The sequence below is a fragment of the Lissotriton vulgaris genome, chromosome 5, assembly GCF_964263255.1.
Source record: "Lissotriton vulgaris chromosome 5, aLisVul1.2, whole genome shotgun sequence".
In the NCBI taxonomy this organism is placed as follows: Eukaryota; Metazoa; Chordata; class Amphibia; order Caudata; family Salamandridae; genus Lissotriton; species Lissotriton vulgaris.
Window position 1 is genome coordinate 495,836,361 of NC_141693.1, and position 72,089 is coordinate 495,908,449.

The following is a 72,089-nucleotide window of genomic DNA, read 5'->3' on the forward strand; positions in this document are numbered from 1 at the left end:
GTTCAAATCAATTATTGGAAGACACCTTTTTTACCAGATTGCACACAAGTTTCCAATCTGAATCTTATATACACCCTCCTAAATCTGCCTCTCATGCGGCTCTCGCCTTATAGTCCCTATTTGCTTGCTCCTCATGGAGCACCCTGAAGTAAAGGGAAATGAGATATCTACCATCCCCCCATCAGAGTAATCCCCCAAAAATGTGTGAAGGTGGCAGCAACTTAGCAAATTGCAGGAATTGTCTCTGCCCCACTTCAAATATATCCTGTGCCTCCTGGAATGTGATTAATGTTTCCCACAGGTATAGGCTGCCTGCCAAATGACAGCCACCCACCCTCCATCTGTACATGGAGATATCCCGGTCAATAGAGCAGAAGGGGTTTAAGTCCCATATAGGTAACGTCCTGTCTTAGGGGCACTATATTGTACCTTCTTCACTTCTGTTTCCACTGTGTGTTGAATTAAATAGGGTACTGGTCCCTCCACACGGCCTCCCCTCATTTAAAGGTGTAGCAACTTATCTCTCTCCACCATGCCATGGAAACAAAGGTACAAAAGGGGGTGGTGATGGACAGAGCATCTGAACCAATCAAACACTCACACCCAGTCAACAGATCTGGATTGAATCCATCACCGTTCTTTAGCCCACTTCGCCACCCCAGTTCAGACACGGCCATATGCAAATCATTTTGACCCTGTGCCAAGCCATGCCTTCCCTGGACTGGATTCAAGCGTCCTAGGACCGTTTTCCCCCTTTTGTACCGCTTTGTTCGCCATAAGTTGGCAGGGTATTCTCAGACGTAAGTCCCTTGCTCACTTTGCCACTGGATTCAAGCAAGCCTGGCTGAAGACGGCTGTAATGCCAGAAACCGGTCCTAGGAAGCTTGTTTCCGGTCCAGGGAAGGCATGGCTTGGCAGTTTGGGCTGGACTGTTCCCATATATTTGCATAGCCAGGTTCTGAGCTGGGATGGGGCAGTGAGATAAATAACGGTGATGGATCAAGCCCTGATCTTTGGACTGGGTAAGAGTGGTCTGTTTAACTCAGACACTCTGTTCATCACCACCCCCTTTTTGTAAATCGTTTTTGGCCACTATAGGTGTGGCAGGGTATACTCAGACATGAGTCCCTTTCTCACTGCTCCATCAGGATTCAAGCAAGCCGGGCCGAAGAAGGCTGAAATGTCAGAAACCGGTCCCCGGTAGCTTGTCTCCTTTCTGGTGAAGAATTGGCTTGGTAGTTTAGTCTGCCCTGTTCCCATGATGCACTGGGCCAGGGACAGACTGATTTGCATAGCCAGGTTCTGAGCTGGGATGGGGCAGTGAGATAAATAACGGTGATGGATCAAGCCCTGATCTTTGGACTGTGTAAGAGTGGTCTGTTTAACTCAGACACTCTGTTCATCACCACCCCCTTTTTGTAAATCGTTTTTGGCCACTATAGGTGTGGCAGGGTATACTCAGACATGAGTCCCTTTCTCACTGCTCCATCAGGATTCAAGCAAGCCGGGCCGAAGAAGGCTGAAATGCCAGAAACCGGTCCCCGGTAGCTTGTCTCCTTTCTGGTGAAGAATTGGCTTGGTAGTTTAGTCTGCCCTGTTCCCATGATGCACTGGGCCAGGGACAGACTGATTTGCATAGCCAGGTTCTGAGCTGGGATGGGGCAGTGAGATAAATAACGGTGATGGATCAAGCCCTGATCTTTGGACTGGGTAAGAGTGGTCTGTTTAACTCAGACACTCTGTTCATCACCACCCCCTTTTTGTAAATCGTTTTTGGCCACTATAGGTGTGGCAGGGTATACTCAGACATGAGTCCCTTTCTCACTGCTCCATCAGGATTCAAGCAAGCCGGGCCGAAGAAGGCTGAAATGCCAGAAACCGGTCCCCGGTAGCTTGTCTCCTTTCTGGTGAAGAATTGGCTTGGTAGTTTAGTCTGCCCTGTTCCCATGATGCACTGGGCCAGGGACAGACTGATTTGCATAGCCAGGTTCTGAGCTGGGATGGGGCAGTGAGATAAATAACGGTGATGGATCAAGCCCTGATCTTTGGACTGGGTAAGAGTGGTCTGTTTAACTCAGACACTCTGTTCATCACCACCCCCTTTTTGTAAATCGTTTTTGGCCACTATAGGTGTGGCAGGGTATACTCAGACATGAGTCCCTTTCTCACTGCTCCATCAGGATTCAAGCAAGCCGGGCCGAAGAAGGCTGAAATGCCAGAAACCGGTCCCCGGTAGCTTGTCTCCTTTCTGGTGAAGAATTGGCTTGGTAGTTTAGTCTGCCCTGTTCCCATGATGCACTGGGCCAGGGACAGACTGATTTGCATAGCCAGGTTCTGAGCTGGGATGGGGCAGTGAGATAAATAACGGTGATGGATCAAGCCCTGATCTTTGGACTGGGTAAGAGTGGTCTGTTTAACTCAGACACTCTGTTCATCACCACCCCCTTTTTGTAAATCGTTTTTGGCCACTATAGGTGTGGCAGGGTATACTCAGACATGAGTCCCTTTCTCACTGCTCCATCAGGATTCAAGCAAGCCGGGCCGAAGAAGGCTGAAATGCCAGAAACCGGTCCCCGGTAGCTTGTCTCCTTTCTGGTGAAGAATTGGCTTGGTAGTTTAGTCTGCCCTGTTCCCATGATGCACTGGGCCAGGGACAGACTGATTTGCATAGCCAGGTTCTGAGCTGGGATGGGGCAGTGAGATAAATAACGGTGATGGATCAAGCCCTGATCTTTGGACTGGGTAAGAGTGGTCTGTTTAACTCAGACACTCTGTTCATCACCACCCCCTTTTTGTAAATCGTTTTTGGCCACTATAGGTGTGGCAGGGTATACTCAGACATGAGTCCCTTTCTCACTGCTCCATCAGGATTCAAGCAAGCCGGGCCGAAGAAGGCTGAAATGCCAGAAACCGGTCCCCGGTAGTTTGTCTCCTTTCTGGTGAAGAATTGGCTTGGTAGTTTAGTCTGCCCTGTTCCCATGATGCACTGGGCCAGGGACAGACTGATTTGCATAGCCATGTTCTGAGCTGGGATGGGGCAGTGAGATAAATAACGGTGATGGATCAAGCCCTGATCTTTGGACTGGGTAAGAGTGGTCTGTTTAACTCAGACACTCTGTTCATCACCACCACCCCCTTTTTGTAAATCGTTTTTGGCCACTATAGGTGTGGCAGGGTATACTCAGACATGAGTCCCTTTCTCACTGCTCCATCAGGATTCAAGCAAGCCGGGCCGAAGAAGGCTGAAATGCCAGAAACCGGTCCCCGGTAGCTTGTCTCCTTTCTGGTGAAGAATTGGCTTGGTAGTTTAGTCTGCCCTGTTCCCATGATGCACTGGGCCAGGGACAGACTGATTTGCATAGCCAGGTTCTGAGCTGGGATGGGGCAGTGAGATAAATAACGGTGATGGATCAAGCCCTGATCTTTGGACTGGGTAAGAGTGGTCTGTTTAACTCAGACACTCTGTTCATCACCACCCCCTTTTTGTAAATCGGACTGTTCCCATGAGGCACAGGGTCAGACTGATTTGCATATTGCCATGTCTGAACTGGGGTGCCCTCGCCCGCCTGATGAGCCTGCACTGTGGGACACTCAGTCAGTGCTACACCTTTTTGGTGCTCCTCCTCCGGATCACATGGCATGTTGGTCTCTTATTACTCACACCTTTTTCAGAGCGTAGCGTAGCAGGGCAAAGCCCTGGTTGGTCAGGCCCCCAACTCCCCAAAGGACTAATGGGGCGCCGTCATGGTTTTCCAAGAACCTGCCCTGAGGTTCCTGGTCATTGGCTTTGGCACCCCTATTGTGCAGCCCAGAGGTACCCTTACAGTACCCGTCTGCTTCCAGATCACCCTGTAACTCCCCCTGCAACACAAAAGAAAACATTAAAACATTCCGAGTACCTTGTCCACCAGCCTGTCCACCGGGTAAGAGGTGGGGTGGGAGACCACTTGGCTGGTGCAAAAGAGGACGTCAGGAGGGGCGTGGCAGGCATATATACCCTCCCCCCACCTCGGCACATCGCATTTGATGCCCAAAGGGCGCCCTGGCGAGCGGACTCCTACAGGCGCCCAACCACTACAGAGGGGTGAGCTGGTGCCCAAATGGCAATAAAGGACTGCCCTTTTGGAATGGCCTCCTGCGGGGGCTGCGGACAGCTGCATTCACGATGATATAGAAATTGAAAAACGCTGAGATTTGAGGGAGAAAATGAAAATGGACTAATTTGCAACCAAAGTGGTACGGAACTGTGGGAACCCATTCACACCATTTAAAAAGAGACAAATAGCACTTTTGACCGAAAAGAAAGTAAACCCCACTGTGAACACTTACCTACCATTCGTCAGAAAACTGAAGTCATAACCAGTGCATGAGTGTACAATAACCAGCAAGTCTGTGAATACTAATATCGTTCAAACAAGTGCGGAAATAGAAAAACGTCGAGGTTCAACAGAGAAAAAGAAAAAGAACTAATGAGCAAAAAGTTGTACCGAACTGTGAGAATCTGTTCATGCCATCTTAATAGAGGCAAATAGCACTGTGTACATGGCAAGCAGATGGACTAATTGCAGCAAATAAAATAAAACAGGGTAACTAAAAGTGTCATAAATAACCAGTTATGGATCTTGTCATGCTTATGGTGTTCAAAAAATATATGTCTGTAGAATAAAAAAAAATAGAATGTTCACATCAAAAATAGGCAACAAACTGATCCAAAGTGAAAACACCAGGACATCATTATGGTGTGATGTGTGGAATGGTAAGTCATACCAGGAAATATGGTGAGGGTGATTGTATAGTGATACATTTTCGACATTCATCACTGGTTAAACTTCTCACCAATGTTTACAATAGACAGTAAAACAGTATTACAAAAGGAGAAGAAATTATAGCTGTACCCTTGGGTTTCCTATATAAGTCAACAATCAGAAATAATGCACAACTGTCATGTAGCCCAAATCAGTCAACTAACAACCAAGCAATATCTGACATATGGTCAAATAGATTTGCTCCCCTCTGTGCCTGTGATGACTTGGACTGACAATCAGAGACTATAGCTGATGGTACTGTGTCCACTACCAATGTGTGGGGAAATTATTGGTAGACTGTTTGGCAGATATTGAAATTACCGGTGCAGTCCCGGTGGATAAGTCCCCAATAGATCATGCGGCTGAACAGTATATTGTTCCAAAGGGAAAGCAACTCACACTAATGACATAGAATGTAGCAGGTGTTAAAAATATGAGGGCAAATACTGAATGGCATGCCTTTCTTAAAGCTTCATAAATAATCTCTCTTCAAGAGACATGGCATAAGGGGGCATTTCATACTGAAGGATATTCCTCGGTTAATTTACCAGCTGTACCATCTCTTAGTGGAAGACCAAAAGGGTGCTAGCAGTTCTGATTTCTATCTTGATCCTGTTTATACTTATAAAGTCATTCACTACTTCCCCATACTTTCAGTTTCTGTTTTTTCAGTCAAAGGATAAGATGGAAAAAGTGCTGATTAACTATTATAACACAAGTTTTGACTCTTCTAAGAACATGGTGGTCTTTGCCCTTCAGAAAGAGTTAGAACCCTTTCTAGAAGTCATTACAGCCCCCTATATTTTGATATGGGCTGGGGATTTTAATATTGGTGCATGCCAATCCACTAAAGAAAAGTTCTGGAGTAATTCAAGTTAATTGGGAACTAGCCAATTGCACTTCTTGCATGATATGTATGGGGACACATTAAACAAAACAATATATGGGTATGATCTGGAATTGTTAGAGCAGAATATTGATTTACCAAATGCTATGATACCAACTTATCAGAGAGCACTTCTCAATTCTTGACCACATCTCTAAGCATGGTCTGCCAATGTACGATTCATTTAGGGTTTTGCTCACCTCTTTTACTGATCACCAATCATTATTATTATAATTCAATATAAAGAAGGGGAACAGTGAGCATCTAGCCTGGAAACAAAAGGATACAATGGGATTAGCATAAGGTGTGGTGGTGTAAAAGAAGTGTATTTGTTGGAAAAATCCTCAAGGAGAACAAAGAGAAAAATATGGATTGCACAGAATGGGATCAATGGCCTTGTAAAATCCTTATTGCCTTCTGTAAGCTTACAACTGCTATTTCAGGTAGCCTAAAAACTAGAGCAAAAACAAGAAAGGGTAATAAGTTGGGGTGGTTTGATCACCATTTTTCACATGTGAACTAAAAGCTTAAAAAGGCATTACAAGCCCGACCTAGAAATATGAAGGAATTTAAAAATAAACACTTGAGTTATAAATATATATTAAAGAAAAGGGAATCCCAACTGTGGGAGAAGGCATGGGAAGATCTATAGGAGGCAGCAAAACCTAGGAACTGCTCTTTGATTAGGAAGACTATAAATTAGCCATTCCTCAGAGATATACCTGCTCCTGAAATTGTAAAACATGTGCAATCAGCCGATTGGCTTACCCACTACAGTGGGATATTAATCCAAATAACATAGCCACAGCTTCCTCCCATATTGATATAATTGAGGTCAACCCCCCCTTCCTAAACCCTATCCCTCTAGACGGAGTCAATGTAGTCATAGAGAAATGTGCCAACTGGAAGGCACCCGGCTAAGATTGCCCCATGGATGCTTTAAGTCACAATCTGTACTTTGGGGATCCATCTTAACCCAAGCATGCTTACAAGTATTGAAAGGATATATACCAGATACATAGGCAGTAAGTATAATTGTTCCGATTGAGAACAAAAAAAGAGAATGGGCTGATGCCAAATATTATAGACTATCTCCCTCCTCGATTCCTCAGCCACGCTGTTAGGTAGGCTACTCCTAGAAAGACTTGGGACCTAGGCCACAGATAATTATGTGCTTACTGGCTCACAATTCAGTTTTAAGCCTGAAGGTGGTACTTTGGAGCAATGTATCCACCTAAACCTGATTGTGATCAAATATACAATAGCAAAAAAGGGTGATTTTCTTCTGTGCTTTGCTGATCTTAGTAACATAGTCAACCATGTTAATCATACCAAGTTGTGGAAGGTTTTGGTAGATTTGAGAGCTTCTTTAGGTATAGTTTGCTTTTTAGCACAGCTTTATAACTATCTGACTGCCCTTGTACGTTATGGGGCAAATAGTGAGGCCTTAGAATTATGGAAGGCATCCACCTGGGGTGCATCCTCACACCACAGTTGTTTTCAATATATATTAATAATGTGGATGCAAATTTACAAGAATTGCCCACCGACACCCCGAAAAATAGGCACTTATTCAGCCCCAGTCTACCTGTATGCTGATGATGCGGTATTATCATTGCGGACTGCTGATGGCCACCAGAGACTGATTGAGGGTTTTTCAACATTTATGGAGGACAGGGACATGTGTTTAAATTTAACAGAACCTTTTGGTTAAAGGAAACTTGCAGAGGTAGACAGCTTTACATACATGTGTCTTCTTTTCTCTAACAAGAGTATATGGAACCCCCACTTGGAGATTGCAAAAATGACATTTTAAAGATCCACAGAGGCCATCTTTAGGTTTTCAGCAAAAATAGGTAGCAAACCTATGAATAAATATTACAACTTTATAGGAGTAAATGCATTAGTAGTGTTACCTATGTAGGAGCCTTATGAGGTTCATCAAACATGAAGCTGCTACAATCAATGGAAAATAAATTCTTAGGTAGAATATTGGCAGTACCCTGTTCTACCTCGTCTTATATTTTTCAGAATGAATTAGCATCCTCCTTTATAGGAGATTCTGTTTATATTATTCACTACTGTCATGGCACAGAATATAGTCCAAAACTGGGACCAAGTTTACTAGAGAAATTATTACATATTGTCTTGCCCTAGACTCTAGAGATAAAACTCTGTGGTTTGAACATGTGAGTAGCCTCCTAAAGAGTATAGATGCGAAGTTTAATCCGTATCACCCATCTCGTATTCTATATTACAGTAAAAAGGAAATAAAGATGATCTTGATGGGCCAAAAAGAGGCCAAAAGGGAACTTAGTGAGAGTGCCAAAGCAAAAGTTACTTGCTATATTAACGGTCATTTGATTAAGGTATCAAAGGTTATCTATCACTTTTAACTAATGTACACGACAGGTTTTATCTAATTAAGCTTCGGCTAAGTACCGATTTGGAAAATTTACTCTAAGAGGGTAAATAAAATATTTACACCCAGTTTGTTCTAGTAGTGGAGCCAGGCCATACGAATGAGTCACCTGTATATTCATTTGCACGTCTTTTTACCATAACACAGAATTCATCCTCTGAATATGTTCTCTTTTGTATTCAATTTTTAAAGGATTGTGTTTAAAGACATGTCTTCTTTTGTATTGTATACCAGTAGTGGCCCGTGCTTAGGATGAGTGGCAGGCGGGCGGGTGGGTTGTTGGGAAGGGAGGCATAGGGATCCCGAAGGGGGGGGGCAAAATAAAAAATATTAATTAAAAAAACGTATATTCAGCCGGCAGCGTTGTGTGTCGCGCTCCTCTGCTCAGCTGCTTCTGCACAATTTGACCGTCTTGAGAGGGCAAGACAAACCATCATGTGCAGTGAACTGAGTGCACAACAACTCCCCTCAGTGCTGTCATCCCCAGGACCCACCACCAAGACTCGGCACTAAAAGAGAAATAAAACTAGTGTCATTTTTTCTCCTTTCCTGTCTGTTTTGGGAGGGTAACGCTCCTCCCCCATTGTTGAGGAGCCTCGCTGTTGTAAGTAAATGTCCTTTTATGAATTTGCATCCGTATAAAGTTTGTTTGAATTGAATGGGTGTTTTTGTGACTAGCTGCTAATTGTGACAGCCTCAGGTTTATGAGTTGCAAATACCGATTCCTTTATTTGTGATTCTCAAAATCGGTCACAAAAAATAGCAATTCACAATTCGGTTGCTTTGTTATTTTTGGTTAGTGAAAGGCTTTCGTACATAACAAAATCTACACTTTTTCAGTCCCTGACCTATTTGTGACCGATTTGTGAGTCGCAAATCATTCGTACATCTAGCCCAAAGTTCCTTTTTCTGCCTTACTCAGGGTTTCTGAATATTCCTGGTTTTCCTTCTCTAGTTGAAAGGTTTTATATTCAGCAATTAGCATTTTAACAATTGAAATTACATGTCAACAGACACTAGTGAAATCTAATACGACCCACTGAACGCAACTCTGGCAACCTGCCTATTGCTTTGTTCACATTGTATGGGCCTCATTTATGAAAAGTGACGCATCCCTGCGTGAAAACAGCGATGTGTCACTTTTCATTGCGACATGATGGATGCATCATAATTACTGTATGACGCATCATGTCGCAAGGAATGACAGATACGTCAGTTCTACTGACGTATCTGTCGGCGCAAAAATGACTCATTGCTGGAGTTGTGTCTAAAGCGTGCGCAACTCCAGCAATGCAGGGGAAAGCCTATGGATATAGCACTGCGTCAACCATACGCCTGCCATGAGGTAGGCCTAAGGTTTTGACACATTTGCATCCTGGAAGTGACGCAGTGAAACCCCATAGATTTCACTGCGCCACTTCTAGGAGGCTTACTTACGTGGGAGCGCCCCCCCCCTGCAACATTATACTTTGTGCAGGTATAATGTGGCGCAGGGGTTTACAAAGTGACGCATATGCTTAGATGCATCACTTTGTAAATAGGGCGCAACAGGGGTCATGTTTTGCACCGCCGAAGCGTCACAAAAAGTGACGCAACGGCAGTGCAAAACTGACGCAAGCCCTCATACATAAGGCCCTATGTGTACTACTTCCTCAAAAGTACCCCAATTTAGGACATGATTTAGAGATTGCACAGCTGTTTCACACAGAAACAACCATTGCTTGTGTTTCTGAGCTGTTTCCGAGCTGTGTCGTACTTATGTTCTAACTTTAAGTGATAAGTAGATAGTACATGCGCTATAAATAGCGCCCAATCTGTTCTACTCCTATACCCGGATACGGAACATGATATTGAGACACAAAAACTATTTTCTGAGAAACGTTTTCTACAGTACCCTATATTTAGCATTAAGTAATGATATATGTGAGGTTATTTGTCAAAAAACTGTTTTTCAGTGGGATGACCAGAAGCGGAAAAAGGCTTCGGAAAATTTGTAAAAGTTCACAGTCTTCCACTGATCTAGACATGAAGTGCAAAAGCAAAAAATAAAAATAAAAAGCATTGCTCGGCTTTTACATATAAGCACGCGTGGCAAATGGAAAATAACACCTGGACATTTTATTGATAACATGGTGCTGAAAATATCTTATCAAATTTAAGTTTGCGTAGGGGTGAGATTCCTTTTTCAAAACCCTAAACATGTTTTCCCCAAATTGCAATGCGCACTACTTCATTCGCTGGATACGTCTGCTCAAAGAAAGTGTGAAAGTGATTGCAACTCTGTATGCGGAGTGAATCCCCACCATTGACCGTCTTGCCTTAAAAAGTGCTAAATTATAATTGCCATTTACAATATGCATTCATCATTGCTGATTGTTTTCTGCATCAAAGGAAACAAGCCTTGGCACACGATGTATAGAATAGAATCCTACGCATAATTATACACATTATTATCTGCACATGGCACTACGCATCCGAAGGAGCTTGGTGAGTCATTGAACCTTCATGCTATACGTTTGCTCACTGCTGCTGGGAAAGGATTGTCATAGCAGCAATTTAGGAAACACATATAAACACATATAAAAACCAAGAGCAACGTGCAAACTTAAAGAAACTTCAGTGGCGGCTCGCACAGGTAAGAGTGGTGTGGCTGGGCTGGATGGGGTTGGTGGAAGTTGACAGACGACAAGATAAGTAATATTAAATGCATAAATGAATAAAACCACTTACGACGTGGCGATGCAGCGAGAGCAAAGTAAGTGATGTTATTTATTTATATAATATTACGTATCCCGTGGTCTTTCGACTTCTACCACCCACCACCCCACCCCACCCTGCCCTACCGCTCTTACCAGTGCAAGCCGCTACTGGAATATGGTAGAGCTCATGGAGGTCATGAGGTATTTAACTGTCATTAAGCTAAGCTTACTGAGCTGTAGGCGAGTTGACCATATTCTTTGTATAGGAACATCTGTTATTTGCATTATTAGCAAAAAGCAAACGCCTGATATGAAGGAGGGTGAACAGTCAAAATATCGAGTCCAAAATATCAAATGGACATAATATCGAGTTTTAAATATAGATTGGACAAAATATCGAATGGACAGAATATAGATATCAAAAATATTGTTTTTAAGGTAAGTAATGTAATATCGAATGTTAAAAATATAGAAAGTTAAAATATCGAAGTATATAATATAGGTTATTAAAATTATCGATTTTTTAAATAATTTAGATTTTTTTTAGTTTTTTAATGTTATTATATGTGTGAAAAGTGTGTGTTTATGTTATAATTAATTTTTATTAATGAATTTTGTATTTATAATTTTTGCGTAATTTAATTCTATAGCGGGATGTGGGTTTATAGGGGAATAGGGTGATAAGTAATTTAATTATAATTAATTAAATATGTAAATTTATTTATTGGCATTATTTTTTTTCATTAATTGTTAATTAATTTATATTTGGTAAATATTTAAATTTTAATTGGTAATTAATTTTAATTAATTGATTAATTGCTAATTATGTTAATTTTACTAATTTATTTCTGTAGCAGGTTGTGGGTTTATAGGTGTGGTATAAGGTTATTGTTTGAAATGACGCGCGTGAATGCACGCGTGTCATTCACAAACAATAAGTGTTTTGTAATGGTTTGAATGTGTGTATGTCGCGTGTTGTTTTCGCGTGCGGTGTGTATGCAGATTTGTGCCGCGTGTCAGTATGTTGTTTTTTGGATGTTGCGATGTGCATGCGGATCTGTGTCGCGTGTCTGTGGTTGTTTCTTGAATGTTAGGTGAGTTACATAAATAGCATTGCTGGGCAGTTAAACGGCATTCAAATTGTACGCTGCTGATCTGGCTGGATATTAAAGGATCTGCTTACTTACTTTTACCGGATTCCGCTTTATTATTATCCTGGAAAGTTTCTTTGGTTTTCATTACACTGGCGACGATCAGGAACACGTTTCCATGCGTGCAACGAGTACATTTTCAGAAGATTTTCCACATTTTGGCATAAATCGTTTTCATTGTCTGTTTCTCTCGAAGATTTTTCCATTGGCATTTTCTATTGGATGCTTCATAATGACATTTATTGGATAATACAAAAAAGGATTTATAAGAGCTCCTTTTACTGGATGTTTGATATCATCGTTTTAAAAACAAAAAAAAAGGAAACACTTTATTTTCTTCAGTTGACTTGAGGATTGTGAACAACTTGAATAAATCTGCCTTTGAGGAGTATTTACAAGAAGAAAATAAACAGTAAGTTACATCTGTGATTCGCACACACTGTTGTGAGTCACAAACATTTCAACTGTAAAATAATTTATTTAAATTTACTGTTTAGATCGCTTATTCATTAACTATGACAGGGATTCAACCCCCTCCTTCATTTTTAGCCAGTAAAGGTGATCCTCCAATTGAATGGGACATTTGGGAACCTATGTTTTTAGCATATGTTGAAGTCTTAGAGGAAGAAGATTGTGGAGCAGAAAGGAAATTAGCCCTATTAAAGCACTGCCTTGGAGGGATAGCACTTAAAGAATTTAAAAGTCTACCTCCCTTAAGTGATACTTCTAATTTGGATGTATATCAGATTGCTACTAAGCAATTAGCTATTAGATATGGAAAAAAAATTAATATGGTCATGGAAAGATTTAAATTTTACTCAAGAAAACAACAAACAGATGAGTCCATTGATAACTATGTATCTACATTGAGAGCATTAGCAGTCACATGTGATTTCGAACATATTAATTATGATCAAGTTTTAAGAGATCAAATTCTTATGTGTACTAATAACAAAAATATGCAACAAAGGTTATGGACAACTTCTGATATGACCTTGAATGCTGCAATTGAAATTGCAAAGTCAATAGAACACTCTGAAAAATTTGTAGATGAAATTCGTTCGCAGAGCAACAATAAACCTGATGTTCTAATTATAAATAAAGAAAATGAGAAATTTGAAGATTCAGGAAAATATGGGAAAACTGTTAATACAAGGAATGATAACCAGTATAAAAATGAAAACAGAAATAGATGGCAAAAACCTGATCAGAGAACAAATGTGTGGCAAAGATCAGATCAAAGGATGAATACGTGGCAAAGAGCAGACTCAAGAACATACAATATGTACTGTTTTAGATGTGGTAGTGGTTACCATCTAGGGAATTCGAAATTATGTCCAGCACTGGACAAAGTATGTTCAAGATGTGAAAAAAAGGGCATTTTTCAAAAGTTTGCAGATCTGCACCAAGGAGAGTCAGTTTAATCCAAGATCAGGAACATGAAGGTTCAAGTGATTGTGAATTTGATGTAAATACCATAATGTGCATAACTAAGGAACCTAAAGTAAAAAAAGTTCCCTCATGTAATATCACCGTTAATGGAGTTTCTACCAAAGTATTTGTTGACTCTTGCTCATGGTACACTATTCTACCTGACACCTTATTTAAGTCTAATTGGCCTGATGTTAATTTGATACAACCAGATATCACACCAAGTGGATATACAGGCCATAGATTGCAACTTATTGGTTACTTCATTGCTGAACTCAAATTCAAAAACCATTCTATACATGGGAAGGTGTATATTACAAAATCTGGTGATTCATTATTACGTTGGCCACACGCGGAACAATTGGGAATGAAACTTGATCCTAATGCTGATCCTCCTGTTTATTCTATCGACTCTGAACCAAGCAAATCTGTACAAAGTAAAAGTGGAGAAGATTTGATTTCTGAAATTAAAGAGAAATTTCCAAAATTATTCTGTGATGTTTTAGGAAAATATAAAGGATTTGAACATCGGATAAAAGTACATGCGAATGCTTTGCCTATCCGTCATAAAGTCAGGAATGTGCCTCTTTCTTATAGAGAAAAATTAAGAGAAATTCTAAATGATATGTGTCAAAAGAAAATAATAGAACCCATCGAATCATCTCCATGGGTTTCACCCATTGTAATTTCGATCAAATCTGGGGGAGATCTTCATGTATGCATAGATTTACGCAGTTTGAACAATGCAATTTGTGTGGACTCACATCCTTTACCCAATCTGCATGAAATGGTTTCCACTTTAGATAATGCCAAGATATTCTCGTGTCTAGATTTAGCAAGTGCGTATCATCAAGTGGTCCTGCATGAAGATTCAAAAGACTTAACTGCCTTTATTACACCTGAAGGTCTATACAGATTTTGCAGGATGCCTTTTGGGTTAGCAAGCGCAGCTGCAGTATTTCAAAGGTTGATGAAAGAGACACTAACTGGATTAACTGGGGCAATTGCATTCCAAGATGACATTTTGGTCTTTGGGAAGGATATAATTGAACATGACAAACACTTATTTAAAGTACTGAACGCCTTATCGGAGAAAGGTTTAACTCTGCGTGCGTCCAAGTGCAAATTCAGGAAAGAAGAAGTGGAATATCTTGGACATTGTATTAGTGCAAATGGCATTAGACCTAAAACTTCACATTTGGAAAACATTAGCAAAGCTCCTGTTCCTCAGAACAAAGAACAGTTAATTGCCTTTTTAGGTCTTGTGGAATTTTATGCAAAATTTATCCAGAACTATGCAAGTGTGATTGAACCTTTCAGGATGCTCCTGAAGAAGAATGCAAAATTTGAATGAACAGAAACTATGACAGCAACTTTTAACGCTGTAAAGTCAATGATTATTAAGGCACCTTGTCTCAAACCATTTGTGATTGGGAAGAAGTGTATTGTGACGGTTGATGCAAGTAATTGTGGTTTGGGTGCCGTGCTGATCCAAGAGGAATGGGGTAAAGAATGGATTGTAGCATATGCTTCAAGAACGTTGAGAGAGTCTGAACGTCATTAATCCGTAATTGAAAGAGAACTTTTGGCATGTGTCTGGGGCGCTGAACATTTTCGACCTTTTTTGTGGGGAACGAAATTCACCATTAAAACTGATCACAAGCCCTTGGTGCATATATTATCACCAGGTGGAGGACGTACGCTTTCTTCTAGGTTAGCTAGACTTTCATCTAGGTTACAAAATGTTCAGTATTCTTTAGAATACATTCCTGGAAAATCAAATGTTCATGCTGATTGCATGTCAAGGCTTCCATTGGCATGCAGAGATTCTGATGTGGTTGATAAAGATGAATGTGAGGTAGCACATGTTTATAGTGATGTTAATTTAGTGTTTGGAGAAAATTCAATAGTAGAAGAGGAGACATGGAATGAAGAAATGAACAATGACTTAGAACTCAAAGAAGTTAAGGAATATGTGCTGAAGGGTTGGCCTGAAGGAAGGAATTTTACAGGAGGCTTAATGAGTTATCATAAAATTAAGGATGAACTGGCGATAGAAAATGGCATCCTATTAAGGAATGATAAATTTATTCCACCTTTTGGTCTTAGGAAAAGATTTCTGGATTTAGCTCATGTGGGGCATTTTGGAATATCAATCACTAGAAGACGTTTAAAGAACAATTTCTGGTGGCCGGGTATTGATTATTTTGTTAAGCAACAGGTAAAACTGTGTGAATTGTGTGCTAAAAGTGATAAAACAGCTAAAGCTTTACCCAGTGTACCACAACCTGTTGAATTACCTGCATCACCCTGGAATAAGATTGGTATTGATATTATTGGACCATTTGGCGTATTGCCACAACAACATTCTTTTGGTATAGTACTTATAGACTATTTTTCGAAATGGCCAGAAATAAAGACGGTCAAGGAAGTTACTAGTGATGTTATTATACAGTTTATGGATGAAGTTTTCTGCAGAGAGGGTATTCCTCAAGAAGTAGTAACGGATAATGGTCCACAGTTTGTCAGTAAGCAAATGGAGAGGTACTTTAATAGATGTGGTATTTTTCACAGAAGAATAGCAGTATTCCATCCTGAAGCCAATGGTCAAATAGAGAGATTCAATAGAGTGGTCAAGGAGGCTATTCAATTAGCTGTCAAAGGTGGTTTGTGCTGGAACAAAGCATTACAGTCCATGCTGTTATCATACAGGACTGCACCCAATGCCATTACATTGCTATCTCCTTTTGAGATGTTGAGAGGGCGTAAACCCAGTACTAATTTGGTTCCTTGGTGGTTAAAGAACAAGGATAGAAGTCGTATTGATTTTGCAGAAGTTGATTTAGGAGAAATTCGCAGGAAAGTTGATGTTTATAAGGAAAAAATGAAGAAGGATCTGTCAAAAGTGGGAACAAGGAGTTGTGTGCCCGTTCGTGTGGGAGATCTTGTGAGATTAAAAAAAGGTAGTTATGTACATAAAGGACTAGCGAAGTGGTCTGATCCTGTTGAGGTTGTTGAAGTATTTAAGAATGCTGTAAGGGTATTCGATGGAAGTGTTTGGCATTTTAGCAGAGTTTCAAAATTTAACATCAGCAAAGAATTTTCTGAAGATGATTCATCTAATGTGGTTTCGGATGAGGATGACTCATTTAATGTGTTTTTGGATGTTGATGCAAACAATTCAAAGTCATCCGAATCACCTACTGTTTCTACCAATTGTGATTCCAACATGCAAGGGTTATTGAGAAGTTCGAGGTATCGCAGAATTCTATCAAGATTCAATGACTTTGTCCTTACTTAAAAAAAAAAAAGGAGGGAGGTGTGTGGTATAAGGTTATTGTTTGAAATGACGCGCGTGAATGCACGCGCGTCATTCACAAACAATAAGTGTGTTGTAATGGTTTGAATGTGTGTATGTCGCGTGTTGTGTTCGCGTGCGGTGTGTATGCAGATTTGTGCCGCGTGTCAGTATGTTGTTCTTTGGATGTTGCGGTGTGCATGCAGATCTGTGTCGCGTGTCTGTGGTTGTTTCTTGAATGTTAGGTGGGTTACATAAATAGCATTGCTGGGCAGTTAAACGGCATTCAAATTGTACGCTGCTGATCTGGCTGGATATTGAAGGATCTGCTTACTTACTTTTACCGGATTCCGCTTTATTATTATCCTGGAAAGTTTCTTTGGCTTTCATTACAATAGGGGAATTGGGTGGGAAGTAATTTAATTATAGGTAATTAAATATGTAAATGTATTTATTGGTATTAATTTATAATTAATTGTTAATGAATTTATATTTATTAATTAATTATATTTTAATTTGTAATTAATTTTAATTAATTGATTATTTGCTAATTATGTTAATTTTACTAATTTATTTTCTGTAGCGGGTTGTTGGTTTATAGGGAATAGGGTGGGAAGTAATTTATTTATAATTAATTAAATAATTAAATTAATTGAATTGTATTTAATTCGAATTGATTGTTTATTAATTTGTAATTATTAAATAATTATTTGCTAATTTGTAATCAATTTTTCTTAATAGGTAACTAATTGTAATAATTAATGTTAATCAGTCATTTTAATAGATTAATTATTATATTATATTAAATTGGTAATTACTTTTAAATAATTTTTTATGTATATTAATTTAGAAAAAAAATAATATATGAAGTATTTACTTTCCCTAATGTTGCATTCTCTGGAGTGGGAATAGTCATTTTTACCCCTACGCTATCCAATGCTTTCCCTACTGTTGCACTCACTGGAGTGGGAATAGTAATTTTGACCCCTATGCTATCCAACGCTTTCCCTACTGTTGCACTCTTTGGAGTGGGAATAGTAATTTTGACCCCTTCGCTATCCAACGCTTTCCCTACTGTTGCACTCTTTGGAGTGGGAATAGTAATTTTTACCTCTATGCTATCCAACGCTTTCCCTACTGTTGCACTCTTTGGAGTGGGAATAGTATTTTTTACCCCTACGCTATCCAACGCTTTCCCTACTGTTGCACTCACTGGAGTGGGAATAGTAATTTTTACCCCTACGCTATCCAACGCTTTCCCTACTGTTGCACCCACTGGAGTGGGAAAAGTAAATTTTACCTCTACGCTATTCAACGCTTTCCCTACTGTTGCACCCACTGGAGTGGGAATAGTAATTTTGACCCCTACGCTATCCAACGCTTTCCCTACTGTTGCACTCTTTGGAGTGGGAATAGTAATTTTTACCTCTACGCTATCCAACGCTTTCCCTACTGTTGCACTCACTGGAGTGGGAATAGTAAATTTTACCTCTACGCTATTCAACGCTTTCCCTACTGTTGCACCCACTGGAGTGGGAATAGTAATTTTGACCCCTACGCTATCCAACGCTTTCCCTACTGTTGCACTCTTTGGAGTGGGAATAGTAATTTTTACCTCTACGCTATCCAACGCTTTCCCTACTGTTGCACTCACTGGAGTGGGAATAGTAATTTTTACCCCTACGCTATCCAACGCTTTCCCTACTGTTGCACCCACTGGAGTGGGAATAGTAAATTTTACCTCTAAGCTATTCAACGCTTTCCCTACTGTTGCACCCACTGGAGTGGGTATAGTAAATTTTACATCTACGCTATCCAACGCTTTCCCTACTGTTGCACCCACTGGAGTGGGAATAGTAAATTTTATTTCTACGCTATCCAACGCTTTCCCTACTGTTGCACCCACTGGAGTGGGAATAGTAAATTTTACATCTACGCTATCCAACGCTTTCCCTACTGTTGCACCCACTGGAGTGGGAATTGTAAATTTTATTTCTACGCTATCCAATGCTTTCTCTACTGTTGCACCCACTGGAGTGGGAATAGAATTTTAACCTCTACGCTATCCAATGTTTTCCCTACTGTTGCACTCTTTGGAGTGGGAATAGTAATTTTTACGTTTACGCTATCCAACGCTTTCGCTACTGTTGCACCCACTGGAGTGGGAATAGTAATTTTAACCCCTACGCTATCCAACGCTTTCCCTACTGTTGCATTCTTTGGAGTGGGAATAGTAATTTTAACCCCTACGCTATCCAACGCTTTCCCTACTGTTGCAATATTTGGAGTGGGAATAGTAATTTTTACCCCTAAGCTATCCAAGGCTTTCCCTACTGTTACACTCCTTGGAGTTGTAATAGTAAGTTTTTACCCCTACGCTATTCAACGCTTTCCCTACTGTTGCACTCTTTGGAGTGGGAATAGTATTTTTTACCCCTACGCTATCCAACACTTTCCCTACTGTTGCACTCATTGGAGTGGGAATAGTAATTTTTACCCCTACGCTATCCAACGCTTTCCCTACTGTTGCACCCACTGGAGTGGGAATAGTAAATTTTACCTCTACGCTATTCAACGCTTTCCCTACTGTTGCACCCACTGGAGTGGGAATGGTAAATTTTACATCTACGCTATCCAACGCTTTCCCTACTGTTGCACCCACTGGAGTGGGAATAGTAAATTTTATTTCTACGCTATCCAACGCTTTCCCTACTGTTGCACCCACTGGAGTGGGAATAGTAAATTTTACATCTAGGCTATCCAACGGTTTCCCTACTGTTGCATCCACTGGAGTGGGAATAGTAAATTTTATTTCTACGCTATCCAACGCTTTCCATACTGTTGCACCCACTGGAGTGGGAATAGTAATTTTAACCTCTACGCTATCCAATGCTTTCCCTACTGTTGCACTCTTTGGAGTGGGAATAGTAATTTTTACCCTTACGCTATCCAACGCTTTCCCTACTGTTGCACCCACTGGAGTGGGAATAGTAATTTTAACCCCTACGCTATCCAACGCTTTCCCTACTGTTGCATTCTTTGGAGTGGGAATAGTAATTTTAACCCCTACGCTATCCAACGCTTTCCCTACTGTTGCTATATTTGGAGTGGGAATAGTAATTTTTACCCCTACGCTATCCAAGGCTTTCCCTACTGTTACACTCCTTGGAGTTGGAATAGTAATTTTTTCCCCTACGCTATCCAACGCTTTCCCTACTGTTGCACCCATTGGAGTGGGAATAGTAATTTTTACCCCTACGCTATCCAACGCTTTCCCTACTGTTGCACCCACTGGAGTGGGAATAGTAATTTTAACCCCTACGCTATCCAACGCTTTCCCTACGATTGCACTCTTTGGAGTGGGAATAGTAATTTTAAAACTTCTGCTATTGTACGGTAATAATATTGGATATTTTTTAATTATATTATGTTACCATATATATATATGTTTTAACAAATATGATTAAAAAAAATGTTTTAACTTTCATTAATTATTTAATTATTATAAGTTAATTTAAGTATTTTAAGTATATTTTAGAAATTAATTTTTAATATTAATTTAATTTAACATTGTTTTTAATAAAGTCGATATTTTTATAAACTATATTTTAGTAAACAATATTTTTTACTCGATATTTTTGTACTTACCTGTTTGTAGATACAAACTCGATATTCTGTCTGTCGATATTTTTTCCACGATATTTTTGATAGTCGATATTCTGTCCCTCGATATTATGTCAGTGATCCCCTTGGGGCTTTCTTCGTGCCAGCTAGATGGGTCAGTCAGTCAATGAGTTCTGCTGACATCTGGGGTAAACTTGCCATTACACAGCAACAAAGGTGGTGCAAGTTGCACCCTTAACCTCTGCTCTGAAATACGTCATTGCTTTGTAAGGCAAACACACCTCTCTAGTCTGGGAACAAGTTCAATTCCCACTTAACCAACTGTTAACCTCTTCACTAATTATCATCTGTTTTTGTCATTAGCGGAAGACGAACAACATTGCCAATCTGCCCAAATTTTTGAGAAATCTTCCACCTAAATTTAAAAATATCACTGAAATTGTAGACAGGAAGAAATTCTGACCAAACACTGTAAAATGTGACACTTTGGACCCTACGCACACCAGCGTCCACCAATGCTCTGTTCCTTTGAAATATCATTCATCCACTTGTTCATTTTCTCTCATTTACAATGTTCCCAGGATTGTGGTAGGAGAGATTAGTGTCTACATTATAATATTATGAGATTGACTGCTGGAAATAAAAATGTTAGTCGTCTTCATGAACTGCACTCAGTGCTTGTTCTAGGGTGCACGCAGGTAAAGCAGCTGTCGAGGACACCACAAAAAAGTGCCATCCAATAACCCCTTCGAGGGAGCCAGTGCTGAGCATTAAATCAGGGTTTCTTGAGGTGTATTATTATGCCAGTCATTTTGCAGCATCACTGCGTTACACTCCTTTTTCAAACTTTTGAAAAGTTCTCTGGAATGCCCACCATGGCACACATTTCCTCTAGTGAATATCAGTCTGTGATAAACAGGATTTAAGCAATAGTTCACAAGCATGCTAGTGTATTGCTAGGGAGTGGAGTTGCACATTGGTAACAGGTCTGTCCCAGTCCTCCCCAGTGCACCTTGGTAAATGCAATTCGAGGCAGTCAATAACCAACAATGCTTCTTTGTTTTCTTGAGTGTTGAATTGAAGCCAGTGCTGTTCACCATCGAGACTAGTGTTTCATTCTTCTCAACTCTTAAGAACGGCAGAGTCCTTTGGGCAGTACATGGCTTGCTGCTTACTTTGTGTAGATGAGTGCCAGACATCTTCCTCGTGCAGAGTCCTGGCTCCGGAAACTGATTACCAGCTCCACCAAGGGACAGTAACATTTGCATACATTGCTTGGGCAGGGCCTAAATTGAGCCAGTGGTTGCCAGTAGGGACCATCAGTACTTATTCTTGAAGACAACACGTATTTTTCATCACCAGACATATGGAGAGCAAGAGAGGGAAAATCCACAAATGGAAAACAAGGAGGAAGGTAAAGACTGAAAACTGTCACAAAGGGAGAAAACAGGGTGCAGTACCAGTGAAATGAAGGGGCATGGGGTGGCAGGTATTGGATTCAAGATGTAATGAATACATAGCATTCATACTCCATGCGTGGACCTTTGATAGCACTAACCACATACTTCTCAATAGAGTTTTTGAGCACTAGCATTCATGGTTTCACAAATTCAGCACTGGCTAGTGGGTGTAGTTGTGCACTGATCAAAGGTATGTCCTAGTCCTCCAAGTGCAGCATGGTAAGTGCAGTTCAAAGATTGCATAGCTTACAATTGTTTTTGTGCTCACTTGATTGTTCAATCAATCAATCAATCAATCAATCAATCAATCAATCAATCCATCAATCAATCAGTATTTGCATAGTACAGCACTGCCATCCCTAGCAGTAGCTGGGTGCTCTGTCTCTATCAAAAAACAAGGTCTTGAGTTTCTTTGAAAAGTTCTCCAGAGAGTGTGCTGTTCAGAGATGGAGGCCATTATCAAAAATGGGGTGACCCAAAATTGGTCCTGGACCTGGATACCATGAGGTATGAAAAACAATGGTCCTAAACCTTGATGTTTTCCCGCGTGGACTCTGAACGCCTTTTATCACAGAGACGAGCAGCGGCATTACATGCCACTAGAAGGACAGACCACACGTTACCCTCAACACCTGGATGAGGACACTCCTTTCCATGCTTTAATCAGATGTGAGGTTCCGGACAATCCACAGGAGCCCACGAAGTAGTTCCTTTGAAAAATTAATAAGGACACACATCCTTAGCCAGAACAACACAGGATATTTCACCATTGCCCATGAAAACCCACGTGTATGTGACTTTGACACACCCCAGTACCCAGGTTGCTCACCCCGTCCTGAAGAAGACCCACAGGCTGAGGCCCTCACTTATCCCTGAGCCATTAAGTTGGGTCGAAACGTTGACACCCATCTATAGCCTACCTGGACCACGATCCCCCTTCATAAAAACGTGCTACACAAGAATTTAATTGTGTACTGTATGAAAAACAAATTACATTAAAAGCAAATGTGGCCAGGCTGTAATAAGACTGAAATTGCATGATCAGTCAAGCTAAAACTGTCAATTTTCGCTTCTACCACTACCTTTGGAACTTCTACTCACCCCTCCATCACCTGAGCACTCTCTCTTTGCATGTCTCTAGGAGTAACCTCCTATATGTACCTTTAATTGTCTAGTAAATAATTTACTTCTGCATTGAAATATGATGGAATTAAAAACCCTTTTTTCTCAAATATATTGTTTTTGGTTGTTACACCTTCAGAATAATGAATGTATTACTACGGTGAGCCAAAGTGTTGCAGCTCTGAAAAGGTTTTCACAAATAACGATTGTAGGATTGGTTCAGAGATGGAGGGGCAGGTCATTCCAGGTCTTGTCGGCGCTGTAGGAGATGGAGCAGCTACCTGCACCTGCAACGGATGCAGGGGATATGTGTGAAGGTTAATAGTGAGGAATGGAGGTCTCTTATGGGCAGATGGAAATTTAGTTGATGGGTGATGTAAGACTTTCCTTGATTGTGTAGTGATTTGTAGGTGTGCATGAGGAGGTATCTTTTCTGGATAAAAAGCCAGTAAAGGGTTCTGAGGTGGAGGGGTGATGTGGGTCCATTTGGGGAGGTCCAGGAGGAATTTCACTGCAGTGTTATGCATGGTCTGTAGTCTTCTGAGGAGCTGGGTGGAGATTCCAATGTAGAGAGAGTTTCCGTATTCGGAGTGGCTGGTGATGAGTGCCCGCATCAGGGTCTTTCTTTTGTTGATCAGGATACATTTGAATATTCAGTAGAGCATGCGAAGGGTGTGGAATCATGAGGAGGTGACTGAGTTGATTTTGTGGTCAGTTAGCTGTTTAGAATGATTCTAAGGTTGCATTCATGGTCTATTGATGTGGGTGTTGGTCTGAGTTCTGCTACCCACCAGCTGTGGTCTCATACAAAGTAGTTCTTCCCAAAGGGCAGTACTTCTGTTCGTCGGACTTGAGTTTGAGGTAGTTCCCTCTCATCCATTTTGCTATATTGGTCATGGTGTGCAGTAGTTGTTTTTGGCGTTGGAGGGGCCATTTGTGAGCAAGAGTATAAGTTGAGTGTCAAATGCATTGGAGATTATTTTGGGTATGTGGGATCTGATGACATCTGTGAGGGGTCATGTAGATGTTAAACAGGGTGGGGCTGAGGTATGATCCTTGGAGTACCCCACATTCGATTCTCTTGGGTGCGGAGGAGAAGTTAGGCTGACAGAAACTCTGTTTGCATCCTGTAAGGAAAGAGGTGATCCACTTGGAGGATTTTGCTGTATGCCTATGTTGTAGTCACAATTTCTCCATGGTCAAGAAGATTTCTGATGGCGTTGGTGGCAGCAATCAGTGCTGACTCAGTGCTGTGTTTGTCACAGAATCAGAAATCTGATAAGATTCCTTCAATTCAACATTGGCATGAGAAAATGGTTAGGACACATATCTGGGAAGAAGAATATGCAAAATGTATAGGTGCTTTACGTAGATTTAAAGCAATCTGGTCAGAGTTTTATTAGTTTTTCCATGATAGGACTTTCTTGTTCCACTCTCTTTTATTTTTTGTATGATGCATGTTTTTACTTTTTCTCTTTTAGTTTGGAACTTATGATTGATCTATTATGAATTGTATTGCTATTGGATTTTTTATTGGAAGGGGCGATCTATGTTTAAGATGCTACCATTTTTGTAACTCATGATGGTTTTTATGATCTTCCTGATGAATTAATATTGTAGTCTCTTCTGGAATCATAGCACCTTATTGCAGTAGCACTTTATTGTATTAGCACTTTATTGCATTCCTTTTGACACAAAGGGTGGTTTTGTCTTGTTGTTTGGCTGGCTCTTGTTTTTGTTACATTTTCAATTGTAACTATGTCTTAATCCACTCAATGAAAAAAAAGAAAAATAATTCCTTAACTATTTGAAAAGCTCCTTCATGTGGTTGGTCGCAGTGTCGATGCGGGTAGTGCTGGTTGTTGTCTTGGCGTCCATGATGCGCAGGTGGTAGTTCTCGATTTGGTAGCAGTTGCTCTTGGTGGTTCTGCGCTCCGGGGTGTACCAGCTGGCTTTTTTTTGGTTTTGTTGGCTTGTGCTGGTGTCAGTGGGGAACTCTGTCAGCGCATTTGCTAATTCAGGTGGAGAAGGTCTGCTAAAGCCTCGGGTTGGATGGTGCTTAGGACCTGTGTCCACTGGGTCTCAGTTACCTTGCCCCAGCTGCAGTGGGAAGAGCTGTGGTGTTTGGCGATCGCTAGCTCGGTGTCAAAGACTGTGAAGTGAACAGTGGCATGGTCAGTCCAGGTGAGTTCTGTGACATGGCTGAATTTGATTCTGTTGATGGCGTCAATTATGGATTTGAGTGTGTGTCCAGCTATGTGTGTGGGTTCAGTGACCAGTTGGGTGAGGCTACTGTTATTCAGGTTTTCCAAAATGGCGATGGAGTTGGTATCATTGAGATTGTTGCCCATAGATATTGAGATCACTGAGTAGGACGTAGTGGTAGGAGCCAATGGCTAGGGGGACAATGAAGATGAAGATGGCATCGCCGGACTCTGGTCAGGATCCCAGGGATTTATACACAAGGGTGTCTGTTATCATGGTCTTGGCATTGGTCTGTAGGCAGAAGTTGAGGTGTTCTGAGAGAGGTTTTGGGTCGTCGTTGATAGCTTTTAAATGGATGGTTTCTTTGAAGATGATGGTGATACCCACGCCTCGTTTGTTGGTGCGATCTTGGTGTATCATCTTGTAGCCGTCCGTTGTTGATGTGTAGTTGGCCCTTTAAGCCTTGATACCAGCATTTTATTTTTCTTAACCAATCACCAGTTCCCTCAAGTGGCAGGAGTTTGTATATACATTGCTAGGTAGTGGAGTCGCACACTGATCAAAGGTATGACCCATTCCTCCCCAGTGCATTAAGGTAAATGCAGGTGAGGCAACCTATAGTTTACAATTTTTCTTGTGTTCACTTAGGAGTGAAAGCGTAACTATGGTTGTTAGCCATTAACAGCAGAATTTCATTGTCGTGAACTCTACAGAAATGCTAAAGAACCCTTTGGGGAGACATGACCTAAAGCTTTCTGTTTGTAGATTAGTCAGAAACACCTCCCAGGTGCAGACTTCTGGCTCCGAAAACCAAACACCAGCTCCCCGAAGGGCCAGGAGCTTGTATTTATACCGCTTGGGGGTAGCCTCAAGATACATTTGTATTTAATGGACAGCCCTGTGATACTAAATGCCTTGACAAATTATGTCAATTTAGTTTTCTTTTTCGCCATTTTGTGGACCTGCACTCCTTTTTATAGACTGAGGAAATTAAACACTTTACAACTCTTGGCATTATTATCGCTAGAAATGCAAGTAAAATCTTTTTTTTGTGGGCCACAAGCAGACATAATAGTACACCAGTCACTTCATGTTAGCAACCTAATTTCCGTACGTCGTATATACTACAGTATTATCTGAATAGTAAGTATCGCGATTATTCAATTAAATCTTAAAATCTAAAAAGTAAGGGGCATATTCACAAGAATGTGTGATAACTACCGCAAGAATAGCGTAACACAGCTTTCAACATCGCAGCCTATCGTGGGAAAATAACCCTGTGACAACGTGAAATTCACAACACGGCGGTAGCACGCAATAGTTTGCCAACACCGTGGACAATTTCCGCAAAACAACCACCTCGACGGAGATAAAAACACAAACCCCAATGCGACAAAACCTGTGATGGGCAAAAGCGTGATAAGAAAACGGTGACAAACAGCGTGAGGGCAGCAATACTCTGGCGCAATGCGGGAAAATAGTACAAGAACAGCATACGGAAAATGGCACTGAACACAAATCATCAATAGTGAATTACCACGGATGCACCCTGGTCAACTGAAAAGGACAACATGTACAACACAACATCCAAGCACCGTGGAAGAACAGAACCGACAGACGCACCGCACGAAAGAGACCCGTGGCAGACAAATCAGAGCCGCAGGAGCGGTACACCCACCGTGCAGCATACGCACACAATCAGGAGTGCACCCAGGTAGTGACAACATCCCAGGACAAACAGCACCCCCACCACATTTGAACACAGGATACAAATGGTTCAGCAAATGTTCACAACCTGCCAAAACACATCTGAAACACAGGGAAACATAACATCAAAATGTACAAGTACAAGCTGAATTCTGCAAAAATGTTTTATTCACACATGCAGTGTATTTAGACATTTTCTACTGTCGCTTGATTGACATAGACGGTCACAATGTGATGTGATCATGAGAAGTAAGTGTCAATGATGGTATTCCTACGGGCCATTCCTGCCGCTGCTGCAGTGGGATGTGGGCCACCTGCCCCATCACCACCATCATCGGCCGGTACCTCTGGAACTGGGATCCATGGGGCCCTGGTGCACACACAGATGTTGTGCAACACACAACATGCAACGATCAACTTGCCCACGATGTCCGGGCTGTACAGGAGCTTCCCAACTGTGCCATCCAGGCTCCCGAAACATGACTTCAACTAGCAAAATGTGTGTTCAATGATGCCCCTGGTATGTCTGTGGGTGGCATTGTACTGCCTCTGGGCGGGTGTGTTTGGATCTCGGAGGAGTGTCATCATCCAAGGGCCGAGTGCATATCCTTGATCACCTGTGACAAAAACAGGGAGAGAAGAGTCAATACTTGGTTCGGCAGAATGTGATGGCAGGTCCAGCAATCCAGTGACGCCTGTGCTGGCTGTGTGTGGGATGAGTGTTAGCCTGCCCACAGGGAGTAGCTGACGCAGGCAACTACACCACCAGTCATCAGGCACTCAGACATGCAATGTCAGGACTACAAGGGGGGATGACACAAGTCGTACAGGGCTAATGGCCCCGGATGCAAAGCTGGCCACATGGGCCCACTGCCGTAGGACGCTGACCTGCGGGGTACTGGGGTAGGGTCATATGGGCAAAGCAGTGCTTCAAAGGTGTTATGGTTGCAATCCAAATCTCCTCACGTCCAACTGCTGTGTGGCTGTGGTGCCATGGAATGTCTGTATTGGGTGTTGGGGTCAGCCAAGAGAACCATGGAGTGTTGTGGTTGTGTCTGGTAGGTGTTCGTGTAGTTTGACATGTTGAATGTGGTTTGAATCCCCACAGTTGTGTATTGTGCTTTGGAGGCATTGTGATGTGTGGTGTGTTAACTTGGTACTTACCTACAAGCAGTCCTGTCCCATATGTGCCATCCAGGAAGTGCTGGTTGATTATGGACTGTTGGAAGATGAAGGAATCATGCACACAGCCTGGGCAATTGGCGACAACATTGATGAAGAGTCACCGGTGGTCCACTATTGCCTGCATATTGATGGAATGAGTGTGCTTTCTGTTGCGGTAGTGGTGTGCAGTATCCGCAGGGGGCACAAGTGGGACATGTGTTCAGTCGATTGCCCCAAACACGGCCGGGAATCAGGCTATGGTGTAGACGCCTTGCTTTGTCTCCAGTTGTTCCTGCACTGTGTTGGGGAAGTGAAGATACTGGGGTATGAAGCTGAGAATGGCATCAAGGACAGGTGTGATGAACGTTGTTAGGGCTGGCTGTGAGACCCCTCCGACTCTGGCAGTTGTTGGTTAGAAGCTACCCGAGGCCAACAGGTGCAGCACAGCCAGCAGCTTTGTCTGCGGAGGGATGTTGATTCTCCGCTGTGTTGGGACTGTCAGTCTGTGAGTGATGTGGGTCATGATTAGGTGAATGGTTGTCCTTTTGTGCCTGTAGTGGGCAATGACTTCCTTTGGCGTTAGGTCTGAGAGAGTGGGGCATTTTCGGTAGGTCCGCTGTCTTACTCTGCGCTGCCTCTGTCGTGGTCCAGGGGGGGCAGGTCCGGGCCAGGAGGTAGTGGCGGTCCCGGGGTGGTGGCGGTGGGTGTTGTGGTCCTGTAGGGGCAAGTAGCTGCATGATGAGTAGCTCCATGGCATCGTTCATTCTTCGGATGTGGCTGTGTGCGGGGCTTCGTTGCCTACTGCAGGTAGTCGTCCGTCTTTACACCTGCTTGAGGCAGGTGTTAAATACCTGCAGCTATCGCAGCTTATCACGTGTTTTCGGTTTGCTTCGCTGATCTATCAGTTTGTTGTGAAAGTGGTGTTGCTGTTTTTTTGTGTGTTTCTGTACGGGAACGCCTACTCTGCATCTATTTAGCGTAAGTTGGTGGTGTCCGCCGTGGTGTTAGGTTTTGGGGCTGTTATCGCGGGAATACTGGTGTTGTCTGCTGTTAAACCAGTTTGTGAATATGCCCCTGAATCTTTTAAACTATCATGGTAGCTCGCTAATTGGGTAAATATGTATCCATATCTCTAGTTAGTAAGAAATTAAGGAGAGGAAATCTAGATTAAAAGGGGCGGTGGGGTCGTTCAATAAACCACTTCCACATGAATGCGTGTTTGACATGCTGAGAAACCTGTCTTTCAGTTTTCTTTTCAAAAACACACACTTCACTAATTATGGAATTGTTTCTGCCATGGATATGTTTGTGATGTCTACACATGCGGAAAGAATGCAAACCATTTTCTTAAGAGATACATTCTTTGCAACTATCAAGGGTTCACTGTTCTGGATAAATCGGAACAACACTCGTCAGCAAGCACATTTGTTGCTTTCTTTCCCTTTCTGAAAGAGAAATGCTAATTCCCGCAAGAAGCTTCCTCGCGGGGAGATGATATATAATTACCTGAGGTGAATGCTGGAATTCAAAGACGTGCTGAGTGAAAGGCTCTGATCTTGACAGCTTGCCAGGTGAACACGAAACTCGTCTCAAGACTCCTTCCTTTTTTATTGCAAATGCTCGAATGTGCCAACAAGCTACGCCTTTCACATACTGAAGTGCTGCCACCTGCAAAGCATGACAGATACTTCTTGTCCCTGTACATCATTTTGGTGAATTTAGACGATTAGTTTGGCAAACATGACGCATTTGGAGAAGTTCTGACTTTCAGACTGTCCAAGGTTGTATGCGTGTTCTTTCAAATGCATCCTTCAGGATGCGTGGAAGGAATGAGCATAAAGTGCACGCTTTGCATCATTCATGCAGCACGGCCATGTCTCCCCAGTCTCCAGACCTTCCCCTGTGGTGCTGCAAAGTTAGCCAGCATTGACTTGTAGTCTAACATTACTCGACACTCGCTGCTGAGCACGGTGCTGGAATTAGAAAATAATAACTGCGGGGACTCTTAAATAGGGGTGGGTTAAGTGAGGTGGTGTCAGGCAAGGCAGAGTCAGAAGTTATGCATTCAGTGGCAGGCACAGGGCTTTAAGTGGGCCGGGTCTCACCGGCGCTGAGCAGAGGCAATTTTTTAAAGGGGGCCTCGAAACGGGTCTCTATCCGGCTCTGTTGTGTGCCCTGGCGGTCCGTTTTTTTTCTCCAGAATGCAGAGACAGCAGGCACATCGATGTGCGCGTGATCACACTGCTCACTTCTCACCAGAGGAGAAGTTACACCATGAGGTAATGCCATTGTGAGCGTTGTAGGGGCAGGCAAATCCTTTACAGAGAGTCATTTTTCTCTCTGGGTTTCGCTTCTCTTTTTTATATTCAGAAGCAGCAACATTGTGCTGTCACCAGGGCTTTAAGTGGAAGCTTTTTCAATATTATATACAAGCAGTAGTTACAACTAACAACCATTGACAAAGCCAATAGTCCTGACTTGTTGTAGGTATGATGTTACTTGTATCATATCTGGATTTTTAGCTCATGTGTTTTAAGCCACACCCTTAATTACATTGTCTACGCCCCCTTGAGAGAACCCCCAGTTGTTTCATCCCACTCAAAGCCCTGGGTAGGCAACCTAACATCTAATTTCCACGAGTACATATTATTATGATCTCTGTTCCAAAAGAAATTAACAATTAAAAAAGGCAATATTAAAGTTGTACTGTCATATTTTATTCGACTCATCTAGACAACATTGTACAAACCTCATCACTTTGCTTAACATAAATATTCATACCTGGCAACCTATTGAAAATTAATGAATTGCCTGCGAACTATGCAGTTGTGGAGAGCCCCGCCCAGACTGAAAGGAAAGTAATTATATGTCAATATTAGCATCTTTAGTTAACAAGGCAGCACACGGCCACAAAGAAGAGAAAAAGAGCCTCAACAACCCCCTCCAGGCAGCTGCTCAGCCGTATGCACACACTGCTTGTGACAGCCTTCTGCGTTTTTTGTCGATGGCAGCCTGTGTCTCTGTATCGGGACAGAACCAGGTTCCCCGAGCATTAATACCTGCTGGAATGGCAAGCCTGGGCATTCCCACAACATTCCAGCACTGGCTGAGCATGAGGAATGAAGTGAGGGGTATGGGAAAGAATGGGGCAGTGCAATGAACAGTGTGTGCTGAGCACTTTCACCTGACCTATGTCTGACTTTGCACATCTAAAAGCAGTTCAGGAGTGTGCAAAACCTGTGGTTTCCCGAGCAATTTTGTGAGAGCCACTGGTGGGCAGATCATACTCACTTGATGACCCCAATTTACTGCAAGCACAAGTAGAAATGTTGTTTTGATGGTGGCCTCGATATTGCATATGACGTAAGCTATTGAATCCAGCCCCAGGCCAACAACTGCACTATGAATGCTGCTTGCATAACAAATAAGCAAAAATCAGTTGGAAATGTAAGAATGAGGAACACTAATATTGCATGTGGAGTTGCTGGCTTTGAAATTGGCTGAAAATTATATGTATGACAGAATATTGAAGGGAAAAGCACAATGGGCTAAATAATGGCTGGGTAAATGTACATAGGTTAGTACAGATTCATTGGGCCTCATTTATGAAAAGTGACGCATCGCGGCGTGAAAACAACGATGCGTCACTTTTCACTGCGCCCTCCTTGCAAAACCAATGATGCCTGATATTTACAGTATGACGCATCTTGGCACAAAGAGTTACAGATACGTCAGTATTTATAACGTATCTGTATGGCGCAAAATTGACGAATTGCTAGAGTGTGTCACAAAAGTGACGCAACTCCAGCAAAGTGTCCTTTCACATGGGGCAAGCCCCATGTGAATGGGCCTGCGTCAGTCTTATGCCTGCTGTGACGCAGGCGTAAGAAATTGGCGCATTTGTGTCCTAGAAGTGGCGCAGTGAAATCTTATAGATTTCACTGCGTCACTTCTATGACCCTTTCTTGCGTCAGAATGCCCCCCCTGCATACATTATACCTGGCGTAGGTATAATGTAGCGCAGGGGTTTACAAATTGACGCATCTACCTAGATGCTTCACTTTGTAAATATGGTGCAACAAGGCACATTTTTTACGCTGCTGGTGCGACACAAAAAGTGACGCACCGGCAGATTAAAAGTTATGTTATGTTATGTTAAAAGATTTCTAGAGCGCACAGCTGCCCCAGCAAAGGGGCATCCCGGCGCTGTCAGACCTGAATCAAAAAAATTTTCCAGAGAGAGCTGCACAGGTGTAACATTCAAGTCTTATACAGATGAGAACAGGAAAGTTTTAATAGCCTTCCGAAAGGCAAACAGGTCATCCATGACCCGGAGATGTAACAGCAAGGAATTCCACAATTTAGCAGCTAAGTACCTAAACGAGGATCCGCCAGCCCTGACACGAGTGAAGCGTGGCACAATCGCCAGGTGCTGTCCGCAGGAACGCAGTGTTCGGTGTGGCACATATGGACTCAGCAGACCACAGAGTAGCTTTGGGCTATTGGACTTCAGGATTTTGAAAGACAAGCAAAGAGTTTTGAACTGAATTCGCTTGTCCACCCGAAGCCTGTGAAGTCCTTGAATCGTAGCCGCAATTGAGCAGTGGCGAGGGAGACCCACTAGCGCTCTGGCAGCGGAATTATAAACTCGTTGCAGGCGCTGAGTCTCTGCTTTGTTTGCTCCTAGAAGCAGGGAGCTAGCATAATCCAGGTGGGATAGTATTGTGGACTGCACAATAAGTTGCCGCACTGCTGGATCGAAGAATTTCAGAAGCGGTTTAAGGCCCCTTAGTAGGCCAACACAGGTGGCCACAACTCTCTTAGTATGGGTCTGGAAGCTAAGAGTGGAATCCATCCAGACCCCAAGAATTTTTACTGCCGATTTAGGCGACGGCATAGGGCCAAGGGATGCTGGACACCAGTCCTCTTTCCAATGAGTGGCATTCTTTCCAACTACCAAAACCTCGGTCTTACTCGCCTTGAGCTGAAGACAATTCTCTGTCATCCATTGTGCCACAGCTGTCATCCCCTCTCTGAATCTGGTGGATGCTCCCGATGGTCCCTCAGCTAAGGTGATAACCAGCTGGGTATCGTCCGCGTAGGACACCATCGTTAGATCCCATCTTTTAGCAACAGCAGCCAAAGGCTGTAAAAACAGATTGAACAGAGAGGGGCTCAATGCTGAGCCCTGTGGGACCCCCTGTCCGATGGAATGGGATTTTGACAGGAACGGAGGGGCCGACACCCGAAAAGATCTATCAGTTAAGAAAGACCTAAACACTCCAGCGCCCTCCCAGTCACTCCTGCTGCCTCCAGACGATGGAGAAGGATGGCTTGTGATACCGTATCAAAGGCAGCGCTGAGGTCCAACAAGATCAGCGCTGCACTTTGACTGGCATCCAAAGCCGCCCGCAGATGTATTGACGCACAGCCTCATAAATGAGGCCCATTGTTCTTAGATTCACATTCAAGTACCTTGACAACATATACCTATCAGTGTGCACTGTGATGCGTCAGCTTCCTTTGGGGATATAAAAAGCCCAGAAGGGCAGTTAAATAGATGATTATCCCGAGATTACGTGGTGGCTAGTCACTATCTACTTTTACCTTTTATTATTGGGCTTGTGCAATACAATATATGGGAATCTTACTGACAGGGGGATTAAGTGGGGGAAAAAGGGGGAATGACTCTACTAAATCTCCAACCATATATAAACTGGAGCTTGGAACGGAAGCCAAAGGGTGCTTTATGAAAGTACTGGAGTTAAGTTACTACAAGATAAAAAGATTTAAGGTATTAAAAGCCGCCCATGAATATGGTCCCATCTGAAACTGAGATGGATTATTCCTAAAATAAACTTTTCTACACTATTGTCAGCTAGTTCCCTATTGCCTACTATTTTCCAAGACTCAGTGATGGAGAGGTGGAACCAAAAGGGTAGGGGTACAGTATGAGATTTAAACAGCGATATTCAGCTCACTTTATTTACAGAATTACAGGAGAATTATGAATTACCAAAGAGGGACTGTTTAAAGCTTTTACAGGTCAGGGACATTCTTTCCAACAATAAAAATGAAATAGAAGCAATAGAGAAGATTCCAATTATCGAGGCAGCCAGGAAAGGGGCCATATATGGAAAATTGATCCGGACACAAGATTCTAAGTGGAGTGAAAGGCTATGTAGACCAGCAATAAGTCTTCAGGAATCTTTAGTATTGTGCGATAAAGTTTTACTAACTATGAATCTTATGAGTCTGCTTTTTTAAGACTGCTTTTAACTTTTGTTATATTCCTGCAAAAATGTCTCAATGGGGACCTGAATTTGATGGAAAATGTAAACTGGTGGAGCCAATCAAGCAGAGATTATACATATGTTCTTCTCATGTTATAAATTATGACCTTTTATTAAAGTAATAGTGGTGTCCTAAAACATACTATTAGAAGCCCTATCAGCCTTACACCAGCCACAATGCTCATGGGATCCACAGAGAGTATAGGATCTAACATTTTAGGCCAGGAAGAAATGTATTTAATTTTTGTAGCCACAGCGGTAGCACAAATATGTATAGCTTTAGATTGGTTGAAAACCGATCCCCCGGCATTCACAATGTGGAGGAACAGGTTGTTGTGCATTTATAATATTGAGATTAATTTGTATAAACTCAAAGTTAACAAGAAGAAAAGATTGGGTGAGAAAATATGGTCACCAGTTACAACCTGGCTCGCAGAAGTTGGAGCTGATCCAGTACCCGCATCAAACGCAATAAGGCAACACAGCTAAAAACACTAAGTCCACTCAGATGGTCATCAGTGGAATAGCCTGCTAGAGAGCAGTATATTCCTTATCTATCACCTCAGCCTGTAGCAGGACATTAATTTGAAGCCACGACTACATAGCACTTTATCTTACTGTATATTGGACTCAGCTTTTATATGTATTGAAGAACTCAGATGAATTTAAGATATTATGTGTTTATCTATTACCATGTTGAACTTAATCCATCACGTAACATTCTATTGTCTTTATTTATGATAAAGTTGTATTTATTTATTTATAGCAGTACCTTTGCTATCATGTAGATCTTTCCAGCTTCTGCTCTCATTGGCTATATATTGTTGTATCAAAGTTTTTCCTTGAGTGTAAATATCAATTAAAAAAGAGATGTCTGTGTACAAAGGCATTTTTAGGTTTGTTTTTTGCATCTACGTGTGTTTATACGTATGTTGTCTATATGGTGTATATATGTGTTCTATTGTGTATAGGGGTCTGTGCATGTGTTGCCTTTATGGACAGATGCGTGTACGTAGTTGGTCTATGCAGATGAAATCCTGCCATTGACTCTGTCTACATGTGCCTCTGAATGTCACTTAGTTTTATTTTATTTCACTCCGATTGGCTTCGCTCCTGCTTACATTTAGAATACATAGTGTTGCTCCTATTTAATTCATGTAAGTAAAACCTCCTACAAAAAAGAATAGCATACCTGGACGTGGCACCCACATGTGTAATGCTTCACACACACCATTTACTAGACAGGTCAATTTTGAGAAACTTCTCAGCAAGCTAAAAATGTCTTAAATAAATGATCGAAATAAAAAAAAGACAATTTTTGCCTCAGTCATTTGTTCAGAAGTAGGTTAAACCACACTCCAAGTAATTTCTCACATTTCCTTAGAGATATATATATATATAAATATATATATATATCTATATGTATATATATATCTATATAAATATATATATATATATATATATATATATATATATATATATATATATATATATATATTCACTGAAAAAACCATAGGTTATAGACCATATATAGTTAGGAATTAGCATTTACAAAACCTTAATTTACTCGCACAAAACCATAGAAATTCGCATATATAGTTAGTTGCAATAACTATATATCGCGCACCCGCAATCCACTGCTGATGATGTCACATATTACATCATTCATGACATGGTCAGTGACATCACTGATGACATCACTGATGACATCAACCAGTGTTTGTATGTTTCTGTAAAGTTAAAATATGTCTTACATATTGAAGAATGAGTGGATGTATAAGTGTCTGGATGAAGGATTTAGTAGGTGCATGACTGACTGTATGAGAGTGATTAAATGTGTTTCACTGAGTGCATGGGTTAGTGACTAAACTGTCTTAATTTGTGCATCATTATGTCTGTTGTTCTGTAAACTGCTGCATGTGTTAATCAGTAGCTATATGAGTAACTATATGGGTTATTGATTGGTTGCCCAAGTATTTGTATGGGAGACTGAGTATGTGTGTGGGTGGCTGGGAGGTGTATGACTCTGTGCATAGATGTGTGAGCAGTTGATTCACTAGATGTATGGGTTCAAACGTGCATGTGGAAACAGCTGTATGGGCAGTTGACTGTGTGCATGAGTGTATTGGTGAGTGAATGGATATCTCAGTGCTACATGTCAAAGTAAGTACATATGTAAAACACAGTACATGTGAGAGTTCACATATATAAATAACTGAGCATAAGAGCCAGTGAATGTGAGAGTGGCTTTATGAATCATTGTGAACTTGTATCAGAGATTGTATAAGAGAGTAAATATGTGTTAGAATATGTTTGAATTAGTAAGGTGTGTATAACTATAGTTGAGGAAATGGAGGAGTGATTGATTCTTTTCATGACTGACTAGATGTGTGCGTAACTCCATGGATGAGTGACAATCTGTGAGTGTCTGTTTACACTGATTGTATCTAAGGTTATATTAGAGTCTGAAGAGGTTCATCGTATTATCACATGAATGATATTATCAGTGATGTGATCAGTAATGTCAAATGAGATGTCATCAGTAATGTCATCAGTGATGTCACTGACCATGTCAAGAATGATGTAATATGTGACATCATCAGCAGTGGATTGCGGGTGCGCGATATATAGTTATTGCAACTAACTATATATGCGAATTTCTATGGTTTTGTGCGAGTAAATTAAGGTTTTGTAAATGCTAATTCCTAACTATATATGGTCTATAACCTATGGTTTTTTCAGTGAATTTCAATGATTTTTTAATAGCAAATATCAAAAGCTGTAAAATGTCAAGTACGTGGTAGCTAAAAACATTTTCGTATTTATGCACGCTGATGTGCTTTGAACGCTGCCCCCCCCCTTCCTCTTTTCTTTTAGGAGTATTCTCTCTTTGCAGATAGTGAAGGGTAGGTAACGTAAGCCTTTGCCCCCATTGTAACCCGCCGTGCCTGCTTCCCTCTACATTTGATTGATTGTTATCCAAGCATTTACTGTTTTAGAATTGGGTGCTCTCATGCTGACGCCAGCTTCAATCTGAAACATCCAGAAACACTGTACACTACCAATTCAATCAGTTCCGGTGGAGCCCCAACGTGACCCGGTAGAGAAGAACTTGCCCTCCCCTCTTTGACTGATTGTTCTTGTTGCCTATCCCTTCTGTTGTCATTTAACAGAACTTTTTGGACTGCTGAAAGGGGTTGTATTCCGACCGCTGGTTGGTGGAGACATTTTGACTATATTGTGGACCTGCGTTGTCGCGTAATGCGTCATATGACGCGCCGCGCTAGCGCACCCGGAAGTGCTCCGGTGCGCAAGGCGCAGCTTCCCGGAAACGATCCAGAGCGCGACGCGCAGCGCGCAGCGCGTAACATAAGCATAACAGGTCATGTGACTTGTTAATAAAACTTTTCATTGGTTCATTTTACTTTTGGTTTCCTAATGATGAAAGGCTTGATCATATGACCTAAAAATAACACTTTTCATTGGATTAAAACATTTTTTTTTCCCAAACGATGAAAGACCCACCTCGGCAATCAAAAAAGGTTCCGTTAGATGACAACAGAGGGAACAGGCAACAAGAACCATCACTCAAAAAAGGGGAGGGCAAGTTCTTCCCTACCGGGTCACGTTGGGGCTCCACCGGAACTCATCGAATTGATAGTCTACAGTGTTTCTGGAAGTTTCAGACTAAAGCTGGCATCAGCATGAGAGCACCACCATCTCGTAGCTCCGTCGTGGCCATTCCGCAAGCAATCATGGCAGCCGCTCCCCACCGCAAGCCTGCGGGAGTCGGGGGCCCCCAAGACTTTTGTAGAATCTTCAAGGCTGAGGGGACGCTTTCGAGAATGGAGCCCAAGCCCTAGTAGACAAGCGTCCGAGTTCCAAGGTGTCGCAGGGCCATTTTAGTGGACCAGGCCCAAATCCAAAGAGCCGGCCGCCATTTTAAGAGTCCTGTGGCAGCCGCCTATCGCTGCACCGCAAGAGTGGGAGCAACTCAACTACATGGTGAGCGAGACGCTGTAGCTGCAAGAGCGTGCGGTTAACAGCTGAATGGCGGAAAAGGCACAGTGTAGCAAAAGCGGGCAGAATGGCAACTGAAACGGTAAAGGGGCGCCCCACTACAGCAGACGAGCCTCCACCTGGGGAGGCCCGTTCACGCCGCCTGTCCCCTCCCCCCCCCACGGGGCGCCCCACGCTGTTTTTCGGAGCAGCATTGTAGGATACCAAAACCAGTGCGGCAACTTACTGGACATCACCTGGGTGCCGTCCAGATCTCAGCGCGTTCTGCTGCCATGGGACTATTCGCACAACAGACCGCTACTGACGAGGCACAGTGCAGCAAAAGCGGGCAAGTACCATGAGTGACGTTAATTTGATATTTCAATAGTACAGTAATCAATAACACATCAGAACTTAATATCAATAGGGATGTCAAAATGTTCAATCAATTCTCGTCCCTGCTCGCCATGTGCTTCAAAACTGCATACGTATCTCGTGATATCAAGGTTGGGCAACCAGTACACAACAAGGAGTTACGAGTCCCATTTATACCGGCGCCATTTTGGGCGCGGCCGGGCAGGTCCAGGATATAGTCAAACATAACAAATGAGGCTGACGTCTCTGAAGCAGTTGACGCACAGCAGGACATAGCAAATAAACATGAAGTCTCTGAAGCTGTTAACTCACTGCAGGACAAAACAAGTGAACCTGAAACCTCTGGAATAATTGTCGCTCAGAAGAACAACACACAAAACTCTGTAGTGTCTGAGGAAAGTAAAACAGAAGGGCACTGTAGTTTCAGACACACTTAACACTAATGACTTAACAAAGATATCGTCTGTCTATGAAGCAGCTGTCATGTTCACAGAATTGACAAAGAAGTGTGCAGACTCCAATGCTATTAAGAAACACAAGGAAATCCCTAACGCATCAGCATTCTCGGAAGAGGTTGACACAGATGACATCTTAAGGAACAAAGAAAGACAAATTAAGGATGAGGAAGTTATCACTTTAGTTTTTTCATCAGGTAGCGACATCAACAAACACATTGTAATGGAGATTAGAGAGGCTACGGATGGGTGAATAAATTATCAAAAGAAATGGCGACTCCCCCCTTTAGCAGATTAGCTAAATCTTCGCGTAATTTGGGCATACAAGTTATATTATTGTTGTTGTTGTTATTGTTGTTGTTATGGTTATAGTTCTGGTTAATTTCCATTCAGAGTGTCCTACGCAGCACCACTCTAGGTAAACACTACTTTATGTAAACCTGGGACATAGCACTCATTGAAATGTTTGTGATCTTTCCTGTTAAGTTGCATCATAAGTTATTTTAACCATTCCATATAAAGTCATGCATAAAAATGAATACACAGACACAAATAACATGTGTATCCAAAAACAAAATACAGATTTCGGCCTTATTTATTGCCTCTAGTTTTCAAAGGCAAATTTCTGTGGAAAACATGCACATTAAGGGTTGCCTTTCCTTAAACCTTTGTTTTTTAAAAAAAATTGGAAGAAACAAAAAGTCTTCCCTTCCATAAATAACCCAAGACTTTTATTTTGTTATGGCAAGGGAACGAAATAGAGAATAAACTATAGTTGGTCACCGTGGGGTTTAAAGAAGGGATGGTTCTTCACCTGGGTGCCGTCCACAACTCAGCACGTTGTGCTGCCTTGGAACTATTCGCACAACAGACCGCTACTGACCATTGTTGCTTCTGTTTTAATAATAAAATTTTAAGGTGTTTACTGTTTTTGTTGCGATGTATATATTTATAAGTTATTAAAGTGTTATAAACCTACTACTTTGTTGGAGTGCTATATATTTTTAATGTGACACATAATTGTGAAGACTTTGATGTACAAAAAGGCATCCCTGGAATCTTCCGCTTCAGGCTCGGTCCCACACACCCTCACAGTGAGAATCCCCTCCCCAATCACAATACAGGATGGTTATCAGATAGTAGGAACGCGTGTGGTGTGACGGATCTCATCGGGTGGGGGCCTTGATCTACTGTAACTCCTTTGAAGAGGGGTGACTCTTTACAGTTGGGGCAATAAACTACATCCGCAGGGCTAGGTGATAGCCTGGGACCGGCCTGGACAATCGGACACAAAGGAAGAGGAGTATCAGAGGGTGCGGTAGTGAATAGGGTGAAAGGGTGGTGTCGGGCGGGCACAGGGTGTGATTCTCAGGGAAGAGCAGCGCAGATGGGTGGAGGTTTATGGCCCATGCATAAGACAGAGAGCGGGGGTGACCAGTGCGTGGGGGAGATGCTTGTGAGGGTGGGGAGCCATGCTGAGGATCGGCGGCGTGCAGAGAGTGGGTCTGGTCAAGGCATCTAAAATGGCTGCCGTGCACGACAAAAGTGTGGCATTGGAAAAAAAGCAAGATGGCGCAGACAATGTTTCTCAATACGAATTAATTTATAAAAATTATTTTTAACAATATATTTACTCGCAGTGTCAGAGTGGCGGTCAACACTTCCTGATTTCCTTCGAATTGAACGTTAACAGACGTCACGATCGGCGTCGTGCAGAGAGTGGGTCTGGTCAAGGCATCTAAAATGACTGCCGTGCACGACAAAAGTGTGGCATTGAAAAAAAAGCAAGATGGCGCAGACAAGGTTTATCAATACGGATTAATTTATAACAATTATTTTTAACAATATATTTACTCGCAGTGTCAAAATGGCGGTCAACACTTCCTGATTTCCTTCGAATCGAACGTTAACAGACGTCACGCAGCAAAAAAAAAAAAAAAAACGCTCTCGCGCAGCCGCTGGAAGACAAGTATCAACATATATGAGCATCCTCAGCCACCCTCAGAAAATAAGGGGTTCAGGATACGTCTCCCGTACCCCCTTATACCCATTTCCCACATTGTTTTTCCTCCATCTTGTAATTTAATTAAAACGAAACACAATTTTTTTAAATTTTTTTTTTGGCCCCGCGGGGCACATTATTATCCCCCTCATCAATCCTAGGGGGTCGGAAGGGGTCTACCTTGCCCCCTTTCCTTCATTTCCCCCTTCGTTTTGGCCTCCTCTAGTCTCTCGATCCTACCGAGAGACAAGATGGCGGCCGCTACGGACTGTTTAGAATGTTGACAGACACCGGAGAGCCAATCAGCTTCGCTTCGCAAAGCTCCGTTACGCGAAAAGTACGCAAACTGGCGCGCTATCCGGGACGCTGTCACAGATATATATGTTTTTTTAAACGTTAATTTCTCAAAATCCACTGGAGCACATATATTGAGACCCAGCAAAGGCACATCGGGCTAACAGTCCCTACAATTTTGCCAAGTTTCGTGCAAATCCATTCAGCCGTTCGAGCTAAAAGTGAGGCCAAACGCCCTATGGAAAAATGAATGGGAAAAATGCGTTTTGGGACCCCCTTTTTTCTCGGCCCCCCCTTAAAGGAACCCCCCCAAAATGTCACGGGCTGCTCAGAAACAAAATGTGCCATTTTCCTGAAAATTTCAGCCAATTCCGTCCACAAACGCCAAAGTTATTAGGCATAGAATTTTCAAAAGTTCCATAGAGAAAAAATCCTAACTATATAACACTTCCTGATTTCCTTCGAATCGAACGTTAACAGACGTCACGATCAGCGTCGTGGAGAGAGTGGGTCTGGTCAAGGCATCTAAAATGACTGCCGTGCACGACATAAGTGTAGCATTGAAAAAAAAGCAAGATGGCGCAGACAAGGTTTATCAATACGGATTAATTTATAACAATTATTTTTAACAATATATTTACTCGCAGTGTCAAAATGGCGGTCAACACTTCCTGATTTCCTGCGAATCGAACGTTAACAGACGTCACGCAGCAAAAAAAAAAAAAAAAACGCTCACGCGCAGCCGCTGGAAGACAAGTATCAACATATATGAGCATCCTCAGCCACCCTCAGAAAATAAGGGGTTCAGGATACGTCTCCCGTACCCCCTTATACCCATTTCCCACATTGTTTTTCCTCCATCTTGTAATTTAATTGAAACAAAACACAATTATTTTTTTTTTTTTTTGGCCCCGCGGGGCACTTTAATATCCCCTCATCAATCCTAGGGGGTCAGAAGGGGTCTACCTTGCCCCCTTTCCTTCATTTCCCCCTTCGTTTTGGCCTCCTCTAGTCTCTCGATCCTACCGAGAGACAAGATGGCGGCCGCTACGGACTGTTTAGAATGTTGACAGACACCGGAGAGCCAATCAGCTTCGCTTCGCAAAGCTCCGTTACGCGAAAAGTACGCGAACTGGAGCGCTATCCGGGACGCTGTCACAGATATATCTGTTTTTTTAAACGTTAATTTCTCAAAATCCACTGGAGCACATATATTGAGACCCAGCAAAGGCACATCGGGCTAACAGTCCCTACAATTTTGCCAAGTTTCGTGCAAATCCATTCAGCCGTTCGAGCTAAAAGTGAGGCCAAACGCCCTATGGAAAAATGAATGGGAAAAACGCGTTTTGGGACCCCCCTTTTTTCTCGGCCCCCCCTTGACAGAACCCCCCCAAATTTTCAGGGGCTGCTCAGAAACAAAATGTGCCAAAGTTATTAGGCATAGAATTTTCAAAAGTTCCATAGAGAAAAAATCCTAACTATATATACCTACTGGCGACCGCCAGTAGGTAATATATATATATATATTTATGCATGTGTATATAAATATATACACACACACACACACACATATATATATTCACAAAAAAAAACATAAGTTTCAGGGCCATTACAGTTAGCTGAACATTTCACTCGTACAAAACTATAGAACTTCAATCGTTATAGTTAGTTCACCTAACTATAACTCGCACACCTGTAATGCACAGCTGATGACGTCACGTATTACATCACTCATGACATGGTCAGTGACATTACTCATGACATCACTCATGACATCTCAAATGACATCACGGATGACATCACTGATGACATCATCCAGTAAATGTGTGTTTTTCTGAAAATTAAATATGTTTTATATATATATATCTGAAGGTTGATGGAAAAATAAATGGGTATGTAAGTGTCTAAATGGATGATTTTTTTTGTAAAATTGATTGTAGAACTTACTGATTAAGTGTATGTTGGTGAATACATGGGTTTGCAAGTAATGTGTAAATATGTACATATGTGTATCAGTCTCTTACTTTGTGTATACGTGGCTGCATGATTTGGTGAGTAGCTACATGAGTGTCTATATGGGTTATTAGTTTTTGTGTTGAGTATCAGTATGAGTGTCTGAATGTCTGTATGGTTTGGTGGGGGGTATTACTTAGCACATAGATGCATGATTGAGTGGCTCACTATTTGTATGTGTTGAAGACAGCATGTGAGCAGGATTGCATGGGTGGATGTGTGTTTACGGGTGTGTTAGTGAATGACTGTCTCAATAGTGTCTTTATGAGTTACTACATATGTTTTAAACTAGTATATATCAGTATTTGTGTATATAAGTGAGTATATGAGAGAGTGAGGGATTGGAAGAGTTCCTGTATAAATAAGTATGTTTTTTATAAGTGATGGTTTAAGAGAGTAAGTATGTGTAAGTTTCTGTAGAAGTAAGTGTGGTGGTGTGTGTATAACTGTATATGCAAGTAAATGGATTTTTGATACTTTGCATGTGTGACTATGTGTGTGAGTAACTCTATGGATGAGTGTTGGTGTGTAACAGGACGTATAGGTGTATGAGTACATATGATGAGTGAGTTCATGTATTAGTGACTGTATAGGACTGTTGGTGAATGAGTGGATGTGTGTGTAGATCTTGGAATTATTGAATAGGTGTGTTGTAAGTGGGATTGGTATGTCCATTGTTTTTGTAATGTTAGTTTCCATTTTTGAGTGTCTGTATCAAAGGTTATAATAGGGTGACAGGAGGTCTGCCACTTTATCACAAGGATGATGTCATCAGTGATGTCATTTGAGATGTCATCAGTGATGGCATGAGTGATGTCACTAACCATGTCATGAGTGATGTAATATGTGATGCCATCAGCAGAGCATTGCGGGCCCGCGAGTTATAGTTAGCTGAACTAACTATAACGTGTCTGAAACCTATGGTTTTTTCAGTGAATTTCAAAGGTTTTCTAAATGCTAATTTCTAACTATAAAGTGTGTGAAAGCTATGTTTTTTCAGCAAATTTCAAAACTTTTTTAAATGACAACTTTTAAGTGTAATAATAGTTATATCATTTTTTATACAGATTTTCTACAGTTTTTTAACTATTTATTTTTTTTAATGTTATTTATTAAATAACATTATATATTTTTATGAAAATTGGTTTAAAAAGTATTTTTAAAAAATTCTAACTAAAAAATTACAATTTTTTAAAAAAAATGTTTTAAATGTAATATATTTTAATTATTTTCTTTCTTTTTTTCAAGTTTTTTTTTGAGTCTTGCACCCAAAGCGTACCCATCACGATGGGAGCGCAGATTCTAGCCGCAATTTTAGAAAAGTCATGAAGGATCGGCGTACGTTGAGTGACGGCTTCGTATTTTTTTCAGTCACGCCATTTACATTTAACATTATGTGATATGCGCGATTGGTATGCAACTGATCCATGACTCCTGGTTCCGCTCATTTGTGACACATGCGCATTACGGTATGCAACTCCTGCGCAGTGGCGGGACCCGTGTGACGTCATATACATGCTGGTGCGTGCTGGATGTGCGACTCCCGCAACATTTTTTTATGTCTAAAATGAAATATATGTATCTTTAATATACATATTAGGTCTAGAGATTATCTAAGATACTTATAAAAATTATATATTTGTACTTAAAATAAACTTTTATTACTTTTAAATTTACTTTTGCGAAGTTGCGTTAGGTGCGTGCTTTGTAAGCGCAGTTTGCGCGGATCCCATGTGACCTGAAAAAAATATTTGATTGGTTCATATTATTTCCCATTGTAACTATTAAAGGACCACACCCATTTCAATCATTCTTCTTGGACCATCTTCAGAGAAGCATCTCTTCTCCAACTTTAACCTTTTTGGTTTTCTTTGGTGTGTTTTTTGCAACTCAGAACAACAATGGCATCTGGACAACAGCAGCAGATTGAAGAATCTTCAGAAGAAGAATTCTTACAGGAGAAATCCAGAAAACAGAGCCCAGAATCAGCAGTCTGGAAGTTCTTTACTTTTCCTGAAGGACAAAAGAAAGTTAATGCCACAAAGGTAACATGCAAAATATGTCAAAGAATACTTTGTAGAGGCACTGAAAGGAAGTATTCAAGCGGCACTGCTAGCATGTATGAACACCTCAAGACAATTCACCCTCTAAATCTTTCTCGGAGGAGATGAGGGGAGCTGCGTGACATCCACTAGCACCTGAAGCAAGTACCTCAGGACAATCTACTTCACAACAACAGACGGATATAAAGCCTGAATTTGGACTTTTGGAACAGCAATGCATCAAGTGCAAACAAATAATTTGTTACGGAGAACGGTCACTGAATACCATTTGCGTGGACAATTCACCCTCAAAATCTTGCTAGGAGGAGATGAGGAGAGCTGCGTGACATCCACTAGCACCTGAAGCAAGTACCTCAGGACCATTTACTTCACAACAACAGACAGATATAAGGCCTGAATTTGGACTTTTGGAACAGCACAGCATCAAGGGCAAAAAAATAGTTTTTTACGGAGAACGGTCAGTGGATACCATTTGCGCTGCTCAACGCAACCATCGTTGTTAATTTTTTCCTTTTTTTGTTGGGAATGATATTTAATTCCCAAAGTTATCTGCTTTTTTTCTTCGTATTATGAAAACACAAAAAAATACGAAATCGTTAAAAAAATACAAAAAAATATAAAAAAAAAAAGAAGAAAAAAAGTTCATATCAGAACTACCTTACCTGGTTAAAAAAACAACAATAATTGCATGGTAATGTGTGAAAGTTTGGTTGAATATATGTGCAGAGCATGAATGAATGAAAGAATGTATTAGTAGTGTATGGTGAATTTATAGGTGAAGATTTATGAGGAAGTATTGCAGCGTTACAGTGCAAGCTCTTTAGCTGCATTGCGCTGTGGCACTTCCGAAACACAGAGATGTGACATATGTATATAAATATGTTGCAACTCTATGCTTCCCTCTTCACTGTGGCACAAAGTACAGCCATGTGGTGACACAGGCATCCTTGCATGGTGGTGAAAGGATGTATGTGTCATGGGGAGATTGTTTTTTGTGCAGGAAGGGGCACTCTCCTACACAAAAACAATCAGTAAAGGTATTTTCCTACTTCAATGTATGCTGTGGAAAGCAGTATGCATTGAAACAGAAAAAATGGGGAGAAATTAAAACAATTCTCCTCGTTGTGCCTGGCTTTACTAACTCTAGGATGCCACAGCATTCACACATATCTTCAGATTTATGATTTCTCATAAATTTGTAGATGTGTCTTGTTCTATGCGTGTTGCATGGGAACATCCACAACAACACTTATGGAATGCCCCTTCAGCGCAAAGTGCTGTGTATAAAGGGGTTGTATTTACAAAGAGAAGAAAAGTTACACAAGGTGGCTTTTCCTCTCCTTGTAAATATGAAAAAGTATCTGGCGCCATTTTTTAAGTATATGACTTGTAACTGGAGTAATTTCAGTGCTGCAAAGAGAGTGTATGCTGAAACATTAGGTGCTTAGGTTTTGGTGAATTGATAGATTATGTAGATAGTGCTGGATGGGTGATTGGAGAAGTGCATGAGATAGACAGGAGGATTCCTAGATTGAATAGGTACTACTTTACTTAGTAGTTGGTTAGAGGTTTATATATATAGTGCACAGCTGAATGTAGGTGATGATAAACAATATCTGTAAAAACGTAAATATATATAAAATTCCTTACAAAATATGTAAAATATACAATTCTATTACTAAACAAACACATTGTACATAAAAACCATTTGAACACGTCCTTTACTAATCACAATTAATTTACCGAAATACACAGGAACTCGTTTTTTACAAATGCATACAGTAAATGAGTACCTAGAGTACTAGTAGCTCACAGCAAGGTGTGCCATTGCTTGTGTGAATGGCTGACTCATTCTCCAAGTGCATAGACAGTGACTGGGTTCCCAGGCAGCTACTAGTTGACAGCCCAATAAATTTATAAGCGCATATGTTTCAGCAGAGAAATAAGATAAGGACATGCTTCTGTCAGGATCATTGTAGGAGTAGACAAAGACTCACAGTGTCTTTCCAGAGAACAATGACTATTCCCTGAACTTTTCCAAGACTGATTCAGTTGTCAGCAAGGGACTAGGTGACCACATACATTGTGCACATTTGACTGTACCAGTGCTTGTCTGAAAGCCTAACTCATTCTCCTAATACATAGACAGTGACTGGGGTGTCAGACTACTAGTAGTTGACAGCAAGATAAGTTTATAAGCACTTATGCGTATGCAGAGATATTAAATAAGGACATGCCTCTGTCAGAATCATTTAAAAAGTAGACACAGACTCACACTGAGATTCCAGACAAGCAAGACTATTTCCTGGACTTTTGCAAGAGAGACTCAGTAGTCTAAAAGGGGTTAGAGTACTGCATGCATTGTGCAGATTTAACTGTACCAGTGCTTGTCTGAATGTCTGAATCATACTCCAGGTGCATAAACAGTTACTAGGTTCTAATACAGCTAGTACTTGACATCAGGATAGGTTTATAAGCACTTATGTGTCTGCAGAGAGCTTAAATAAGCACATGCATCTGCCAGAATGGTTGTAAAGTGGACACAGACTCTAGTGTGATTCCAGACAGGCAACAACATGCCCTGTACTTTAGTAGGAGAGACTCAATAGTCTATAAGGGGTTAGAGCACCACATACATTGACCACATTTAACTGTACCAGTGCTTGTCTGAATACCTGACCCATTCTCCAAGTGTTAAAACAGTGACTGGGTTCTGATACTGCTAGTACTTGACATCAGGATAAGTTTATAACCACTTATGTGTCTGCAGAGAGATTAAATAAGCACATGCTTCTGCCAGAATGGCTGTAAAAGTGGACACAGACTCCAGTGTGATTCCAGACATGCAACAGCATTCCCTGGAATTTAGCAGGAGAGACTCAGTAGTCTAAAAGGGGTTAGAGTAGCACTAACATTGAGCACATTTAACTTTACCAGTGCTTGTCTGAATGTCTGACCCATTCTCCAAGTGCAAAAGCAGTGACTGGGTTCTGATACTGCTAGTACTTGACATCAGGATAAGTTTAAAAGCACTTATGTGTCTTCAGTGAGATTAAGTAGGTGCATGCTTCTGTCAGAATGGTTGTAAAAGTGGGCACAGTCTCACAGTGTGATTCCAGACAGGCAACAGCATTCCCTGGACTTTAGCAGAAGAGACTCAGTAGTCTAAAAGGGGTTAGAGTACTGCATACATTGTGCACATTAAATTGTACCAGCGCTTGTCTGAATGCCTGCCTGAATCATACTCCAGGTGCATAAACAGTTACTAGGTTCTAATACTGCTAGTACTTGACAGCAGGATACGTTTATAAGCACTTATGTGTCTGCAGAGAGATTAAATAAGCACATTCCTCTGCCAGAATGGTTGTGAAAGTGGAAACAGACTAACAGTGGGATTCCAGACAGGCAACAGCATTCCCTGGATGTCAGCAGGAGAGACTCAGTAGTGTGGAAGGGGTTAAGGGACCACATACATTCTACACATTTGACTATACCACTGCTTGAATGAATGCCTGACTCGTTTTCCAAGTCCAAAACACACATAATACTATGTAATGGGTATATTAAACAACATTTAAACACATTACAAAAATCTGCAGTGGACACAGACTCTAGTGTGATTCCAGACAGGCAACAACATGCCCTGTACTTTAGTAGGAGAGACTAAATAGTCTAAGAGGGGTTAGAGTACCACATACACTGAGCACATTTAACTGTACCAGTGCTTGTCTGAATGCCAGACCCATTCTCCAAGTGCAAAAACAGTGACTGGGTTCTTCTACTGCTAGTACTTGACATCAGGATAAGTTTATAAGCACGTATGTGTCTGCAGAGAGATTAAATTAGCACATACTTCTGTCAGAATAGTTGTAAAAGTGAACACAGACTCACATTGTGATCCCAGACAAGCAATAGCATTCCCAGGACTTTAGCAAGAGAGACTCAGTAGTCTGAAAGGGATTATAGTACAGCATACATTGATCACATTTAACTGTACCAGTGCTTGTCTGAATGCCTGACTCATTCTCCAAGTGCATAAACAGTGACTGGGTTCTGATGCTGCTAGTACTTGACATCGGCATGAGTTTATTAGCACTTATGTGTCTGCAGATATATTAAATAAGCACATGCTTCTGTTACAATAATTGTAAACTTGTACACAGACTGACAGTGTGATTCCAGACAGGCAACAGCATTCCCTGGACTTTAGCAGGAGAGGCTTAGTAGTCTAAAAGAGGTTAGCGTACTGCATACATTGTGCACATTTAACTGTACCAGTGCGTGTCTGAATGCCTGGCTCATTCTCCAAGTGCATAAACAGTGACTGGGTTCTGATGCTGCTAGTACTTGACATCATGGTACTTTTATAAGCACATATGTCTCTGCAGAGAGATTAAAATTAGCGCATGTTTCTGTCAGAATGGTTATAAAAGTTGACACTGACTCACAGTGTGATGCCAGACAGGCAACAACATTCTCTGGACTTTAGCAGGAGAGACTCAGTAGTCTAAAAGGGGTTAGAGTACCCCAAACATTTTGCAGATTTAACTGTATCAGTGCTTGTCTGAATGCCTGACTCATAAACAGTACATAAACAGTAACTGGGTTTTAATACTGCTAGTACTTGACATCGGGATAAGTTTATAAGCACTTATGTGTCTGCAGAGAGATTAAATAAGCACATTCCTCTGCCAGAATGGTTGTGAAAGTGGAAACAGACTAACAGTGGGATTCCAGACAGGCAACAGCATTCCCTGGATGTCAGCAGGAGAGACTCAGTAGTGTGGAAGGGGTTAAGGGACCACATACATTCTACACATTTGACTATACCACTGCTTGAATGAATGCCTGACTCGTTTTCCAAGTCCAAAACACACATAATACTATGTAATGGGTATATTAAACAACATTTAAACACATTACAAAAATCTGCAATAAATTTTTCTTCATTAGAAAATGTATCACTTACTTCAAATGTTATTAATTATATTTTATATTTAAAAACAAAGGCACCACTTAGAACAACTCACAAATTAATAACTCACCTTTCAAATTGATTTGTAGAATATGAAATATCTGAATCATAGACCAGATTGCACATAATGAATGTAGTGCACTGCTCTTAGAAAAAACAAAAAAATGGCAAACTATCCCTCTCGTTGTGCACACATATACTTGTAAATATCAAATCTTATTGCTTCCCACATTAATTCAAAAGCTAACACACATTTCTATTGGTTAAACATTTGAACCCTTGCCAATTGACCCCCATTCTGCTTAATGCATGTTACCATAGTAACAGTTCATGGAACATTCAACTGAACACACAGGTCACAAGTCCAACACACAATGTTACAAATTTAAATAGCAAGTGTGCTTGACTTTCCAAGGTACATGCTTATCTTATCTAATGTACTTTTCAGAAACTTCTTACTAACCAATAAGAAACATGCTTTTAAAACACAGAAACATGCACCCTGTTTTTCAGTGTATAATGTTTTCTATCAGTCAATCATTTCTCTTCTTTTTTTAAAACTGCATCTTGTCCACCATTTTAGAAACATTGTATTTTACAAACTGCATACTTCACCTACAGACTTCCCTTCAAGATGTTTAGTGTGTAGATTGTGGGACCCAGCTATATGTTTTAAAAAGGGTCTTGGCCTTTGAACACCTCTCTGCAACACAGCTCCCTGGCGCATACTGTAGGTACCCAGGGACCCTCAGGATTGAAGAGAAATTAATTCCACAGCTTAAAACGTGCCACAGGGCGTGTTTGCACACATGTCACCTCAGGCCCGTGCCCTTCCTTCACCACTGTGCAAACACGCCCTGTGGCGCATTTTAAGTTGAGGAAATAATTCCCCTTCCCCCTGGTGGCCAACTAGCCCACCAGGTGCTTCCAATAAGCACCACTGCACTGCGTTGCAGAGAGGTGGTCCAGGCTGTGCCCCTTTTTTACACCTCTCTGCAACGCAGCTCTGTGGTGCTTACTGGAGGTACCTAGTGGGCTAGATGGACCCTAGCCACCCCCATGATTCAAGGGGACTTAATCTCCCAACTTAAAATGGCCACAGGGTGTGTTTACAAAGTGGTGAAGGGAGGAGACGGGGCCTGAGGAGACATGTGCAAAAACGCCCTGTGGCGCGTTTTAAGTTTGCGGAAATAATTCCCCTTCAATCCTGAGGGCCCCTCGGGGCCAACTAGCCCACCAGCTACTTCTAGTAAGTGCCACTTCACTGCATGGCAGAGAGGTGGTCCAGGCCGTGCCCCTTTGTACACCCCTCTGCAACGCAGCTCTGTGGCACTTACTGGAGGTACCTAGTGGGCTAGTTGGGCCCTAGGGACCTTCAGGATTCAAGTGGACTTTTTTTCCCCAAATTAAAATGGCCACAGGGTGTGTTTGCACACATGTCACCTGAGGTCCTTCCCTCCCTTCACCAGTGTGCAAACCCACCCTGTGTCACGTTTTAAGAGGTAGTTTTAATCCCCCTGCCCTACTATGTACTAGGGCCTTACAGAGGAGATCATGGTAACACATACTTACTCCCTTAAGCAATTACTGATAAAAAACACATACTTATTTATACTGGAACTCTTCCAATCTCTCACTCTCACATACACCAATACTCACATATACTAGTTTAAAACATATGTAGTAACTCATAACGACACTGTTGAAACAGTCATTCACTCAGTAACACACCCATACACGCACTAATTCATCAATACAGTCCTGCATACATGCTGTTTTCAACACATACAAACAGTGATTCACTCATTCATGCATCTTTGCACTAAGTAATACCTCCCACCAAACCATACAGACACTCATACTGAACCTTAAAAAAACAATAACTCATATAGACACTCATGTAGCTACTCACCAACCCATGCAGCCACTTATACACAAAGTGAGAGACTGATACAGATATTTACATATTTAAACATTACTCACTAACCCATGTATTCACTAAGACACACTTAGTCAGTTATACAATCAATTTTACAAACAAAATCATCCATTTAGACACTTATATACCCATTTATTCTTCCTTCGACCTTGAGATGTACATATATAAAACATATTTAATTTTCAGAAAAACACACATTGACTGGATGATGTCATGAGTGATGTCATGAGTGATGCCATTTGAGATGTCATGAGTGATGTCATGAGTGATGTCACTGACCATGTTATGAGTGATGTAATATGTGACATCTCCAGCAGTGCATTGCGGGCGTGCGAGTTATAGTTAGCTGAACTAACTATAACAAGGGTATTTCTATGGTATTGCATGAGCGAAATGTCAAACTAACTATAACACCCCTGAAACCTATGTTTTTTTCAGTGAATATATATATTACCTACTGGCGGTCGCCAGTAGGTAGTTATAGTTAGGATTATTTCGTACAGGGAATTTGCAACATTCTATTTGGAATAACTTTGGCGCCGGTTGAGGAATCTGCCTGAAATTTTTGTCAAATTTGCCTCGCGGCGCTTTGCTCTTTCTCTGAAAGTTTGGGGGGGATTCGTCAAGGGGGGCCGAGATAAAAGGGGGGTCCCAAAACGTGTTTTCCCCATGTTAATTTCCATAGGGCGGTCGAACTCACTTTTAGCCCGAACGGCTGAATGGATTTCCACCAAACTTGGCGAAATTGTAGGGACTGGTAGCCCAATGTGCCTTTGCTATGTCTCAAGATATGTGCTCCAGTGGATTTTGAGTAATTTAGGTTAAAAAAAATATATATATCTATAAGCGCGCCCCGGTACGCGCACCGGGGTGCGAACCAGCGCGCTATGCTAGTTCGCACGCGGAAAGCTGATTGGCTCTCGGGTGTCTGTCAACATTCCAAACAGTCCGGAGCGGCCGCCATCTTGTGTCTCGGTAGGATCGAGACACAAGAGGTGGCAAAAACAAAGGGGGAAATGACCAAAAGGGGGCAGAGTAGACCCCCCTGACCCCCTAGGTTTGATGTGGGGGCCATAAAAGTGCCAGCGGGGCAAAAAAAAAAAAAAAAAAATTCGATTTGCGTGGGGGGAGCGCCCGGTACGCGCACCGGGGAGCGTACCATGGGGGGAAAAGAATGACAGAGTTTTTAAAAAATGTAGCCTTTTTTCATAAATTGGAGGTAGTTCTAAAAAGAACTGTTTTTTTCTTCTTTTTGTTGTTTTATATTTTTTTATGTTTTTTTGAACATTTTGTACTTTTTTTGGCTTTTATGAACAATTTTATATTTTTTTTGTTATTTTTATGGGGAGAAACAAAAAACAGGGAATTGTACACGGCTCAACTGGAGCAAAAAAAAATCAGGAAAAAATTATGTTTTTTTGGGGCAATTGTGGTTGTCACCAGCACGGTTGATGAGCTTTATGCTTTGCTCACCATAGGTGATTGTTTTACCACAAAATAAACAAGTGATCTTGTATTGCCCAAACTGGGGTTGTATGTTTGGGACCATCTCCCTTGTCTCTGGTCCCGATGGAGTGGGTTGCTTTCTTTTGGAGGTGCTGGGTGAAGATTGGGGAGGGTTTCTGGCCAGTTATCGGACCTCTGCCGCAGCATAGTTGTTAGGATGCCGGCGCTGCATGTGGCGAATCATGGTGTTATTGCCAAAAGAGTGCTTCTTGTTAGGGTTCCCCCTTGAAAGTTCAATGCCACAGATTAGGCAAGTAACCCTTGGCGCATTCACTTTTTTGAGGTCCTTTAGGATGGAAAAAATCTCCCAGATAATGTGCTGCTTTGGCCTATATGGGGTATTATCTTCTGGCAGGAACGTCCTCCTCCTCCTCTTCTTCATCCCCACCACTGTGGTGTTGTGGTGGTCCTCTTGGTGGTGGTGGTGGCTGAGATGCTCCTGCTGCTGCTGCTACTGAAGCCATTTTTCAATCCAAAAAGGTACTGAGAGGTCTTTCAACAGGTCTTCTTTACTCAAAGTACAAAGTGAGAATGAGGAAAAAAGGTGGGGGCTTTCATCATTAGGAAAAAAAAACTGTCCTGAATCAATGAAAAGTGTTATTTTCAGGTCACATGACCAGGGCTTTCATCATTTGGAAACCAAAACTGTCCTGAACCAATAAAAAGTGTTATTTTTAGGTCACATGACCCGATGCGCTTACGCTATGCGCCCCGGGGCGCAAGCAGAAGCGCAACCAGGGGCGCGTCGCGTAAGCACGTCGGATGCTTACGTTGCGCAATCGTATGCGCTCGAGTGCTTCTGGGTGCGTTTACGCCTTGCGTATCACGCGGACGCGGCTACGCGATACGCCACGATAATGTTTTCGATTGCGGCAATAGCGCTAACGGGACGCTCACCGGTACGCGCCGTAAGACTGCGCTTACCAGTGCGCTTACCGGTGTGCTCACCGTGACACGCACCGGGAGCGCTCCAGGGCAAAAAAAAAAAACCATGAGCAATATACATAACAAAAACAGTATTACATAAATATACAATATAGGATTCATTATAAAAAATATTACATTTCATAGCTATAGAAATTTGCTATTAAAAAACCTTTGAAATTCACTGAAAGAACCATAGATTTCACACCAGTTATAGTTAGGAATTAGCATTTAAAAAACCTATGAAATTCACTGAAAAAACCATAGGTTTCACACCAGTTATAGTTAGGAATTAGCATTTAAAAAACCTGTTAAATTCACTGAAAAAAACATAGGTTTCGCACCAGTTATAGTTAGTTGGAAATTTTACTGACATAAAACCATTGAAAATTCCACGTTATAGTTAGTTGGACTCACTATATTGTGCGCGCCTGCAATGCACTGCTGATGACGTCACATATTACATCACTCATGTCATGTTCAGTGACATCACTCATGACATCACTGATGACACCATCCTTGTTACAGAGTGACAGACCTCCTTTCAGTGTAATGTAACCCTTGATACACATATTCAAAAATAGAAACTAACATTTTCAAAAAAATGGAGATACCCATACCAGTTACAACAACCAATTCAGTAATCACCATCACCATCTATATACACATCTACTCATTCACCAACAGTTCTATATACTCACTCATACATATACTCACTCATCATATGTAGTGATACACCTATACATCCTGTTACACACCAACAGTCATCCAAAAGTTACTCACACACATGCTCACACATGCAAATAAACTATTGAATATCCATTTATTTGCATATACAGCTATCCACACACTACCACCTTACTTTTAAGGAAACTTACACATACTTACTCTCTTAAACAATCACCCATACTTATTTAAACAGCACCTCTTACAATCTCTCGCTCTCACATATACTCACTTATATACATCAATACTCACATATACTAGATTAAAACATATGTAGTTACTGATAAAGACACTAGTGAGACAGTCATTCACTCACTAACACACACATATACACACTCATCCACCCATACAGTCCTGCACATATGCTGTCTTCAAAACACATACAAACAGTGAGTCAGTCATTGATGCATCTATGTGCTAAGTAATACCCCCACCAAACCATACAGACACTCATACTGATACTAAAAAAAAATCTAATAACACATATACACACACATGTAGCTACTCACCAACCTATGCAGCCACTTATACACAAAGTGAAACACTGATACAAACATTTAAATATTTAAACAATACTCGCTAATATATGTATTCACTAAGATACACTTAATAAGCCAGTTAACCAATCAAATTTTTTTTTAAAACATCCATTAAGACACTTATTTAAACATGTATTCTTCCATCGACCTTTACATATACATATATAAAACATATTTATTTTTCAGAAAGACACACATTCACTGAATGGTGTCATCAGTGATGTCATGAGTGATGTCACTGACCATGTCATGAGTGATGTAATATGTGACGTCATCAGCAGTGCATTGCAGGCACGCAAGTTATAGTGAGTCCAACTAACTATAACATGGAAATTTTAATGGTTTTATGTCAGTAAAATTTCCAGCTAACTATAACTGGTGTGAAACCTATGGTTTTTTCAGTGAATATATATATATATATATATCGCAGTACTCCATCCACCAATAATCCAATAGCACACAACGGATTAGGATAAACACGCGGACCCAAAGTTACTTTGTGCTTATTTATTTAGTGTTTCTGCCCTGCATCCCATGCCGCCATGACGCGTTTTGGTCCGACCTGGACCTTGATCACATATATATATATATATATATATATATATATATATATATATATATATATATATATATATATATATATATTACCTACTGGCGGTCGCCAGTAGGTATATATAGTTAGGATTTTTTCTCTATGTAACTTTTGAAAATTCTATGTCTAATAACTTTGGCGTTTGTGGACGGAATCGGCTGAAACTTTCAGGAAAATGGCACATTTTGTTTCTGATCAGCCCCTGAAAATTTGGGGGGGGTTCGTCTAGGGGGGGGCGAGAAAAAAGGGGGGTCCCAAAACGCGTTTTTTCCATTAATTTTTCCATAGGGCGTTTGGCCTCACTTTTAGCTCGAACGGCTGAATGGATTTACACGAAACTTGGCAAAATTGTAGGGACTGTTAGCCCGATGTGCCTTTGCTGGGTCTCAATATATGTGCTCCAGTGGATTTTGAGAAATTAACGTTTAAAAAAACAGATATATCTGTGACAGCGTCCCGGATAGCGCTCCAGATCGCGTACTTTTCGCGTAACGGAGCTTTGCGAAGCGAAGCTGATTGGCTCTCCGGTGTCTGTCAACATTCTAAACAGTCCGGTGCGGCCACCATCTTGTCTCTCGGTAGGATCGAGAGACAAGAAGAGGAGAAAAACGAAGGGCGAATTTAATGAAAGGGGGCAAGGTAGACCCTTCTTGACCCCCTAGGAATGATGTTGGGGTTATTAAAGGGTCCCGTGGGGCAAATAAAAAAAATTTGATTTTTTGCGGAAGAAGCGTTTTCCGGTTCGCGAACTGGGTAGCGAATCGGGATGCGAAACGGGAATTCGCCATTTTGTGTTTCGTTTTAATTAAATTACAAGATGGAGAAAAAACAATGTGAGAAATGGGTATAAGGGGGTACGGGAGACGTATCCTGACCCCCTATGTTTTCTGAGGGTGGCTGAGGATGCTCATATATGTTGATACTTGTCCTCCAGCAGCTGCGCGTGAGCGTTTTTTTTTTTTTTTTGCTGCGTGACATCTGTTAACGTTCGATTCGAAGGAAATCAGGAAGTGTTGACCGCCATTTTGACACTGCGAGTAAATATATTGTAAAAAATAATTGTTATAAATTAATCTGTATTGATAAACATTGTCTGCGCCATCTTGCTTTTCTTCCAATGCCACACTTTTGTCGTGCACGGCAGCCATTTTAGATGCCTTGACCAGACCCACTCTCTGCACGACGTCGATCGTGACGTCTGTTAACGTTCGATTCAAAGGAAATCAGGAAGTGTTGACCACCATTTTGACACTGCGAGTAAATATATTGTTAAAAATAATTGTTATAAATTAATTCGTATTGAGAAACATTGTCTGCGCCATCTTGCTTTTTTTCCAATGCCACACTTTTGTCGTGCACGGCAGCCATTTTAGATGCCTTGACCAGACCCACTCTCTGAACGCCGCCGATCCTCAGCATGGCTCCCCACCTTCGCAAGCATCTCCCCCACGCACTGGTCACCCCCGCTCTCTGTCTTATGCATGGGCCATAAACCTCCCCCATCTGCGCTGCTCTTCCCTGAGAATCACACCCTGTGCCCGCCCGACACCACCCTTTCACCCTATTCACTACCGCACCCTCTGACACTCCTCTTCCTCTGTGTCCGGTTGTCCAGGCGGGTCCCAGGCTATCACCTAGCCCTGCGGATGTAGTTTATGGCCCCAACAGTAAAGAATCACCCCTCTTCAAAGGAGTTACAGTAGATCAAGGCCCCCACCCCATGAGATCCGTCACACCACACGTGTTCCTACTATCTGATAACGATCCTGTATTGTGATTGGGGGGGGGATTCTCACTGTAAGGGTGTGTGGGACCGAGCCTGAAGCGGAAGATTCCAGGGATGCCATTTTGTACATCAAAGTCTTCACAATTATGTGTCACATTAAAAATATATAGCACTCCAACAAAGTAGTAGGATTATAACACTTTATTAACTTATAAATATATACATCGCAACAAAAACAGTAAACACCATAAACATTTTTTATTAAAACAGAAGCAACAACGTGCTGAGTTCTTCACGGCTCCCAGGTGAAGAACCATCCCTTCTTTAAACCCCATGGTGACCAACTATAGTTTATTCTCTATTTCGTTCCCTTGCCATAACAAAATAAAAGTCTTGGGTTTCCTTGTGTTTCTTAATAGCACTGGTGTCTGCACACTTCTTTGTCAATTCTGTGAACATGACAGCTGCTTCATAGACAGACGATATCTTTGTTAAGTTATTAGTGTTAAGTGTGTCTGAAACTACAGTGCCCTTCTGTCAGTAGCGGTCTGTTGTGCGAATAGTTCTAAGGCAGCACAATGTGCTGAGTTCTGGACTGCACCCAGGTGAAGAACCATCCCTTCTTTAAACCCCATGGTGACCAACTATAGTTTATTCTCTATTTCGTTCCCTTGCCATATCAAAATAAAAGTATTGGGTTTCCTTGTGTTTCTTAATAGCATTGGTGTCTGCACACTTCTTTGTCAATTCTGTGAACATGACAGCTGCTTCATAGACAGACGATATCTTTGTTAAGTCATTAGTGTTAAGTTTGTCTGAAACTACAGTGCCCTTCTGTTTTACTTTCCTCAGACACTACAGAGTTTTGTGTGTTGTTCTTCTGAGCGACAATTATTCCAGAGGTTTCAGGTTCACTTGTTTTGTCCTGCAGTGAGTTAACAGCTTCAGAGACTTCATGTTTATTTGCTATGTCCTGCTGTGCGTCAACTGCTTCAGAGACGTCAGCCTCATTTGTTATGTTTGACTATATCCTGGACCTGCCTGGCCACGCCCAAAATGGCGCCGGTATAAATGGGACTCGTAACTCCTTGTTGTGTACTGGTTGCCCAACCTTAATATCACGAGATACATATGCACCGTATGTGCCCCTGGGTGCCGCACTGGTTTTGGTATCCTACAATGCTGCTCCGAAAAACGGCGTGGGGCGCCCCGGGGGGGGGGTGGGGGGGAGGCGGCGTGAACGGGCCTCCCCAGGTGGAGGCTCGTCTGTTGTAGTGGGGCGCCCCTTTAGCGTTTCACTTGCCATTCAGCGGTTTTCCTCTCGCTCTTGCGGCTACAGCGTCTCGCTCACCATGTAGTTGAGTTGCTCCCACTCTTGCGGTGCAGCGATAGGCGGCTGCCACAGGACTCTTAAAATGGCGGCCGGCTCTTCGGATTTGGGCCTGGTCCACTAAAATGGCTCTGGGACACCTTGGAACTCGGACGCTTGTCTGCTAGGGCTTGGGCTCCATTCTCCAAAGCGTCCCCTCAGCCTTGAAGATTCTACAAAAGTCTTGGGGGCCCTCGACTCCTGCAGGCTTCCGGTGGGGAGTGGCTGCCATGATTGCTTGCGGAATGGCCACGACAGAGCAATGAGATGGTGGTGCTCTCATGCTGACGCCAGCTTTAGTCTGAAACATCCAGAAACACTGTAGACTATCAATTCGATGAGTTCCGGTGGAGCCCCAACGTGACCCGGTAGGGAAGAACTTGCCCTCCCCTTTTTTGAGTGATGGTTCTTGTTGCCTGTCCACTCTGTTGTCCTCTAACGGAACCTTTTTTGATTGCCGAGTGAGAAAAAAAAAGGTGGGTCTTTCATCGTTTGGGAAAAAAAAATGTTTTAATCCAATGAAAAGTGTTATTTTTAGGTCATATGATCAAGCCTTCCATCATTAGGAAACCAAAAGTAAAATGAACCAATGAAAAGTTTTATAAACAAGTCACATGATCTGTTATGCGGCTTTGGGTTATAAAAAGCATACAAAACCCGTTGGCCCATGAGGCGGCGTCAGTAGCGAACTTTTATGCCCAAATTACGCAAAGATTTAGCTAATCTGCTAAAGGGGGTAGTCGCTTTTTCTTTTGATAATTTATTCACCCATCCGTAGCCTCTCTAATCTCCATTACAATGTGTTTGTTGCTGTCGCTAGCTGATGAAAAAACTAAAGTGACAACTTCCTTATCCTTAATTTGTCTTTCTTTGTTCCTTAAGATGTCATCTGTGTCAACCTCTTCCGAGAATGCTGATGCGTTAGGGATTTCCTTGTGTTTCTTAATAGCATTGATGTCTGCACACTTCTTTGTCAATTCTGTGAACATGACAGCTGCTTCATAGACAGACGATATCTTTGTTAAGTCATTAGTGTTAAGTGTGTCTGAAACTACAGTGCCCTTCTGTTTTACTTTCCTCAGACACTACAGAGTTTTGTGTGTTGTTATTCTGAGCGACAATTATTCCAGAGGTTTCAGGTTCACTTGTTTTGTCCTGCAGTAAGTTAACAGCTTCAGAGACTTCATGTTTATTTGCTATGTCCTGCTGTGCGTCAACTGCTTCAGAGACGTCAGCCTCATTTGTTATGTTTGAATATATCCTGGACCTGCCCGGCCGCGCCCAAAATGGCGCCGGTATTAATGGGACTCATAACTCCTTGTTGTGTACTGGTTGCCCAACCTTGATATCATGAGATACGTATGCAGTTTTGAAGCACATGGCGAGCAGGGACGAGAATTGATTGAACATTTTGACATCCCTATTGATATTAAGTTCTGATGTGTTATTGATTACTGTACTAATGAAAGTTCGAATTAACGTCACCCATGGTACTTGCCCGCAAATGTATATCTAGATAATATTATTGTAACTGGCCCTGTCGTACTTTAATTATAAAATGTACGTCCACCGATTCCGTAAATGGTAGACACCTTAGTTCTTGCAATCTAATGGGTCGCCCGTTACGTTCTTCTACAGTGTAAATGTGCCCTCATCATATGCGATTCCAGTTTGCTCCGTGGCCGGCCCACGTGGTTATAGGCCCGTATTTGTATACTGACATTTTCACAATAAAGGTTTTTTTAAAAAAACATGGTAGTAGTACATACATTGGTAAAGTTTTGAATAATAGCCACTGTTTTCGAATCAGTAAAAGGAAAGTGAAATAAAGCAGTCCAATTACATGACTGTTAAAAGGTATAATACGCAGGAACGCAGTAAAGAAAAATGGTCAAGGGCTGTTGTGTTTTCTACTTCTGCAACATAAAGTGATCGATAAGAATCTGATATTCATGCCTATCAGCGACTAAGACAGCAGGCCGAGCCTCTTTTGCTCAACGGCTCCCTCATGGGACGAAGAAACGCCCTTTTTCTCGAAAAAGGAATATTTTACTTGCAGGACAGTTGTAAATTTCCCGGGAAAATACATTAGCCTGGAACATTGTAAGTGATAAACTGTAACTGCATCTGGATCCTTTGCTTTACAAGTCAGAGTGAGAAAAAAAAGGTGGGGCTTTCATCATTTGGGAAAAAAAAAATGTTCGAAAGCAATGAAAAGCGTTATTTTTAGGTCATATAACCTAGCCTTTCATCATTAGAATAACAAAAGTAAAATGAACCAATGAAAAGTTTTATTAACAAATCACATGACCTGTTATGCTTACGTTACGCGCTGCGCGCCGCGCTCTGGATCGTTTCCGAGAAGCTGCGCCTTGCGCACCGGAGCACTTCCGGGTGCGCTAAAGCGGCGCGTCATATGACGCATTACGCGACAACGTAAAATGTTTTTACCTACCACGTACTTGACATTTTACAGCATTTGATATTTGCTATTAAAAAACTATTGAAATTCATTGAAAAAACCATAGGTTATAGACCATATATAGTTAGGAATTAGCATTTACAAAACCTTATTTTACTCGCACAAAACCATAGAAATTCGCATATATAGTTAGTTGCAATAACTATATATCGCGCACCGGCAATCCACTGCTGATGATGTCACATATTACATCATTCATGACATGGTCAGTGACATCACTGATGACATCACTGATGACAACATCCAGTGACTGTATGTTTCTGTAAAGTTAAAATATGTCTTACATATTGAAGAATGAGTGGATGTATAAGTGTCTGGATGAAGGATTTAGTAGGTGCATGACTGACTGTATGAGTGAGTGATTAAATGTGTCTCACTGAGTGCATGGGTTAGTGACTAAACTGTCTTAATTTGTGCATCATTATGTCTGTTGTTCTGTAAACTGCTGCTTGTGTTGATCAGTAGCTATATAAGTAACTACTTGGGTTATTGATTGGTTGCCCAAGTATTTGTATGGGAGACTGAGTGTGTGTGTGTGGGTGACTGGGAGGTGTGTGACTCTGTGCATAGATGTGTGAGCAGTTGATTCACTAGATGTATGGGTTCAAAAGTGCATGTGGAAACAGCTGTATGGGCGGTTGACTGTGTGCATGAGTATATTGGTGAGTGAATGGATATCTCAGTGCTACATGTCAAAGTAAGTACATATGTAAAACACAGTACATGTGAGAGTTGACATATATAAATAACTGTGCATAAGAGCCAGTGAATGTGTGAGCGGCTGTATGGATCATTGTGAACTTGTATTAGGGATTGTATAAGAGAGTAAATATGTGTTAGTATATGTTTGAATATGTAAGGTGGGTATAACTGTATAGTTGAGGAAATGGAGGTGTGATTGATTCTTTGCATGACTGACTAGGTGTGTGAGTAACTCCATGGATGAGTGACAGTCTGTGAGTGTCTGTTTACACTGATTGTATCTAAGGTTATATTAGAGTCGGAAGAGGCTCATTGTATTATCACATGAATGATGTCATCAGTGATGTGATAAGTAATGTCAAATGAGATGTCATCAGTGATGTCATTTGAGATGTCTTCAGTGATGTCATTTGAGATGTCATCAGTGATGTCATCAGTGAGATCACTTTACTGCTGGCCCCTGATGAGGAAAAAATTTTCCGAAACGCGTCGGGCCTATTACAAACACGCAACTGCCCATACCAACTAACGCCTTGGGGAAGGCGCACGCAGGCTCGGGTGCTACCCGCTAGTTGGACAAGCCCACTGAGCGGAATATATATCTATATATATATATATCTATATATATATATATTTATTTTTATTTTATTTTTATTTTAGCTGTTTTATATCGCGCTCAAATACTACCAGAGTGTCCTGGCGCGTAAGAAGAAACAAGCATGTGGCCAGAGGGAGAAAAGAGAACAGAAATTAATAAGCCATTCTGAAAAGATATGTTTTAAGTGCCTTTTTAAATGTCACAAAATTTTCAGTTAATCTCAGGGAGAGAGGGAGGATATTCCAAGTCCTGGCCGCGGTGACAGCAAGTGATTGGCCTCCCAAACGAACTCGCTGAAATCGGGGTACTCTTAAGAAATTACAATCTGCAGAACGCAGAGCCCTAGTAGGGACATAGCGGGAAAATCTGTCTCTCAAATAAGAAGGACCAAGGTCATGAACTGCTTTAAAAGCCATTGTAAGAATTTTAAAGGTAATCCTCTGTGCTACTGGCAGCCAATGTAGTTCCTTCATATGAGCCCGAGGACTTTCTCTATATGGCACATTGCACAGTAGGCGAACAGTCGCATTTTGGATGATCTGGAGCTTTGAGACCAAAAAAGCCGGAGAGCCACACAACAGAGAATTGGCATAATCGAGTCGTGATAGAATAAGGGCTCTTGCGACCGACTCTCTTGCTGAAGAAGGTAGATAAGGAAAAATCTTCCTCATGGCTTTTAGGGACCCGAAGCACACCCCAGTGAGTTTTTTTATGTGTGCCTCGAATCGCAAATCCTCCCCAAACCAGACTCCCAAGTTTTTAGCAGGGATATTGACAGCGCCTGGCTGGGGAAAATCGGAAGGCCATAGAGTTTCTCTGAAATTGGACGGAAACTGGCCATATAGCAGGATTTCTGTTTTATCTTCATTGCACTTCAGCTGTGCTGCTGCTAACCAGTTAAACACAGCGGAAAGGCATGAACGCACTACCTCAGTGTCAGTGTTCGCATCTGGCCACGTGAACAGGAGCTGCGTATCATCCGCATATGCTAATATTTTCGCTCCCATTTCTTCAGCTAAAAAAATAAGAGGGGTGAGATATACATTAAAAAGGAGGGGGCTCAAAGTAGAGCCCTGGGGAACTCCTGTTGCAAGGGATTTAATCGAGGATGAATAAGGAGGAATCCAGACCTGCTGAGATCTTTCTGTAAGAAAGGATTTCACCCAATCCAGAGCAGAACTCACTATGCCGATATCGGCCAGTCGTGCCAAGAGAAGTGTGTGTGGGACAGTGTCAAACGCAGCAGAGAGGTCCAATAAAATTAGGACCGCTCTGCCGCCACTGTCCAGGCACCCTCTAATCGCCTCTGTAACCTCCACCAGCGCTGTCTCCGTGCTATAGGCTGCACGAAAGCCAGATTGGGCAGGATGTAACGCCCCTGAAGTTTCCACAAAGGCATTAAGCTGGGAGAATGCCAGCTTCTCACCAACTTTAGCCATAGCTGGTAAAGGAGAAATAGGTCGATAGTTATTCGGCACAGCTGGATCCGCGCCTGTTTTCTTAAGCAGTGGCAAAAGCTTAGCCTGTTTCCATATTTTCGGAACAGTTGCAGTGGAAAAAGATAGCCCTATTATTTGGGAGACTTCGGAAGCCACAACTTCGGCTACTTCGGCCAACACCCGGGCTGGACAGACATCCCCGGGAGCACCAGATTTTAAAGATTTAATTGCTGTCAGGGTGTCCTCGACCGAAGGAGGAATAAGTCTCTCCATGATGATGGTGGGAGGAACCTTAGTTTCGTTGTTGCCTATCATTTTATCGCCTCCTCCAACTGTTCTCAAACTGTGTTGAATATTAACAATTTTCGATAGGAAGAAGGAGGAGAGCCTTTCACACCATTCAGTAGAAGGACTTATAGATACCTGCTCAGCACAGGGAGAGAGAAAGCTCTTCACTATCGAGAAAATTTCCCGACTATTGTTACTAGCTCTCTCAATTCTTTTAGAAAAAAACTCTGTTTTTGCATGTTTAATGCTATTATAGTAATCTCGCTGGGCTGCACGAAACACTGTTTTAGCCTGTGGACAATAAGCTAATCTCCATGCTCGCTCCAGTTTTTTGCAAGCAAGTTTCAGAGTACGGAGGTGGGGCGAATACCAAGGTTGAGATGGCATCATCCTATTTCTGCCTGGATCGGCCTTCTTCGAAGAAGAAGTCACCGCTGCATTCATCCATCTGTCGTAAACCTGTAGCGCAGAATCCATATCTGCCCCTAGGATGGGTCTGTTCAAATTAAGATGGGTCATCAAATTACCCACATTGATTTTTGGGGGGCCCATTGTTTTAGCAGACTTAGGAGGATCTCTCAAGGCGGACCAGGAGAATCTAATCAGCTGATGATCGGACCAGGTAACTACTTGTGGGGCCTCAACCATCAGTGGGAAGTTGGTGCATACAATGTCTAATATATGGCCACCAGAGTGGGTAGGGGAGGAAACCCATTGGGTAAGGGAGGCCAAATCAAAGTAGTCATATAGCAGCTTTCTTTCTCGGCAGTCTTGAACATCAACGTGGATATTGAAGTCACCCAGCATTAAAAAGCGAGAGAACCTCAATGCACGGGGAACAAGAGTCTCAGAGAGAGCTTTAAGAAAGGGGCCAGAATGACCTGGAGGCCTGTAGATAAGGGAACCGCCCAGTGTGAAATGAGGGGATAGACCTAAGGCAAAATTTAAAAGCTCACCTTCCTCTAAAAAATCTGAGTCTTCCACCTTAAGAACCCAGCATTCTCGAAAAATAATTGCTAGTCCCCCACCCCTGCCATCCTTCCTGTCTTTCCGTTGGATTTTAAACCCTCTAGGAATGGCCAATTCAATATCAGGGGCACAAGACCCATTCAGCCACGTTTCTGTAATAAACAACAGGTCTAAAGTACCATCTTCAAGTAGAGCGAAAATATCTAGAGCATGTTTGCTCATAGAGCGGGCATTAATTAAAGCTGCCGAGATAGAAGCCAGCTCAGGAGCGGGTTCAGGACTGGCAGTATCATGTGTACAGCAGGAATAACCGCAAGTAGTGCATGGGTAAAGGTTAACAGGGTCGAGTATAGTACAGACAGCTCTTTTGTTTAAGGAGGGGCGAAGCGCCATCAGAGACGCACGCGTATATGCGATGCTAGGGCTAGGCAGGAGCGACGATAGTCCGGCAGCCCGTCCTGCGTCCGCCACGTCCGAGGCGCGGACGGGCGCAGACGGGCTGACCTTTGGCTTACCTTCGGCGCGCCTAAGGCGCGCCCGCCATGCGCGACCGCTGCGCGTTAAAGCAGGCATGCTAATTTTATGGCGCGTCCTCTCTCCACCAGCTAGAACGCTGCCACCAGTTCTGCTGGGGAGAAGGACTACCATCAAGATGGCCGCCCCACCCTCGCCACAATGGAGATAGCAGCTATGGTGAAGAGGGGGCCAGGAGAGGCTTAACAAAGATGAACGGGTGAGTAAAAGCTCATCCGCGATGTACCTGCATAATTAAAAGGGGTTAGGCAAAGTAAAATGCAATTTTTTAAAAAGTTCGGTCTATGCGCTAAAAAGCACAAAACACACAATAAGAATCACCGCTGATCTAAATATGGCCACAAACTAAGCGGGAGTAGCAGGGAGCTGCCACCACCCTTAAACACACCGCAAAGACTGTTTCCCTCAGCTGAATTTATGGCGCGTCCTCTCTCCACCAGCTAGAACGCTGCCACCAGTTCTGCTGGGGAGAAGGACTACCATCAAGATGGCCGCCCCACCCTCGCCACAATGGAGATAGCAGCTATGGTGAAGAGGGGGCCAGGAGAGGCTTAACAAAGATGAACGGGTGAGTAAAAGCTCATCCGCGATGTACCTGCATAATTAAAAGGGGTTAGGCAAAGTAAAATGCAATTTTTTAAAAAGTTCGGTCTATGCGCTAAAAAGCACAAAACACACAATAAGAATCACCGCTGATCTAAATATGGCCACAAACTAAGCGGGAGTAGCAGGGAGCTGCCACCACCCTTAAACACACCGCAAAGACTGTTTCCCTCAGCTGAATTTATGGCGCGTCCTCTCTCCACCAGCTAGAACGCTGCCACCAGTTCTGCTGGGGAGAAGGACTACCATCAAGATGGCCGCCCCACCCTCGCCACAATGGAGATAGCAGCTATGGTGAAGAGGGGGCCAGGAGAGGCTTAACAAAGATGAACGGGTGAGTAAAAGCTCATCCGCGATGTACCTGCATAATTAAAAGGGGTTAGGCAAAGTAAAATGCAATTTTTTAAAAAGTTCGGTCTATGCGCTAAAAAGCACAAAACACACAATAAGAATCACCGCTGATCTAAATATGGCCACAAACTAAGCGGGAGTAGCAGGGAGCTGCCACCACCCTTAAACACACCTATATATATATATATATATATATATATATATATATATATATATATATATATATATATATATATATATATATATATATATATATATATATATATATATATATATATATATATATATATATATATATAGGTATATATAGTTAGGATTTTTTCTCTATGGGACTTTTGAAAATTCTATGTCTAATAACTTTGGCGTTTGTGGACGGAATCGGCTGAAATTTTCAGGAAAATGGCACATTTTGTTTCTGAGCAGCCCCTAAAAATTTGGGGGGGTTTTGTCAAGGGGGGGCCGAGAAAAAAGGGGGGTCCCAAAACGCGTTTTTAACATTGAGTTTTCCTTAGGGCGTTTGGCCTCAATTTTAGCTCGAACGGCTGAATGGATTTGAACGAAACTTGGCAAAATTGTAGGGACTGTTAGCCCAATGGCCCACATGCATCAAGCATTTTAGGATTCGCAAACGGTGCGATTCCTTAAAATCGGCCGTTTGCGATTCCAAAAGTGCTTTTTGGGATGCATGAAGCAATTTTAGAAATCGCAACATTTTTGCGATTTCTAAAATTGCGATTGCTTTTAAGAAATCGCAAATTTGCGATTTCTTAAAAGCAATGCATGATTACTTTTAAAATTGCGAAATCGCAATTAGGGGGTCAAATTTACCGAGTGGTTGAACCACTCGGTAAATTTGCAAAAAGTGTTTCAAACGCTGAAAATGCATTTTTTTCAACATTCATGTCACGGACACACATGTCCTTAGGACATGTGTGTGTGAAACATGATGCGAAAAATACATTGCAGGGGTGCATGGGGGGGTCCGATTCCGAAATGCATTAACAAATTGCGATTTTCAAAGTGAAAATCGCAATTTGCTAATGCCTTCCCATTGCTTCCTATGGGCCTTTTGGCCCATAGGAACCAATGGGAATAGCGAATTCGCAAATTGTATTTCGGTAATTTATGCGATTCGGTAAAAATAGCGATTTTTACCGAATTGCATAAAAAATGAAAAAATAATCATGCATAGGCTTTAGCGATTTCTAAATTACGAATCGCTATTTTTCGCAATTTAGAAATCGCAAAAGCCGATATTGATGCATGTGGGCCAATGTGCCTTTGCTGGGTCTCAAGATATGTGCTCCAGTGGATTTTGAGAAATTAACGTTTTAAAAAACAGATATATCTGTGACAGCGTCCCGGGTAGCGCTACGGTTCGCGAACTTTTCGCGTTACGGAACTTTGCGAAGCGAAGCTGATTGGCTCTCCGATGTCTGTCAACATTCTAAACAGTCCGGAACGGCCGCCATCTTGTCTCTCGGTAGGATCGAGAGACAAGAGGAGGAGAAAAACGAAGGGGGAATTTAATGAAAGGGGGCAAGGTAGACCCTTCTTGACCCCTAGGAATGATGTTGGGGTTATTAATGGGTCCCGTGAGGCAAATAAAAAAAATTTGATTTTTTGCGGTAGAAGCCCTTCCCGGTTCACGAACCGGGTAGCGAACCGGGTCGCGAAACGGGAATTCGCCATTTTGTGTTTCGTTTTAATTAAATTACAAGATGGAGGAAAAACAATGTGTGAAGTGGGTATAAGGGGGTATGGGAGACGTATCCTGACCCGTATGTTTTCTGAGGGTGGCTGAGGATGCTCATATATGTTGATACTTGTCTTCCAGCGGCTGCGCGTGAGCGTTTTTCTTTTTTTTGCTGCGTGGCGTCTGTTAACGTTCGATTGGAAGGAAATCAGGAAGTGTTGACCGCCATTTTGACACTGCGAGTAAATATATTGTTAAAAATAATTGTTATAAATTAATCCATATTGATAAACGTTGTCTGCGCCATCTTGCTTTTTTTCCAATGCCACACTTTTGTCGTGCACGGCAGCCATTTTAGATGCCTTGACCAGACCCACTCTCTGCACGCCGCCGATCCTCAGCATGGCTCCCCACCCTCGCAAGCATCTCCCCCACGCACTGGTCACCCCCGCTCTCTCTCTCATGCATGGGTCATAAACATCCCCCCATCTGCGCTGCTCTTCCCTGAGAATCACACCCCGTGCCTGCCCGACACCTCCCTTTCACCTTATTCACTACCGCACCCTCTGACACTCCTCTTCCTCTGTGTCCGATTGTCCAGGCCGGTCCCAGGCTATCACCTAGCCCTGCGGAAGTAGTTTATGGCCCAACTGTAAAGAATCACCCCTCTTCAAAGGAGTTACAGTAGATCAAGGCCCCCACCCCATGAGATCCGTCACACCACACGTGTTTCTACTATCTGATAACGATCCTGTATTGTGATTGGAGAGGGGATTCTCACTGTGAGGGTGTGTGGGACCGAGCCTGAAGCGGAAGATTCCAGGGATGCCTTTTTGTACATCAAAGTCTTCACAATTATGTGTCACATTAAAAATATATAGCACTGCAACAAAGTAGTAGGATTATAACACTTTAATAACTTATAAATATATACAACGCTCCAACAAAGTAAACACGTTAAAAAAAACATTTAAAACAAAGCAACAATGGTCTTCTGTGAGGTGGCGTCAGTAGCGGTCTGTTGTGCGAATAGTCCGAAGGCAGCACAACGCGCTGAGATCTGGACGGCACCCAGGTGATGTCCCTAACTTGCCGCACTGGTCTTGGCATCCTACAATGCTGCGCCGAAAAACCGCGTGGGGCGCCCCGTTGGGGGGGGGGAGGCGGCGTGAACGGGCCTCCCCAGGTGGATGCTCCTCTGCTGCAATGGAGCGCCCCTTTAGCGTTTCATTTGCCATTCAGCGGTTTTCCGCCCACTTTTGCTGCACTGTGCCTCATCCGCCATTCAGTTGTTTATTGCCCGCTCTTGCGGCTACAGCGTCTCGCCCACCATCCAGTTGGTGCGCCCGCTCTTGCGGCTACAGCGTCTTGCCCACCATCTAGTTGAATTGCGCCCACTCTTGCGGTGCAGCGATAGGCGGCTGCCACAGGACTCTTAAAATGGCGGCCGGCTCTTCGGATTTGGGCCTGGTCCACTAAAATGGCCCTGGGACACCTTGGAACTCAGACGCTTGCCTGCTAGGGCTTGGGCCCCATTCTCGAAAACATCCCCTCAGCCTTGAAGATTCTGCAAAAGTAATGGGGGCCCCCGACTCCCGCAGGCTTCCGGTGGGCAGCGGCTGCCATGATTGCTTGCGGAATGGCCACGACGGAGCTACGAGATGGTGGTGCTCTCATGCTGACGCCAGCTTCAGTCTGAAACATCCAGAAACACTGTAGACTATCAATTCGATGACTTCCGGTGGAGCCCCAACGTGACCCGGTAGGGAAGAACTTGCCCTCCCCTCTTTTGACTGATGGTTCTTGTTGCCTGTCCCCTCTGTTGTCATCTAACGGAACCTTTTTGAATTGCCGAGTGAGAAAAAAAAAGGTGGGGCTTTCATCGTTTGGGGAAAAAAAAATTTTTAATCCAATGAAAAGTGTTATTTTTAGGTCATATGATCAAGCATTTCATCATTAGGAAACCAAAAGTAAAATGAACCAATGAAAAGTTTTATAAAGAAGTCACATGACCTGTTATGCGGCTTTGGGCTTTAAAAAGCCTACAAAATCCGTAGGCCTGTGAGGCGGCGTCAGTAGCGGACCGATGTGCGAATAGGCCGAAGGCAGCACAACGCGCCGAGATCCGGAAGGCACCGAGGTGGTGTCCAGCAAGTTGCTGCACTGGTGTGGCCATCCTACAATGCTGCGCCGAAAGACGGCATGGGGTGTCCTGGGGGGGGGGGGAGGCGGTGCGAACTGGCCTCTCTCGCCTCCCCAGGTGTAGGCACCTCATGTGCAGTGCGGCGCCCCTTACCGTTTCACTCACCTTCCAGCTGAGTTCCGCCCGCTCTTGCGGCACAGTGCCTCACCCTCCATCCAGCTGAGTTCCGCCCGCTCTTGCGGTACAGCGTCTCGCCCGCCATCCAGCTGAGTTTCTCCCGCTCTTGCGGTACAGTGACTCGAACGCGCCGAGATCCGGATGGCACCGAGGTGGTGTCCAGCAAGTTTCACTGGTGTGGCCATCCTACAATACTGCGCCAAAAGACGGCGTGGGGTGCCCGGGGGGGGGGGGGGGGAGGCGGCGGAAACGGGCCTCTCCCTCATTCCCAGGTGGAGGCACCTCATCTGCAGTGGGGCGCCTCTTAGCGTTTCACTCGCCTTCCAGCTGAGTTCCGCCCGCT